At 38.0% G+C, this 72089-nt stretch overlaps 1 protein-coding gene and 1 pseudogene across 3 annotated transcripts; both read left to right on the forward strand.

Annotated features, from left to right (window-relative positions):
• The first annotated feature begins 872 nt into the window (after positions 1 to 872).
• On the forward strand, positions 873 to 11367 carry LOC118803434 (GTPase IMAP family member 8-like). 3 transcript variants are annotated; one of them, XM_036563921.1, is made up of 5 exons: positions 873 to 1001; positions 1183 to 1309; positions 6851 to 6889; positions 7123 to 8241; positions 10476 to 11367. In XM_036563921.1, exons 3-5 carry the CDS (start codon positions 6871 to 6873, stop codon positions 11282 to 11284), a joined length of 1947 nt encoding a protein of 648 aa, XP_036419814.1. In that variant the 5' UTR covers positions 873 to 1001; positions 1183 to 1309; positions 6851 to 6870; the 3' UTR covers positions 11285 to 11367. The 3 variants fall into 3 exon arrangements, with proteins under 3 accessions (XP_036419814.1, XP_036419813.1, XP_036419812.1); XM_036563920.1 differs by having other exon boundaries at positions 1217 to 1309; XM_036563919.1 differs by lacking the exon at positions 1183 to 1309.
• Positions 11368 to 39346: 27979 nt separating this feature from the next.
• On the forward strand, positions 39347 to 51058 carry LOC118803438 (annotated as a pseudogene).
• The last annotated feature ends 21031 nt before the right edge of the window (positions 51059 to 72089 follow it).

A 72089-nucleotide genomic window follows, 5' to 3' on the forward strand; every position in this document is an offset into this window, starting at 1 on the left:
CCAGTAGGAGCCACACAACACAGGACAGTTGTAATAATAAAGGTGATACAATTTAAAATGAAGAATATATACAAATAACCACAACAAGAATATACAAAAATATGCAATAAGATCTATACTGAGATAAAAAGGTAATGCAATAATGACTGTACAAGGAGGCACAGGTAACAACATATAATGACAATACTGAATAAATATGTGCATATATTGGTACTGAAATAAGGTTTCTAGGTGTGGAGTGTCCAGATGTGCAAGATGTGCGATAAGGTGTGCAGAAAGTGCAATATGTATGATATGAAGGTGGTATGATGTGATTGGGGGAGTTGGTGGAATTAGACATGTTTAAATTATGGAGAGAAATTAGGTTGTTTTTTGGCCAAGCTTTAGCAACTTGATTGGTTATTATTGTTATTCACATTATTCACAACAAGCACATATTTTTTGTTTTTTCTGTTTTCATGGTGGTAAATGTGACCATAACAGCTCCTGCATGCAATAAACAAACACCCACATGTGAAAACTGGTCCACTTTAGCTGCTGCAGTGTGAACCCAATTGAACCAAATAAAAAGATACAATATCACAAAAACTCTGGTGAAAACTGTAGAAAATGAAGCGCAGGGTCAAACAAACACTGTACATTTAGGTTTATAGAGATGTGTTATTAGCATGATATGACAGTTAGTTTGTCAGTCAGTAAGTGGCCTAGTGTCTTTTTGTCACTGAGCCAACTGCATATTTATTTATTTATTTAGACAGATTTACCTCTGTTCCAGTATTCACTTTTTTAGATTTAGGAATGAAGTAATGTCGTTTTAATACCTCCAGGCCTCTAGGGGAGGCTAGTGCATCTAAAAGCACTCCTATAATTCTATAAAATGGAGGGGAAGTAGAAGTTAAGCAGCATGGTGACAACTACAAACAAATATCTGGTGTTGAAGTCCCAAAGTGCTCAACCTATGCAGTCCTTTGTTTAAGAAACTTACCTTCCCTTTTCTTCCAGTAAGTGTTCTGTATGGTTTTGCTAAAACCTGACTTTGTGCTGTGTAAAAGCATTATGTTGGAGGTTTGTTGAGGCTAATGCTAATGCTAAGGTTAATGTTAGCAGGCCATATTTTTCAGTGTAAATTCATTCAAAAGTAATTGTGTTTTTTTTTTTTTTTTTTTGGCGATACAACAAAAGAACAGTAAAGACCAAAATATTTTATGTGTTGTAGCCTGACAACATCGAGGGAGTGTCTAGCACAAATACTTCCTCATTTTTAGACAAAGAGAAAGTAAAACATTTGTTGCAGCATTTCAGTATTCAGGTAAGCTCTCATTTTGTATTATTAACAGATTATTTTCTGACATTACTTGATCTGTGACATGTTGACAGAATCATGAGGTTGAACTATGAAGGGCTTGTTATTTAAATGTAGTGACAGTCCAGAAATAGTCATAAAGACTTTACTGACTTTCTACTTTCGTAAAATTTGGTAATATTTAGGGAAATTTAGGGATAACTTTATTGAATAGCAAAACATAAAATCCTATTTCCTCTTCTCAGGAGCTATGTGCAGCATTTTTTAGCATTTATTTCTTGTTAGTGTTTACTGAGACATATCTTCCCAGATTTTGCAAAGAAAGTAATCTGTATTCAAATTTCAAGTGTTTGTAAAGTAGACATATGGTTTATGGGTTTTCTCTTCTACTTTGAAAGCATGTATAAACTTGTAGAATGTTCTCGGGTTACAAAACTGTGCCTCTATTGTGAAAGCAAGAGTTTATGACACACTTTTATGTCAGGGCTGTAAAGATTAATGTTCAGCATGAGCTCTTGTCTCTAACAATAAGTGAGTGTAGCAGGTTTCTTCATTGAGAAACAGTAATACTAACTATAGCTATATTTTGTAATTTAATTTCACCTTCTTGGAGAATCATGAAAAAAGTAAAAAACTTAGAGAAATAGATACTATTTTTCTAATGATTTGCATGTCAGTTTATGATTTACAATACTGCAGGCCTTCAACTACACATGGCTTATTCAGCTCTGAATAACTCTGCTCCTGCATGCCGTGTTAATGGTCTTACTTAATAGCATGAATACAGAAATGAAAACAAGGTCGTCCACATCACACATGCCTCACAGAGGTGAGACGGGCCTTGGGAATTGCATTGACAAGGTAGAGGCTAGTGAGCATGGATAACATAAGAAGCTGAGGTGATTCATGGGCCCCCCAAAGCACAGGCCCATATGCAAATGCATACTCTGCATACCCAGACACTATGCCACTGTTGGAAAACAACACTGCAGGAGAGAGACAAAAAGCAGCAGACACAGACATGGGTGGAGTTTTCACAGAGACACAGTGACCGCCAGCTACTTAAACACTCTTAGGGCATACCTCTGAATGTGCACAGTGAAACACAGGTACTGAAAAAGAGCAGCACAAGTTTATTTTGTAGTTCTTGATAATTATGAACTATTTATAAAACCACCTTGACCATTTGTGCCATGCCAAAGAGCTGGTGAAAATGAAAGGTGTTATTTGTCATTTTTGACTAATTCATACTGAGCCTTACACAAGTGTTACAATGGCTGCAGGCTATTGAAACACAAACTATTCATATGATACACCTGGAGAATTATGACTGTAGCCTGCAAGCAGAGTTGTCCACCAATTGGTAATCCACCAACATGTAAAGTAACAGAGACTGCCATTCCCTCATTGTTTACACTGAAACATCCACCCACCAGCATCTCAAACACTGCTGGATGACTAATTGTTTAACCTGCTAAAACCATAAACTGCTAGGAGATGTTAAAATAAATATTGCCCAGGTAAACTCACTGTTGCAAATAGATCCCACCTTCCCAAACACTGTGTGTCACCTTCATTTTCATTATTGTCTGTCTTGATTTCACTCAAGTGTTGGATTTTGCCAATATCTATAGGAAGAATTCACATGTATTAGGAAGCCTTCAGAACTCAAGTCATCAATATTACTGGTTAGAAATCAGAGATTGTGATATTTATAATTGGATGATAAACAAAATATTTAAAGTTAAGAGTGATTAGTTAACAAGATTTATAATTATGAGGCCTGGTACTTATGTTGTGTAAAACCCCTTTCAGTTAGAACACGTCTCGAAGAGAAAGTAAAACTATTACTGGAAATAAGTGCCCCATGTGGCTCACACAAACCAACTTAATCTTCACGTTATCAGTCCCTTCAGCTACTCTCTAGAACTTCTGTTCCCCAAAAAAGCTTAAAATACACCATAAAAAGCAGTGAGCAATAGCTGTTCACTGTGCACTCTGACCAAAAATAGTATTACATTCCCAGCTTGACTTATAGAATGTTTTAATATGAAAAAAGGTTTTACTATGAGAGAACACTGTACGTATCATACCTACCTTGCAGCCTAAAACATGGTTAATTTCCAAATGTGTGAATAAAAATGTTGCGCCATTAAAGGTTTTGTTTCAGCAAGACATTTACAGCTAGATTTACTAAAGAGCATGTGAAATGTACTGTGCATACTAAAATTCGCAGGCTGTAGTTTGGGGCTGATTTACTCTGAATTGCTGTTTTAAATGACTTGAAGTGTAAACTGGCTAATGCAAATACCAGAGGTGCTACAATACAGATACACTCGTGTGTTTCAACTAGGTGAAAACAGAGCAAAATGGAGAAAGGAGCCATTTTGCTGGTATAGAACAAGCTTACTTTAGCCTAATAAATCACCTGTGACCAGAATTTAGAGCTACATAGACTGCCAATCTAGCTGACGACATAGATCAGAAAAAATTTAAATAAGAACACAACATATGGAATGTTTGCTTTGGGCATCAGAGTCTCACTGAGCTTGCCTGCCCATCTGTCTCAACCAATATCAGGCCAACTCATCCTTGTTTCAGGCTATCAGAGCCAAACATGGTGATGATCATACAAAGAAGCTGTCACCCCTTTCCCTGCACAGCTACTTAAACAATTGGCTGATCAATCTGTGATTGACAGCTCCCCTAGTCAGTGAAGATTTGACTCATGGGTGATTAAAGGTGCCATAGAATGCAAAATGGTATTTGCATTGTCATAGAACAGAGTAAATGTGACCAACAACAATACGCTGTGCTACCAAAGACTGTTTGCATAGATTCCCGATCTCAAGTTTCTTTTCAATAGAAAATCTACACTTGACACTGGCTTGGCTATGTGAGAGAAACAACAGATCAAGGCATATGGATTATATCCCAGAGTATCTGACGTTATCAGCCATATGCAGATGAAATGGAATATCCACTCTGTCACTTAACTGAAAGTCTCTAAACTTGAATGAGTTGCTAGCTGTAGTGGTGTCAATGAGAACTGTCATAAAATGCCACCACATTTCACTGGATTCACTTTCTGGGCATTTTAGCCATTCAGAGGTGGACTTGCTTTTGTGCTTCGGATCATCGTCCTGCTGCATAACCCATCTCGGCTTGAGCTTTAGGTCACAAACTAACAGGCGGACGTTTTTCTTTAGGATTTTCTGATAAAGAGCAGAATTCCAGGTCCTATAGAAGCAAAGCAGCCCCAGACCAGCACACTCTTAGCATCATATTTGACTGTTGGTATGATGTTTTTATGGTGGAATGCTGTGTTAGATTTACGCCAGATGTAATGTCTTACAAAATGTTCCACCTTCGACTCATCAGAGCACAGAATATTATCCCAAAGATCATGGGGGTCAAGACAAATGTTTGTGTTCTTTTTGGTGAGAACTGGTTTATGCCTTGTAACTATTCCATGGATGCCATTTTTGCCCAGTGTCTTTCCTGTTGTGGAATTGTGTACATTGACCTTAACTGAGGCAAGTGAGGCCTGCAGTTCCTTAGATGTTCAGCTAGGTTCTTTTGTGACCCACTGAATGAGTCGTCGATGCACACTTGGTGAAATTTTGGTAGGTCAGACACTATTGGGAAGGCTCACCACTGTTCCAAGTTTTCTCCATTTGTGGATAATGGATCTCACTGTAGTTTGCTGGAGTCCCAGAGCCTTAAGAATGGCTTTGTAACCCTTTCCAGACTAGCAGATTTTAAATGACTTTGATTCACATCTGTATTTGAATCTCTTTACGTGGCATTATGTGCTGCTTTTTGAGACCTTCTAGCCTGCTTTACATTGCCAGACAGGTTCTATTTAAGTGATGTTTAGATTTAGCAGTTTTGTCAGTAATCATGCCTCCCTGTGGCTAGTGAAATTGAACCCAATAGTCAAGTGAATATAGTTAACTGGTCCATTTAGTATCTAAGGGGGCAGCTACTTTTTCTCTGAGGGCCAAGTAGGGCTAAACAGCATTTTTCCGTCAATAAGTGTAATTATCATTTAAAATCAGCATTTTGTGTTTACTTGTGTTATCTTTGTCTAATCTTGAAAAGTAGTCTGATGATCTGAAACATTCAAATGGAACAAATATGCAAAAATAAAATAAATTGGGAAGGTGCAAATACTTCACAGCACTGTATTTCCTGAGTCAACTTTCATTATAAAGTAACGGCATCCTACCATGTCCTATCTGCTTGTCTTGTTGAAGCCAGCCCTTTTCTTAGTCTGTTGACACAAGTTAAACACACACTTTCCAGGCACTTTGAAGAAATTAAGTGTGACTGATATTTAGTCTATACAACTAGCCGAAAGAATAGGAATGAATAGGAAAACTTGAGCTCTTGTGAAATAAATGCATGGGGTTACTGGTCATTTGAAAACTTAGGCTATAATTAAAGTTTGTAATTTATGTCAAGAAATAAAATAATTACAGAATTTCATGATATTATTTTTATGACATTTAAGTACATTTTTGGATTTATTTTTTTAAGAACAATTCAGTACTGTATTTTAGCATGTTTATTTGCCATGAATATCCAGGTTTTCCAGGATCTGTATAATCTCTGGGAATAGCTCATCATATGAGGACAACTAGCTTAAAGCTAAACTTAATGAGATGGCTATCTGACCATATCTTGCCTCAATTTGTCTTCTTTTCATTGCCTAAATGGATAAAAGAAAATTCTCTTGCTTTCATATTGTACTGAATGAAAACAAAAACACTGTTTTCTTTACAGTATGCTTTTCTGAATAGGTTAATGGTATATATTCATACAGAGATAACCCAATATGCTAGCTAACAGCTCCAGCTTAAGTCTTCACTTCTTAATATTTCCCAAATCATGTATACTGCACTCTACAATATTTCTGTAATTGAATTATATCTGTGATAAAGGAGCTCTCTTGTTTGACAACTAAAGTCAAAATAATGCTAGACTAGTTGTCTTTATAAATCAGTGGCTAGGAGTCAGGATCTTTTGACACCACAGGGATTCCCAATGGTTTTATGATATATTTGAGTAAAGCATGCTGGGTTTGTAGTGAGAGAACACTGGTGAATGGAAAAAAAATGACAACAATATAAAATTGTGAATTCTTTCACGCTGATGAGGCTGAGTGATACAGTGCTGTGCTAAAGAACACTACATAACATATTAAACCATTTTAATCCAGTATGCCTATTTAAATTAATATTTTGTTTTGATGGTCCACTGTAGATGCTTTGTAGATGCTCAATCTGTCTTTACCAAACTAAAATCTATTAAATGCAATCAAACTTGAACCTACACTTACTCCTAACCCTAACCGTAATTTCAACACAAAACCTACTGCCACTCCTAAACCTAACCTTAATATAATGTTGTTGATATTCAACTATCACCAGCAAATGTGTTAATAATTTAAGTATATGTGGAACATCTATATGGGACCATCCAAATAAAGTGTGACTGTTGTTGTTGTTATCTTCTTCTAATTTTAATATGCCCATACCATAGACAGAGGACAAAGGAACTCCATGGCTGATTCTTCTAACAGTAAGCCTGAACATTTTAAATATAAAATGTAAATACAAAATACAAAAAAATTACATACAAAAAAACATACAATAAAACAAATACTATTTATTCAAATTGTGTTAAGCTACATTCGCATTTTATTGATTTTCCATATGTACTTGCATGGTGCAAAGACAATTTTAAATGTGTCACCTTAGAAGAGTTAATTTGAATTTTTATTTTATATATATATGCTGTTATTTTCCACACAGTGTCTGAGGATCTAAGGATGGTGCTGTTGGGTAATGCTGGTGTTGGAAAAAGTTCAACAGGCAATGCAATATTAAAAAGAGAAGCTTTCAGAGAGACTGAAACTACAGAGTGTGAGATACAGAGAGGAAGAGTGGAGAACAGAAACATCTCAATCATCGATACTCCAGCAATCAACACCACAACTCTCAGTACAGACCAGCTGAAGACTGAAATAGAAATGTGTATCTCATTGTCTTCTCCTGGTCCTCATGTGTTCCTGCTGGTGGTCAGAGTGGGGAGATTCACAGAAAAGGAGAGAAATACTGTAAAGTGGATTCAGGAGAACTTTGGAGAAGAAGCTCTGAAGTTCACCATGGTGCTCTTCACTGGAAGAGAAGAAATGTCAAACAGACAATGGATTCAATTTTCTCAGGATGCTAAGATGCTTGAATTGACTAGTAACTGTGAATTTGGTTATTATGTGATGAACAGTAAAAGAGAGGTGAAGCCTGCTCAGATCACAAAGCTCCTGGAGAAGATCGAGACCACGGTCCAACAGAACAGGGGTCAGTGTTACACTCATGACATGTACAAGGCATTCCAGAAAAAGAGAATATTACAAGAAGAGCCAAAAGAGGACGAGAAAAAAAGAGAGGAGGAAGAAAGGAAGAGAGAACAAGAGAGCTACAAGCAACAAAAGGGGGAGAAAGGAAGATGGGAGGAAAAATGGGAGAGAGGAGAGGAGGAGACGAGACCAAACATGGAGGAGACAGAGACAGAAGTGGAACTTCAACAGAGTACAGAAGATAAAATCCATCAAATGTTGGTATTAACAACTAGCACAAGAGATGATAGAACTCAGGGCAGTATGGAGCATCCAGAAACCCTAAGTAACTCCAAGACACTAAATAGAGACACAACATCACAGGATGAAGTGATCAAGACTGAAGATCAGAAGGGAGGGAAACAACTAGAGAAAGAGGTGGTACAAAAGGCATCGGAGAGCTCAGTTAAGTATTTAAAGGAGAGAGAAAAGGAGATTGAAGCAAAGTCCATAAAAGAGGAAATACAGAGAGAAGGGGAAAGGAAGAAACAAGAGGAGCTGAGACGAGTAACAGGGAGAAATTTACATGACGCGGGTAGGTGCATTACTCTCATATTGATACAAATGCACTAGTAAATACACAAAGGCTCTAATGTTATGGTCATAGTGCAAATGGAAAAATAAGTTGGATGGTTCGATTTTTGTGCCAGCACTAGTGCAAGCCCAGTTGTTATTTTGGCTGTGTAACAATGGCATCACCAGTAATTCTCCTCATTGTTACTTCCTCACAGTTCCTTGTGGTGTGTGCTTTCAGTCACTGGGGGTTTCTTTGGAGTCATTTTAATATCATGAAGTAGTAGTTTTCCTTGGGCCTTGCTTCCTCCACTTTTTTCATCTGACACTTTTGTAATGATGGCACCACTTGTGTCTTCACTTTTGTTCTCTTTGGGTGGCTTAAACTTAAACAGACAGACAAGTTACAAAGACAGACAAAGGTTTCAGATCTGAAATTTAGTGTTATATTTCTGACCTATCTTTGTGCCCAAGGCCGGCACACACTTAAAAACTTGCTAGCTTCTTCTTTGAACGCAGAACTCACTGAAAAATGCTGTGGTTTTGTTTGGCTGTAGGCCCTACCCTTTGGAGGCGGAGCCAGAGCGCTGATAGGTCCTTTTCCCCTTACAGTTAATGAGCTATTCATTATTTCCAACTCTGATTGGTGGTGCATGATCATATGTGCGCCTACCCAAGAATCACTCCCTCTTTTGTTTTAGTTAGATCTTGAAATAAAAGAAAAGCAAAATTATTCTAAAATAAAATAGGTTAAGGTAATTCCTTTAAACTTTCAAAACCAACAAACAGAACAAATAGGACATGTATGTATTACAATACAACTCATGTTACCTGAAAAATAACCATGTTAAAGACAGAAACAGCCTTGTAGGTAATCTCTGGGTATCATTTTGTTAGGAGTATATTTCAACATATTACGATCATCACTTAAGACAATAAAACCAAATAAAAGGAAATAAACTAAACAAAAAGAAAGGAAAAACACCTGCAGGATACATATTTATCTAAACCCACGGCCTTAAGAGGTTACATCAGTAAATTAGTGCTATACTATGTATTTCTACCATCTAACACGAAAAAAGACTGTTGTATACATAACATACAAGTAATATTGCTTACAGAATATACAATTTTTGATTAACATGCATACAATGTAAATGCATAATGTTTTCTTGGGTCCTTTCTTTATACGCAAATGTCTTTGCAGTGGTGGTGTGGTGTGTCTCATTCTCACCACTTGGTGGTGCTGTGACTCCATATCTAATTTATAAATAAAATCCAAAAAGGGAAAACTCTGTTATAAATTCTCATGATAACCTCATTTTTGGGATCTCCAGTCATCTTGAAATGATCCCTGATGAATGGTGCAGCTTGGAGTTGATACACACTTAAGAAATTTGATGTTCTTGAACTAAAAAAAAGTTTTAGATAAGAGTTTGGCTGAGGCCTGTAGCTGGATTCCAGGTAGGATAACCTTCCACAGTGTCCATGCTTGTTCCCAGGGTAACTTCCTGTAAAACTTGTTTTTAATCTTGTTCATGACTTTTAGCTCAGACTTTGTGGAGCCAAAGCTTTTAGTTTTGGGTGATGTGAAGAGTTCTGGTAAAAACAGAATTGACTTTGGCTCAACCAGATGATGGTGTTCACTACACTACTATTACTACTACTACTACTACTACTACTACTACTACTACTACTACTATTACTGCTACTACTATTATTACTGTGACTGCTACTACTCCTGCTATCACTGCTGCTACTATTACTACTACTACTGATGATGATGCTAAAAACAAAATAATAATAATGCTTGTTGTTGTTTTGATCTGGTATGTTTTCTAGTGTAAACAAGCTTAAAAGGTCTCTCTATACTGTGCCCTGTGGCAGCCATTGTGAAGCTCACTTCACAATGTGCAAAGTAGAGCCCACCCATCTACAGCCAATAAGAGTAGCCATCATTAGTACATAAAATAAACACCCAGAAAATTAGCTGTTTTTCACAGCTTTTTCAAACTAAATTGGTAGATTGAATATATCTTATTTAAGCTGTGGCCACCCCATGTCACATCTCTGATGTCAAGGCTGTACACACAGTGGTTCTTGCATCTTCCATTGACTGCACAGAAAAGAAAATTCCTTGATTTGTCCTGTATGTAGATACATATCACAATCTTTGTTTTTATTATTATTATTATTATTATTATTATTACCTACAGAATTATTCATTTGTAAAGAAGCTGTGTTCTGTTCTTTCAGTGTCTGATTTGAGGATCGTGCTGCTGGGCACAGCTGGAGCAGGAAAAAGTGCATCAGGAAACACCATTCTGGGCAGAGAAGCGTTTGGTACAGACTTCCTTAACAGTTCCACAAAATGCAAAAGACGGGATGGAATGGTGGGAAATAAAACCATGACTGTGATCGACACCAAGGGAGTCCCACAAGGAGCTAATTTTTCATGGTGCCGTGAACAGTTTGAGGAGTGCATGCCTCTCTGTAGCCCTGGTCCTCATGTGTTTCTCCTTGCAATACGGTCTCCCACATCCATATGGATGCTTGAAAATATTAACCAACTAAGGGAAAACTTTGGGAAGGAATTTATAAAACGTTGCATAGTCCTGCTTACCCATGGAGACTTAGATGGGAGAGACTACAGAGAGACTACAGAGAATTTGTGTTTTGAGTTTCTGGAATTCATCAACAGCTGTGCAGGGGTTTATCACATCTTTAATAATCTGGAGAGAGGAGACCGCACTCAGGTCACAGAGCTGCTGGAGAAGATAGAAGCTCTTGTGGAGAAGAATAGAGGAAGGCACTACACTATTGAGATGTACCAGAAGGCTCAAAGAAAGAAAACTGAGAGGAGAAAGAAAGTTGAAGAGATTCTGGAGGACATAGAGACCTTGTTAGACATGAACAGTCAGCTTATGATTAAGGCAATGCACCTTGAGGCTCATAGAAAGAACAGCATAGCACAGATAAAGAAAATTCAGGGGGAGCTGGAGAAAAGAAGAACACTAGAAGAAGACAGAGGAAGATCTGGAGCAGATAGAAAAGGAATCAGTTGAGGATAGTTAATTCCGTCTATACAGAATTCATGCTGTAAATATAAAAAAAAAAAAAAATCATAAATTAACACCCAAGCTTCATTTAATATCATCGTGTCTTACATCCTCATTAAACAAGTGATTTCCCATTCCCTTTAGAGCTACTACAGCAGCAAGGAGTATGTTGGTGTCACAGGTCTCTACCAGCCTATCAACATGTAATGTCAAATGCTCTCTAGCTAGCAGTGCCTGTCTCCTATAAACAATAGTACATATATAACCCAAAATAATGGAGTTCACTGTCAAACTCTCACTCATTTAATTTTTTAATCATTCTTTGTGTATTATCTTTGTATTACCTGTTTTATTATTCAAGACAGCTGACTGTAAGGAATGTTCTGCTTATAAGCAAATGTTATATTTACAAATATAGTCACATTTTACACTCACTGCTCAGTAAACGTTTAGACACAAACATGACTTTATTCATACATCATACAAAATATGACATTAACTGTTCTGTCAACTGGTGTTTTCCCAGATGACTTTAAGACTATGTTGGTGAAGCTCTTACAGAAAAGCAGTATCATCACCAAGCACCTGTTATTGTTGTGAGCATGTGATCTTAGATCTGCAGATAATGACCTGCAAATACCTTCCATAAAATACATAAATCATGGACTCTTTCTATTATTCTGCTCCTAAACTGTGCAACTCAATATTATCTTCAATCTCAATTAAGGGGTCAAGTTTGGAAAGTTCCTTGAAATGAAAATTTATAATCTCATCAAACACTGTTGCAATTATTAAATATATCTTTTATTTTGTATATATTGTATTATAATTGTTTTTGTATTGTTTCCACTTTTACTTTTAACTTCATTATCTGACTGTAACACATTTATAACTGCCTATTGTTCTTCTTCTTATTATTATGATTATTATTATTATTACTGTTGCTGATGATTGCTCTTTAATATAACTAGAGCTGTACCCGATTTTGATGTTTCTTAAATGTAACATTAACATTAATTGCTTTCTAAAGTAAGTTCATTCCTTCCAGCTGAGTGTTTATTTTTCCAAACCATTTTCACAGCCAGGTCAAATTTCATTTAAATAATATAATGTGAGTGATGATGCTGTAAGAGGTTAAAATGCTCCTCTACCATGCTACTCCAATGTACGTGTGGGGTCATATGCCTGCTGCAAGATAATGTTTGTCATAAAACTTTAAATTGAAACTATTTCTGGATTCAGAATTATCTTGAACAAATACAAGCTTAAACACTATTCAGTAACATACTTGGATTATTGTTTGAATTATGAATTAGTATTATACTGTAATTGCCATAAATATCAGTATAGAATTGTTATTTACCAAATAACCCTGTATTCTGACCATCCTAGCTTCAGTAATGTGTTTGCCTACATCTGAGAGGGACAAGTCTGAAGCTGACATGGTCAATTACAGAGGACAACAAAGACATATGGAAATGAAATTCATAGAATTTATAGGTATGAAGCTCAGGGCACTACAATAAATAATCTGTTAAAAGTTTACCTTTCTTCTGTACTTTTACGATCTCAACATAAACTGAAAGAAAGACGAAAGAAAGAAAGAAAGAGAAAGAACTTTATTCATCCTGAAAGTAAATTGCAGTGTTTCAGTGGCAAGACATATAATTGCACATTTTACATAAACTTACATAAACTATGCAGATTTGTTGTATTTACAGGACAGCATAATAGTGCAACTGTTTGATCTGTGTTGAATCTTTAGCAGTTTTTGGGAGTTTCTAAAAATAAATTTTCTGTCTTATTCATTCAGCCAATGAGCAGTAAGTCTTACAAGCCACATACATACACAAATCTAATGTTTACATGTTGGCAGAAATCATATTTCCTCAGGAAGAAATGTGTTCTTTGTGGCCCTATTCCTACAATTGGTCATGAAGATATGGTATATACAGTGCTGTGAAAATATTCTTCAATTTTTGCTAATTTGTCACAATTAAATGTATCAGATCATTCAACTGATTTTAATATACGATAAAAAACAACACACATAAAAACAACACACAGCTTTTAAATGATAATTGCATTTATTAAAGTTAAAGATTTATATAAAACCTATATGAAAACATGAAAAAGTAATTGCCCCTAAACATAATAACTGGTTGTGCCACCCTTTGCAGGAACAACTGCAACTCAAACATTTGCAGTAACTGGCAAAGAGTCTCTTACATCACTGTGGAGGATTTTTGGCCCACTCTCCTTTGTAGAATTATTTTTATTCATCAGTCTGTGGAATATAATCCCAAAATTCATGAGGGTCATCTAGGTGTATTTAGGCAAATGCGAGACGAGTCTTTGTGTTCTTTTTGGTCAGCAGTGGTTTGTGCCTTGCAACTCTCCAAAGGATGTTGTTTTTTTTTCCAATGTTATTCTTATTGTGGAGTCATGTACACTGACCTTAACTGAGACAAATGAGGCCTGCAGTTCTTTAGATGTTCACCTGGGTTCATCGCCCCCTGGGTGAGTCGTTGATGCACTCTTGGTTCAATTTTGGTAGGCTGGCCACTCCTGGCAAAGTTCACCACTTTTGTAAGTTTTCTCCATTTGTGGATAATGGCTTGCACTGTGGTTCACTGGAGTCCCAGAGCCTCAGCAATGGCTTTGTAACCCTTTCCAGACTGGTAGATTTCAATTAGTGCAGATAAAATAGGAGCACTGATTGGGTGGAATTCAGTTACAAATAATGCACAGCAATTAATCTTAAGTTTGCTAGAGGAACAGTAGCAACAGGCTAACATAAATATACCTAACACAGTAAAAAAAAAATCACCACAGTACAAAATACTCCTGCTTATTCTTTATGTTATGCAAAGCTCAATAATTCTTATTATTGAGCTTATTATTTCTTTCCAACAAATAAGTAGCCTTTGTGTTCTGTGACTGTTACTAGTTGGGGCCAGTATGTTGTCTTATTGACTGTGGGTGTGTTGGATTGTTACTGAAAAATATAGTTGTAAATTTCATTTAATTGTGGACTCACATTCCAAAGTGATTAAAGTTCTTAACCTCCTGGGGATGAAATTCCCTCAGGTGGCATAGTCGAGCTTTAAAATTTTCTGTTTATGCCACACAAGCTTTCCTCTGAAGAACTTAAGCAGAAAGAAATATCTGATATAATAACTGATATTTAGTAGATTTCACACAGTGTGGTAACATAAACTGTGACAAATTGCATGAATGTTAGCTTATCATAGTGAAAACATTAATGGATTACTGGGGAGATGCTGTTATTTCACTAAACATGAAGTGATTTCACTTGAAACAGTTTTATAGATGTAATGGGGTTTTAATTTCTTCATCCACTCAGTATTCTGTGCAGTGAGGGAGACTTTTATGTATGTATGTATGTACAGTCATGTGAAAAAATCAGGACATGCTATGAATGCCTGTGTTTTTTTATATTTGGACATGTGGAAATAAATTATCAATTTTAACAATACTGAGAGATTCAAGTAATATCACTGAACAGTTAAAACTGAAGAGAAGACTTTTTAAAACTGTCTGTAAAGCGTAATTTCTGGTGAGGAATAAATTAGGACACCCCCACATTTATTCCCACTTAAAATGGCTAAACTCATATACGGTTGTATCACATCAGGTGCACATGATTAGAACATCGTTACTCAGCATTTTGAAGGAGACTTGCCTTATTTAAACCTCAGACATGTATGTAAGTATGTATGTATGTACTTATTTATTTATTTATTTGTTTGTTTGTTTGTTTGTTTGTTCCCAAATTAAGCCAAGCTTATGCTTACACTGCTTTGAAGTGCAATTTAGGTAATACTTTTCAGCTGGTTTTATAATAGACACCCCATTAGCAATTACAGCATTGAAACATTGCTCATCTTGTTGTGAAAACAATGATAATCCTGGTCATTAAGGTAATACTGATTATAAGACTGTTACTTCTTGTCTGTGGTGCCCTTTTGGAGATAGTCATGTGGTGCCAAAATCAGATATGATTCCTAATGTCAGCTGTTCATGTGCATGTGTCTGTTAGAGGAACACAATGTCTAATCTAGAGGTGCACTCTTTTAATAATGTTTACCAGGTCTAATAAATACATCAACAGCATCAGAGAGCCTTCTGGAACTCAACTGGTCAGTTCTGTCGACTACAATAAACTAGTGATATTACCTATGCTATAACATGCATTATCCAGCTCATCAGAGAGAGTCAACAGAGTAATTGAAGAAGATGTTTGTACTATTCAGTATCATCCATCACCACAGTACAAAATACTACTGCTTATTCTTTTTATTATGTAAAGCTCAATAATCTCTGTGCCATTGTCAGTATCAGTGGTCTATGCAGCATTTCCATTTCAAATTGATGCAGTGTTAGATATTATGTGAGTTCAACACAAAATGTATTTGAAGAGAATTTGTGTTTGTATGTCATGTGGAAAAGAGATTTCTGAGATTTTTCAAGGAGAAACTCAGTTTCACTCGTGAAAATAAACTATGTTGGATATTTACATTTTTAAAAGAAACATTCTGTACAGCATCATTGACATGTCAAACATATAACTATAATGCACAGAAATAAATGTTGAATAAACATCATGCTGAAATAAAACATTTATGCTTACCTTTCTGTTTCTGAAAGCATTTAATGATTGAAATTCTTCTGAAGAATAAAATTCTTCTCCTGAGTAAACACCAGGTGGAGTGATAAATCAGTTTTAATGTGTTTTGATGTTTCTGCTTTCTCATTTAAAGTGGAAGCTTATGCTTTTATTGTTTCTACATTGTAAAATACTTAATTCCACTACAAGATTTTTTAAATGTATAACTATGTAATTTCTCACTCATTACATGCATAGTTAAGTGTATTAGAATAACTAATACGATTATAACTGAGGCATCAATTTATACATCACCACCCAGACCATTTGTTGGTAATTACAAGACTACTTTGCAGACCCTTTTATGCATTGAGTATCTTCATTAAATCAATTTAAACAAATCACTGACTGATTGACATTGTATTATTATTATTATTATATTATTAGTATTAGTAGTAGTAGTAGTAGTAGAAGTAGTAGTAGTAGTAGTAAATATTAGTATTATGTAAGTATTTACTGTGGAGACCTTCACTTTGTGCTGTAGCAACAAAACTGTCAGAAACTGCAGAAAGATAGAGGAAACCCAGAAAGCCAGCTTATGTAGCTTGTACACAATGTGTAATTGGTCAGCTCCACTTCTATTTATATTCTGTATTTACTGCTGTGTTTTAAAATAGAACAAAATTAAGTTCTGCACAGCTAACATGTGAACTTGATCAAATTTAATTGCTTAAAATGCAGTGTATCATTATGTAAATATATCCACGTACTCTCTAATAACTGTAGGTACATGCAAACAACATATGCAACAACAATGTAACTACTAATGATTTAGTCAGTGTTACAGATGGATTACATGTAATTACACAGGTGTATCTTAACAGTTGTAACAGCCTATTCTCTCTCATGTAATTACACAAGGGTAATAAAATAAATGTAATTACATTTGTAATCAGACTGGAGTACCATTTTTTTTTTTTCCAGAGGTAAAAGGAAGTATGTAATGACGTAGATTAAGACATTACTTATACTGTATCTGCCAGCTTTCCTAACATTTAGCTAGCATTTATGTTGCTAGTGATGTGACACTGTAACCAGTTTCAACTTTAAACCATTCTGTAATGTGACAGAACAGCAGACGTCCCCTTATCTTAACATGTAACTTTCATGGCATTAATTAAATGTGTTGTATTTCCCCCAAAGCAATGTCTCTATTACCACTCCATTATTACACACTCATTACCTACATAACAACTACACAGGAACTGTCCACTTATTTTAAAGTCTAACACTACACTGCAGGAAAGGTCCTGTGTAGAAGTTACAATTGTGTAATTACATGAGGCAAAACTGAAGTTGAAACACATGTGTAATTACCTAGGCTGTACTCCTGTAATCCATCTGTAACATTGACTAAATCATCAGTAGTTAAAGTGTTGTTGCATGTGTTGTTCATGTGTAACTACACAGTTATTAGAGACACATTATAAAGTGGGACCAGGATGTGTTAACTTATTTTCTCTTAGAAAAATCAACAAAATGTCATCTGACCAGAGGCGCCTAAACTTCTGCATTCGACTGTATGTCAGAGACGAATGTAGCCAATGTGTAGAGTACCCAGAATTTATTGCGGCATGTAAGTTCTAACTATAAATGACAATATTCCTAATAAGCATGCATTACATACAGACACATATTATGGCAAACTGCAACATATCAAAAAGTGATTAACATTATAAACAGATACATAGCTATCCACTTGTCATAAGAAATGTATACTTGTGTTTTTTTACAGAGCAGACTCTGGAGGCTGCTCAGGATGGACCACATTGGCTCTTAACTGGACTATATTACATTTCCTGCACTTCTTTAGTGTTCTGCAAAATCTGTAAATGTGAAAGTTTATTACATGGACCTGGATTACTGCTTACATTCAGTAATGATGAAGCTATTTTAAAGGCAGTCAGAAATAAATGAACAGAAAAGACTACTCACTTGAATTTCCTTCAGAATCAGCTGTGCATATTCCTGTGGCATCTCACTTCCAAACATTTTCTCTATCACCTGGAACAGATTCTGCCTCTGATTCCTTCTTGCCTCAGTATAGATTCTGGCCAACAATTTTGCACTTCTGTCTAAAGATAGCTGTGGTGCCGCCAATGCTTTAATACATGCTGTTAGATATTCTTCTAAAGACTCGTTCTTTGTGGCCTCCTTAATGAATGTGTGCATCTCATTCAGAGAATCTCTGGAATACAACTGGTTCATGATGTTCCAAATGATAGAACAGAGAGGGAATGCCAAACTCAATTATATGTTTCCCTTTTCTTCAGTAGTGAAAAATCCACCAGTATGCATCGCAATGAGTTTGCAATCTTCATCAAAGACAGGAGATCCAGATGAGCCTTCAAGGAAGCAAGTGTTGTATGTTGCAATGAAGGATCTTTCCCCTGATGACTTCAAACTCTGAGTAGTTAGCTTCAAATTTCACACTGACTTGAATAGAGTTTCCTGCTGCTGACCCAGTTGCCATGTGAGGGACTATGCAGGATACATCCATTCTCTTCACACCAGCTCCAGGGTGACCAATGATACATATTCCTTGAGCGTTTTGTCTTGAAGTGAACTCATGAAGCAGTCGGGGTAATTTTGAAATGTCCTCAGAATGGTCCTGCAGCTTTAGGAGAGCAAAGTCAACATATCTTCTATCCTTATCTCGGCCCTTCCAACATGCAAAAACATTTGAAGACAATGGGAGATCTTTATCTAATGATCTTGCAGTTTCCCAGGTCAAAATTAACTGTAGCTGGATTTGTGAGCTCATTTGAGTTGCAGTTGTAACTTTTTTCGATTACGTGTGCATTTGTGACGATGAAATCATCAAAGAGAAGAAAGCCTGTGCCCTGATCACCTCCAACTTTGATCCTACCAACCGATGAGCCCAAATGCACTAGTTTCTCCAGCTGACACATATATGAGAATGGTTGTGTATTTTTGACAAAGTCCTTTTTTATCAGTTGTAGTTGCTCTGAAGACTCAGAAGGACTTCTCTCATGCATGTGCTTCACCAGATCACCAAACTGTGCACGCAAGATGTTCATAATTTCTCCATAGTCTGGCATATGGCTTGTTTTTCTTGCGTGACCTTGTTTTTCCTGATTTCTTCATTCTGGTCATATTTGTGCTTTCTGATTTAACTTCACTGGTCTGAGGAACTTCACTGGCTGTGGAATTCTCAGTTTTGGGCTCTGATCCACATGCTTCTTTTTCTGTGGGCTCTTAGTAGATTTACCGGTTTTCTCACGGGGCAGACTAATTTCATAATTATGTCCATGAAGACTTTTGACGTTTTGATTGATCTCCAATTCACTTTTATCATTAGTCTCGCACAGCACACGTTTGTCTTTCAAATACAATGTTAGCAAAACGTCCATCTCTCTTTAAGGCTGATTTAATTGTCTCATGACTGTATGCATACACACCCAGAGTTTGGAATTTTTTCAAATTGTCATTCCTGAGAATTTGTTTGGTCTTTGTGTTTCTGCCCCCTTTAGAATTTACAGTAAAGACGACCAACTCGCCACTAGCTCCTTTTGTCTCTTGAAGATCTCCGGCATCTTGGGGTTTTTCATCCTTTACTTTTGCATCTTTATCTATAAAGGTGTGTATGGTAAGCAATTCTTCATCTCTGATTAATTCACAGGGAAAGTGTTCTGCAATGACACCATCAGTAGAGTGGTTTTGTCTTACAATGACAAAAGTACAGTTATTCACAATATCTTTGAACCTTTCAGTTGATTGTAGTGACTGTAATATTGTCCCAGAAGAAGTACAGTTGACTTGACAATTTCTAGGCTGTTTATTTGAACAGAACTTAAAAGAATGTTGATATGCCATCTAGGAAAAAAAAGAAAACAATGGATGTACATTAGAAAAAGTAGAAACAATTGGAAGAAACTTTTCCAGGTGATGCTTAAATACACATCGGAATATGACCTATGGTTTTACATGTACTTTTATTATTATTATATCATCATTATTATTATTATTATTATTATTATCATCATCTTAATTTTGTAATTTGAATTGTGATTGCGTACTTTCATTGTGGTTGGCTTTATATTCCTGTACTGGTGGTGGTGCTTATTTTACTGCACTAATCTGAACTATCTAAATCTGTACTGAACTATAAATAGAAATACATAGGTAAATAGGAATGGAATCTGCCTGATAGGAGCGAAGTGTCGGGGCTAGGCACCAATGAGCCTGTTTCTATGAATGAAATTGGAGATGCTGCCCAGACATGTGTGAATATTATTTGCTTGACTACAGTGGTGGTGTGGGAGCCATGTACAGCCGTTTGGGAGTGAGTGATCAGAAGGCTTTGTCTAATGGCGGGCTTGTGCTTGCTCAGGTATCCACTATGATGTGACAGATGAATGTAGCTTTTCTCAGCTTCAACTGTCATAAAGAACGCAATATTTTGACAAGACTAATTCTTGTGCCTTTAGTTTAAATGCTTATTTTTTGTGTTGTATAGTGTTAGTTTGTTCGGTATATTGTCTTTGTTGTTGTTTTTGCACTTGCAATACAGTTCCTTAGTGACCTCATAATAATTTAGTTTAAAAAGGTTGTTGGAAAGAGATCAAGAAAAGAGGTTGTACTTTTAGAAGTAATTATTATTTATGCAATGGAGGAAGGATCAACAGGGTGCGGAGTTCACTGGTATACCATGGGCGGAAGTCACAAAGTTAACAGTTTTAGTTTTCCAAGGTGCTAGTGAATTGATTGAATCAGAGAGCACCGCACTAGGCATAGTAGCATGACTGTCAGGAGAAGAGGGGACAGAATCAGTAGGAAAAACAGTGGAAATTAGCTGGCAAAGAATGAGAGGTTCTGAATCTCAAATCTACATGCTCTGTTAGTTGAAAACTGTCGAGGAGCAAGTAAAGTCATTAGCAAACTTGCAGTCTCAAGATTTTACATATTTATTGAAGTCACCGTCTAGCAACAAGCAGGAAGAAATTGAATAAACAACCATAAGTAGCTCTGATAGTTTAGAAAAAATGCAGTATTAGGCTTTGGTGGGTGATAGAATAGCACTGTAGTTATGGAGTTGGGTAATTTAAAAGTAAGATATTCAAAAGAGGTTACAGCTGTAAGGCTAAGTTCAGTAATGTTAATTTTGCTATTGAACATTACAGCCAGACCTCCTCCTCGCCCCGAATAGCACGGTTTACAAATGTGTTTGGAATTAGTAGACGTTGACTGGTTTAAGGCAAAGAAGTCACCAGCTTGTTGCCAGTTTTGGTTAATAAGAGCATGCCAATCATATTATCTGGTATACACTCATACACTACAGTCGATTTATTAGAAAGAGAGCAGACATTCAAGAGTGCAAGAGGTGCCAGAAGAGGTAGGAGACAGAGAGCACAGGTTACACAGGAGTCTAGAATGAATATATATTAGTCCCTTCTGAGTAATAGAGAGAACTTTTGCGTGCCCCGATGGATATAATGACGTCGGGACAATATACCTGTTCTACAGGCAGTTGTTGAGCATATGGAGCACAACAGTAGTATAGCACAAAAAATCTTGGACTAACCAGGGACCAGTACAAAGGACATGAAAGACCAGGGAGAATTATTTTTTGAATAATAATGTGTAAAGTTTAGACCTTTTAGAGCAAGAACCCTCCTTTTGCCTCCTATTGCCAGAACAGAATGTTGTTCACTTAAGTTTTACTTAATAACATTAAATGCTTCAGTGAGCTAATAACTGGGCATGTTTATGGGTTTTGCAGGTCAGTTTTGTTGTTGTTGTTGTTGTTGTTGTTTTTTTTTATCATAAATGACTGCTTTGTACACTTACCAATGTTTGAATTGGTTTAATTATATAATAATAATAATAATAATAATAATAATAATAACAATAATAATCCCAGCAAATTGATTTACATAGCATCATAATAAAACTGGTATAATTACAGTAATCAGGTACTTACCCTGGTTGTACATAATGCCTGATTCTACACCAGCAGACTGGAGGTAAACTATTTTATTCTCATTTGTTGCTGTTGTCTGTTGAATCTAAATTTAGCCAACATGCTGAAGTGAGCTAACACCAACTAATTACTCATGCAAATATGCTGTGTACTCAGTGATTTTACTTCGATCAATGATTCTTGTGTCATAAACCATACATAAATATACCAAGAAACTATTTCTAGGTCTGTTGAAGGAAACATCAATTAAAGTAAAACACGAAGATACACTGTACTGTTTTACATACACTGTAAAACATGTTGATTTAACAATTATAGTGTTTGGGTTGCCTTAATATTTTGATTTAATTAATTTTTGAACAGTAAGTTAACAGAACGAAAATCTGCCTCACCAACTTATTATTTGAAGTTAAAATGGCTCAAAATTTTAAAGCAGCCTTGACGCAAGACGTAACTTTTTTATACTGTATATCAACGGTCTAGAGATGACAGAACTGATATCAATAGATTAAAGTCTGGGTTACATTACCTTAAATAATTCCTCTGGCTTTGTCTGATGTTGGCAGGAGCTCATCCAACAGCATTTTTATAGGGTTGCACTGACAGAGAGGGCGGAGCTGAAATAAGGTGATTCTTAAAAATGATAGCGATTGGGCCACGTTCACATCCGTGTGATTGGTCATTGGCCGACTCAGGGAAACAGGAGATCATAATGAGAGTTAGTAAGGATTCCCAGAAGAGCAATTTGTTTCACAGAGACTCCAGGAAGACAGTGAAAACACTACAATAAAAGGATACACTGTTGCAAAAGCATTGTTACAGATCATCTTCGCAGAATGTTATTGGAGGAGGACTATTTTATTTGTCTTTATTTCAAAAGTAATTGGGTAATGCAATTTAAACCAAGAAGAAGCATTAGACTTGTCATTCCTCTGACTCCCCTTGGTGGCATGCATGCTTTGTTCTAGTGCTTTTGTAACATACAAGATGCTCACAAATCAGTGTATCACCCTTCATTTAGAAGGTTGGATTATCATGCAGTTAATCTCACTTCAACATGTAAACAACAAAAAAAGATAAAAGATGAGGAACAGTTTTAGCAATAAAGTACAGTTCTGACACACTTAAATAACAGTAAAAAGTAACATCAAAATTCTCTGAAGATATTGCTCCAACAAAAATCAACCATTTTCTTTTTTGCAAACCATATTTTTTATGGTTTAAAAGTAGCTGTCATGATTTATTGAAAGGAGTCAATAGCTTTAGCAACCATAGTAAGATAAAAGGGGTGGTCACTGATTTTTTGTGTTTTTCCCTAATTGCAGATGCATTCATAGGAGTTTTCCTGTCAAAGCACAAAGTGGAGATTATTATAATGAAGCTCCTATATTTACTTCACTACCTAGAGCATTTTTCATTTGTGTCAGAGGGTCCCTTTTGTATAACCAATTTATCAACACATTCTTTAAGATATTCTTCTAAATTGGGATTATTTAGTGGCCTCCTCAAAGAATATGAACATCAAATTCAGAGAATGTCTGAAAGCCAATATGATGTTCCAAATGATAGAATATAGGGGAATGCCAGTCTTCATCAAAGACAAGTGATTCAGCTGAGACTTTAAGGTGTGTGGGGTAAGCATGTGTTGTATGTTGCAATGAAGGAATCTTCCCCGATGAGTTACTATGTCTATCTATCTATCTATCTATCTATCTATCTATATATATATATATTATGGCAAGCCAAACAGGAAATATTTAATGAACATTGATATATATGGAATGAACATTGATATATATATAATGAACATTGATATATATACAATGAACGTTGATATATATACAATGAACTTTGATATATATACAATGAACTTTGATATATATGGAATTAACATTGATATATATGGAATGAACATTGATATATATGAAAATAACATTGATATATATATATATATATATATGATATATATATATATATATATATATATTGAATGAACATTGATATATATGGAATGAACATTGATATATATATATATATATATATATATATATATATATATATATATATATATTAATGAACATTGATATATATGGAATAAACTTTGACATATATACAATGAACATTGGTATATATGGAATATGTTCATTCCATATATATCAATGTTCATTCCATATATATCAATGTTCATTAAATATTTCCCATAACATTCTTCATTTTGGACTCTGATTGACACGCTTGATTTTGTGGACTGTGGTTTTCTTCACCGGCACACAGGGCAGACAAATTTCATAATTATTCCCATAAAGACCTTTGACATTTTGATTTATTTCTAAATTAGTGCTGTTATATGTGTGAACTCGACTAGGTGACTCTGTGTTTGTTCTCTCTCCTCTCTCTCTCTCTCTCTCTCCATCCTCTGTCTGCCTCATATGCTCTCTCATCCCCAGTCTTGTTCCTATCTCTGTTTCATAGGTTGGTCGAGATGTCAATCATCATTAGAGGCCCGATGTTTACGTCTAACAATGACCAATCACTGCTCGCGCAGAGTTCTGGCACAGGAGGAGAGGCCTGAAATTTAAAAGCAGCCTGGCAAAGTCTGTTGAGGAGGCCAGTGTTACCTTGTTTTGATAGTTTTGTAGCATGCTACCATGCCTTGTTATGTGTAACCGTGCAAGCTTTTGTATGCTTCTGACTAGAATCCAGAAGTTCTAGTATCCAAATTAACTTTGAAGCCATGCCTGCTTTATGATTTGTTTGCCACTCTCTCTCTCTCTCTCTCTCTCTCTCTCTCTCTCTCTGTCTCTCTCTCTGTCTGTCTCTCTCTCTCTCTCTCTCTATCCTCTATGATGTTTTGCTTTTAGGTGAGAACCTAAATTATAGAGCTAGGGTATATATATATATATATATATTATTTTTTTTTTAATTAGTTGTTTGTTTTGATAATTTATTTTATTTAGCACCATCCAGATCATATTACAGCCTTTGTAACTACTGTTAATAGTGTAAATAACCATCATTTTGGTCGTCTCTTTGTATAAAAAGAGAGAATAAAAAAATGAAGCAATTTGTTTTAGTAAAACAAAGTGTTAATGGTATTTCCTAAGACTAGGGAAATACTTTACATGAAAGTGTCTTTTATGTAAAAGACATTTTATGTAAAAGAGCAGCTTTTCTTTAAATCATAATGTGATATTTTGTAAATAATTACTTATTGTCTCATATTTTATTAATTGTGTGGACATATCTTACTTTCTCAGAGGGAGGACGAACAATGAATTGTTTATATATTTAAATTCTGTACCAGCCATTTGAGCAGAAATTAGAGATTAAACATTTGGGACACCAGCCAGAGGATTTCAACCTCATTCAATCCGGAAAGGACAAAAACTGAATCCAGAGAGGTTCAAGAGAAAAACATGGCTAACTGCCAGTGTAGCTAAAAACAAACAATCTTCTGCTGTCCTTGCCTGCCCTTGCTCTGCTACCACTTGAATTCATTCATGGGTTGGACTTTGAGAGAACAGTTTTTGACAAGTTTGCCCAGATGAAAGATCATCGTGTACCTTGTCTTTTCGAGCAGGGAGCATCACTGGTGAGTCATTCTGCATTATTACAGGGCGTGTCATTCCTAATGCCCAGAAAGTGTGTTTCCCTGCTTGCTGGGCTTTAGATATGTATTTGCAGACCAGAATATTTGTATACAGCTTGATAACTTTGGATTTGTAATGTGATGCTATATAACAAGGTTTTGTGAGACCTAATGTCGTTATCATACCACTCATATTTCTGTCTCCACTTCCACCAACTCCTGCACCATGTTATGTTAATTTTTGAATTTGTGGTTTCATTGATGGAGAGCATTTGTGTTTGGATCAGGTTCGTGTGTAGGTTCATTGAAGAGTCAGCTGCTGCCCCTACAGTTTATTAAGCCCTACCAGGCTTTCTGTGGCAGAGACACCACTGGTCTCACGTCCCATTTATATTACAGAAGTAGTAAATGTTCCTTCAAAAGTGCAACAATGGTCAAATAAAGCAAAACAAACTTGCTTAGCAAGAAGCAAGTCAATTCCCTTGGAGACATGTCTGGTGGCCTGTTCTTTAAGGATCAACCCAGTTACATTCATAATCACCATGGAAACAGGGTCAATGAACTTCTACTGGCAGGCTAAGAACGTGTGGAGGTACAAAGGTTCTTTTTGACAGAGAGTGGAGGATTATGTCACTGAATATTTACAATAACTAAATTTTATTAATTTAATTTTAATATTCTATTAACCTGCCCAACAGAAGAAATGAGATGGGCTTTCCTTTATGAGTGGTTTTTCACTAAAGCAGTAAGATCAGCCCTTTCTGTGGTGAAGGTCTGGTCTTAATTTAATATTGTTTTTTTTCTAGAATATTTTAAAAGAATTATATCTGTTATTTTATTACATAATATGAAAAAAAGCATATTTTTAATGTCAGGGCAAGCCTTGTATCTCTATTTTTGTTGTTTCTTTTATTTTGTATTTATTATTTCTTTTTACATAATATGACATAACTGTTGCCCTTTACACTATTTAATGAGTAATTGGCCAACTAAATGAAAAGTTTAAAGCATTTTTTCGCTTGTTTTGGAAGTACTGGCCTGATATTCATAATATGTTGATGACTTATATCTGCAATAAACAGAGAATAAATGCAAGTGGTGTCACCTCCTATTCTTGTGGAAGAATTAAACCTGGGTTGAGTGAAAATAGCAATAAAATATTAGCATTGCAATAGGAGACCAAGCAGAGCACATACAACAGTATTTACAAACAAATAGAAAAAAAAAAAATATTTACATACAGATCTTCTGTGAAGACTTTCTGTAGGAATGAACATAACTAGCTTGTGTTTTATTAGCAGGAACATCTCATACTTTCACTGCTACTTGAATATTTTGCTGACATACTTTAAAGTTTTTCCTTCCATTGGCCAGAATCTAACATTTGTGCTACAGCTCCCTCATTAGGCTAATTGTGTAACTTCACCAGTGTAAGTAGAATATTTTTGTCTAAAATGTCTGCTGCATAGAGGGCAGTGATATTACTTACTATGCTATATCAACCACCATCTAGTACATGTTAAAGTAGTTATGGTAAATAAAAGTGTGAGTGAACAGCTAAGTAAGCCAAAGTGGTGTGTTCACCCTCCACAAATATGATTAGCAGTGTTCTTAGGTTAATAATTTGTTTTTCAGTTTTACTGTATATAACACATATAATGCATCTTCATAGTGTCAGTTTTAAGGATTGTTCTCCTGGGTAAGGGTGAAGCAGCAGAATGTGCTGGTGGGCACAAAATCTTGGGCAGAGACACATTTGTGGATCATTTCTCCATTAAATCTGAGGGAATTCAATTCAATTTACACATGTCAAAATTAAATTTGAGCCAGTAAAGTTTCAATTATTCATATCAAAAATTTTGTTTACACATGGGAAAATAAAATATTAAATAAAAAATATTAAAATTAAATGAAATTTTAATCAACCAGTGAAAAATTTAGTTTTTACTTGAAAGAGGTGAGTTTTCACTAGTAACATTTTTAAACGTGTAAATTTAATTCTTTGTAAAATCCACTGTAAACAGATATATATATATATATATATATATTTAAAGGTAAAGCTGCTTGCAGTGAAATCAATTTGAACATGTAATTAGAATCTCAACATGTCAATTTACTCTTCACTTATTGGGATTACAAGCTAAGCCTACTTTCCATAGGCAGGATGGGAATTAATCAGACATGGAATGTAATACAAGAAGAAGAGGCTGTTTTAAGTTCTGTTTCAGATAAATCTTTCAATCTGAAATTCTCCTCATGCAAGACTTTTTTCCTTTGTTCTCCTAGAGCAGTAGTCAGAAGTTTTGCTATGCTATGCAGTCCAAACAGATCAAAACATTCCTTTTAAATTAGGAATGTTATTCAGCTGAATGGGTCACCATGTGATTTGTTGCATGTGTTGCCAGACATGTTGGATACTTAAAATATAGAATCCACATTGGCTTCATACCAGAACAAATACTGTTGGAGCTGTTCAGGCATTGTTTTTTGCAAGATCATGTTCTGAATCGCTACTGACATATTTAATGAAATATTTAATTTAAATATGACATATTTAAATTAAATAATATTGACACCTCACATGACACAAGTAGTACAACACACCAGTAATCCTTGTTTATAAATGAGCAAACATGTTACCACTGCAGTGTTTACTCTTAATGTCATGTTAAATCTGTTCTTGCATTGGATGAATCTGGCCCACTGTGTCTATATGTTTAAGAGGTTAAAGATATCAGTTCATCTTATAGTGTTTTAATTATAAACAATGAGTAACAGGTTACTCATCTGCTGTAATAACAGATATCATTTGTTCGAGAAGTGTAATAACATAGTAATACAGGTAATACTACTCTTTGTGGAGAAGGTCAGATGATACCAACATCAGATATGATTTTGATTCATATACATGTGTTTAGTGTCAGAGAACCTTCTCCAAACAAATTTATGGACACAATCTCACTTTTGTAAAAATGTGGAGTATTTTAGTACTCCTCTTCAACTTTTGAAGTGCTCTTTATCTCTAGCCCCAGATGATCAATGCACTCCACTGATAATATTACATTATCTATGCTATCAATTCTGTTTGTGTTTAATACTGACATTTTTTAGGGTTTCTGAATCAGGTTCAGGTCAGGACTCTGTGCAGGCCAGTCAAGTTCTTCCACTCCAAACTCGCTCATCCATGTCTTTATGGACCTTGCTTTGTGCACTGGTGCACAGTCACGTTGGAACAGGAAGGGCCCGTCTCCAAACTGTTCCCACAAAGTTGGGACCATGAAATTGTCCAAAATCACTTGGTGCTGAAGCATTAAGAGTTCCTTTCACTGGAACTAAGGGGCCGAGCCCAACTCCTGAAAAACAACCCCACACCATAATCCCCCCTCCACCAAACTTTACACTTGGCACAATGCAGTCAGACAAGTACTGTTCTCCTGGCAACCACCAAAACCAGACTCGTCCATCGGATTGCCAGACAGAGAAATGTGATTCGTCACTCCAGAGAACACGTCTCCACTGCTCTAGAGTCCAGTGGTGGCGCTTTACACCACTGCATTCAACGCTTTGCCCTGCACTTGGTGATGTAAGGGTTGGATGCAACTGCTCGGCCATGGAAACCCATTCCATGAAGCTCTCTATGCACTGTTGAAGTTGGAGGTCTGTAGCAATTGACTCTGCAGAAAGTTGGCAAACGTCTGCACACTATGCGCCTCAGCATCTGCTGACCCCTGCTCTGTCATTTTACGTGGCCTACCCTTTCGTGGCTGAGTTGCTGTCGTTCCCAATCGCTTTATCTTTGTTATAATACCACTGACGGTGGTAGGAACACTACTGAAAACCACTCTCTGTGAAAACAGTTCGTCCCTGCATCCACAAATGCAAGTTAAAACTCTAAAATGTAAAGAGGAAACCATATATAAACAGGATTCAGAAATGTTGCCACCTTCTCTGGGTCCTAGCTCATTTAAAATGGACTGAGATGAAGTAGAAAAGTATCCTGTGGTCAGACGAATCAACATTTGAATTTATTTTTGGAAATCATGGATGCCGTGTCCTCTGGGCTAAGGACCACTCAGCTTGTTATCAGTGCGTAGTTCAAAGGCCAGTATTCATGGTGGTTTAGGGGTGCTTTAGTACACATAGCAAGGGTGACTGGCACATCTGTAAAGGCGCCATTAATGCTGAATGATATATACACATTTTGGCAACATATGCTGCTATCCAGACAATGTCTTTTTGGTAACACTTTCTATGAATGTCGTGTTTGTAAGCATCTATAAACACATTTATAACATGTTATAATGCATTCATAAGGCATTATAACATGGCTATAAATACTTATAAAGCATTACACATTATAGCCATGCTTATTAAGCATTATGAATTGTTAACATAATACATTATAAGTACTGTTTATAACAAATAAGAGCTCATAAGTTGTATTTCTCCACTCTAAGTAAAGTGAAGCATACTGTACTAAAGCCTCCTCCAGTGCTAAGAGTGAGGCTTCAAGTTGAAGTATTTACTGAATAATTTACTGAATCACTAAAACATACACAATAAAGCACATTACAGGCTTCAAATGTCAGATTTGAAACTATTGCTGCTCTCAATAGTGTTTTAACCAATGTGAGAAAGTAAATGTGCACCACCGTTAGCTTGGCACTCACTTAACACTGCATATCTAATAGAATGCTAGCAGAAATTAGCACTGTTTGGAGCATCTGAATATTCAGGACTGAAGCCCTGAAGATGCAGCCCTAACAGCACCAGCGCTGAGAAAAAAAATACTGGAAATCCCATAAATAAGCTTTGTATTTGTCTTTACACTGACCTCTTTGGCACTGACAGTATAACATGTTATTAGCACTATTTATAATGCATTATATTAACAATTCATAATGTGTAATAAACATGGCTATAAAGTGTAATTCAGTGTAATTCATTTGTATAAAAATTTATAACTATGTTTATAATGCCTTATTAATGCATTATAACATGTTATAAATGTGTTTACAGATGCTTACAAACGTGACATTCATAGAAAGTGTTAAAGCATGATAAAGTCACCCCAAATCAAAACAAAAACAAATATGGTTAAAAACAACAATTGCAATAAGCTCATCGCAACATCAAACCTGCACTCAAGTAACCCAAGACATATCAAACATGAAATCTACAGTTATTCTTCTCTCCTGGGTTAGTGAACCTAACTGTCTGACAGAAATGGCCTCAGGTCCAGAAAAAAATCTGTGTGTAAATGTTCTTAGTGAGACAGCATGGACCAAGAGAATCACAAGGTTGTTGTGGTGCACTGTCATCACCATATATAGTGGGACACGAGCAGGAAAGAAGCCAGGTAAGTTCAAGAGCGCCAAGTCATTTACTAAGTGTTAATCATTCATTAAAGAAGATATTTACGTATTTACAGCAGTGTTTATGGTTTAAAAGCAAAATTGGTTCTTAAGCTGGCTCTGTTAGCTTCTTATCTAAGACCCAGCAGTCAATCATGCTCATAGCCTAAACATCAGTCTGATGCACATAAATGTCTAGAGGCCATGTCGCCAAAGAGACTACACATTATGTCTCCCTTGAGCCTACTCCTTGACTATCTTAAGTAACCCCTATAGTCTGGTTTTTACTGTAAGCCCCACCTTAACTGAGGCTGGAACATACCAATACAGATTACAGGGGTGACAATAAACCACTGGCTTACCATGAACCTGCAGTATGTGTATATACAATGTCAACATTATTTACATGGCCATTTCTCATTTCTATACCGGTAGTTATATTCACATTCACATTCACCTATAGCTTTAATTAACTCTCTTTTCTCTCTACAGGTTTTACTCCGGCTTTGCTCACCTTCTCCAGGGTAGCTGCGCTGTCATCCAACTCCTGTAAGAGGACGGAGGCCCACGTGCCACCATTTCCATGGAATTAAGGTAAGTGTACATATTTATTAATCTCTTGAAATGTCTCTCTTTTATGAGGTGTAAAGTCTTAAACACTCTTAGTGATGTTCCCTTGCCACTAACATCATCACAAAGGTGCTGGACAAAATTTGGCAGTGAGGGTTATCTCTAAATTTAAAGTAAGTTATGGTAAAGAGATTTTATTCAAGGTGATTTTGGAACATTTCTATTTGCTCATTTGGTCCATTTGCTATGAATGTTTCAAATAAAGTGAAGAGTAGCTAATGTGCTAAAATAATATAGAATAATATAGGCTTCAATTTATATCCAGTTTTATCATTTTCAAGATATAATATCAAAAACATTGTGCATTGTTGGTATTTTGTAATATTAGTTTCCATGTCAATATCTATGGAAAAGTATTTTTTGTGTTTTATGTTCTATGTTCAGTGGGTGAATTGCTTGTGATGTAAAGTGTCTGTCCTGTGAACAGTCATGCAACTTGGGCAATAACATTAATGGCCAAAGAAAAGCCACAGTAAAGCTCTGTGCAGGACATGGAATTAACCACAATGCTGCTTGCATTTTATAGGAATTTACTGGTCACTGCATGGGGCAAGGTAATCTCAGTTTACAAGTGGGTTATAAAGTAGATTTATGATTTGTGAGTTTTACATTTTGGAAATATGCAGAAGCAAGCCTGTATGTCCCATTTCATACATATGGCTTCGGGGATGGTGATTTAAAGCTACTTTTAATTTAAAGGACAAATATCAGGTGAATGACTTGCATTTTAGTTTATAAATGACATGCTGCATGTTTATTTATCCAGCCATATGTTGTTTGCATCTAATCCATAAAGCTCTTTTAAATCTATTTTAAAATATGATCTGTTTGTGCTTTGCCAAGCTCCTGTACATTGAATTTGTTCTTGTCTTGTTAAAGATCTAAAAAAAATCAGTTGCTTGGAACAGAAGCCTGCACACAATGCTGTATGTGTAGTCTAAATATAGCGTCCTCAAACTAAACAAGGATGCTATTGCGCAGGTTTCGATGTGACACAAAAAGCCTGCTTGAAAGTCTGTAGCTGATAGACAGCACTTCCAAGTCAAAGCCAGTATAGATTTGGTGTACTTAATGATTTGTTAGTGTTCCCTTAATCACTGTACCCCAAGCATTCTCAAATAACTTTGACATATATGAGATATTCTTATATGTAAGGAAAATTCAACCTATCAGGACAAGGGGAAATATACCAATCTAGAGAAAAGGTTGGAGAGAGTCAAGGGAGTTGAAGGGCATGGAGAGTGACAATGTCCTTACTCAAATGTTACTGAAAGACACACTCAGACCAAGGGCAGGTGAACAGCAGAGTTGATCATAACATTGTTCTGAATAGAAAGCGAAACCAACAGTCAATCAGTACAACATATGCAATGATTACTAAAAGTCAACTGATAAAAGTACATCTTAAGCTTGGATTTGAAAACAAACACTCACACAGCCTGTCTGATGTCCTCTGGTAGACTGTTTCAAAGTTTTGGAGCAGCAACAAAGCATGATCATCGTTTTATTAAAGTCAATATAATAAAAAAAATCAGAAGTATGAGTGCATATAGGCAGGGGTGAAAAGAGTTCTGAAAATCCCTTTGTAAGTAAAAGTACTGTTACTGTAGTGATAATATTCTTAAGTACAAGTGGAAATATTAGAATATTACTAAAACTATTACTCAAGTAAGAGTAAAACAGTAGTTTATTGGAAAAGTACTTGAGTAGTTAAGTACTTTTTGTATATAAGCAACTTCAGAAAATATTTTTGAATTTAATTATTCAGACAAAACTAAAGCACAACATATTACATGAGTAAAAAAAGTTCAAAGTCCTGATAGTGATCACAGTACAATTTGCTAGTGCACATTTTTCTGTGAACTGTGTAAGGAGCAAGGTTTACATTAAACTGCATGCGTCATGGTTAGATGATTATACAGGGCTTCCTAGATTATCTGTTTCTAATACTTTAGTATCCCTGTAAGGCTTTACATAATTTGTCACTTTTTAATTAAGTTTCTATTAAATAAGTTACAAATTACTTGATTAAGAGTTAAAATGTCAAATATATTATTCAATTAATAATATAATTTTTAGTGACAGTCCTACTGCACATAAACTCTTTTAACATTAACTTACATTAACTTCTAAGTACGAAGTTCAACAGACAGTAAACAGCAAACTGTATAAATCCATTGTTAACTTTATAGAACCTTATCATTAAAATTACAAGCGGCAACATCAATTTGTCCAGCTTTGATTTTCTTTACTGTGATATATTTCGTCTGGTAATCATACTAATTACTGCATACACAATCAGAAATTTATTTTTACTTTGGTTGGTATTTAAAGTTAACATCTAAACAGCTTCTCACACAGTTAAATGTACAGAGAGAGAGAGAGAGAGAGAGAGAGAGAGAGAGAGAGAGAGAGCGCAGAGCTGGGCTGTGTTCTGTGGTGATCACAGAACTGATGGAGTTCATAAATTTTTGAAAATACATTTTAGGTAGGTGACAATAATTGATCTACAGAGCCCACAAAGGGCATGGGTAAAAAAAAAAAAAAAGTTTTGTATAATGGGTATATTTTTGAGAAAATGTAAAGGTATTACACCCACTCTGGACTCTAGATGGCAGAAATACGCTGTTCAGAAATACGCTGTTCAGAAATATGCTGTTCAGAAATATGCCGTTGTTCACTTCATCCCTGCCTCTAGCATTTTGAAGTGCATTCTGGTTAAGAAGTATGGCCTCTCGTAATTCTAGAACAACCACTCAAACATTTTTCCTGGCTCTACATAGTAATGCCCAATGATTTTAGGATTGTTATTAGTTGTGTATGCATTCAGCCAAACTTTCTTGAGTAGCTGTCAATGTGGCCAATAGAGATATGCCAAAGGGTTTTAACTTGCCATATGAATCAATGTGCAAGATGTAGTCGGGGCCTTTTGTGAGGTAGATGCATCAATGAAGACACCTTGCTGTTCTAAACTGTATGCCTCATGGGTGTAGTGCCTTCAGAATTAGCTGCTCTTGAATGAATGAATGAATAAATAAATAAATAAATAAATAAATAAATAAATAGAAATGCCATATTTATGTAACCCTTTCTCTGAAACAGTCTGTTGATTTTTAAAACACATTTCAAATGGGGCTCTGATATAACATAACAACATCTGTTAGGGAGCACTGAAACAATGTCTTTGTATTTAAGATTAAGTAAAAAAAAAGTGCTAAATAGTGGTCAGTTTCTATTAGAATAGTTCTAATCACAGATACACAACATCCAACAGCTTGAAAATGGACAATGGGCTTGAGCTGGTACTAATGAATGGAATGTGACCTGAATGGCTTATTGGTGGTATCTATAGGGCAGCTTGGGAAATACTCTTAGGTTTTTCTCTATAAGCCTTTAGATAATAATCTCAAGATAATTATCCTGAGATATAGAATCTTGAGATAATTATGCTAAGAAAATTATCCTAAGATACTTATCTTGAGATAATAATCACAATGTGAAAAAATTCGAAGCAAATAAACCAAAAAATTACCTTAAAGAACTTAAAGAGCATACTGCACTCAAAGTATGATCAGATTATTGTTTAGACTAATATATCTAAAAACACCAAATCTCCAAACTAGCTGTAGAGGAACTAAATGTTTGATAGAGTGTTGATTTGTGTAGCAAACTGAATTAACTAAAAATTATAGGCCAGCGGTCACTATACAGAGAAACATCAAGTCAAGTCAAGTCAGGCTTTATTGTCATTTCTGCTATACACAAGTATACAGTGAAACGAAACAGCATTGCTCCAGGACCAACAGAGGAACTCAAGTGTGAGACAATACAATATATACAGTGCAGACAATACAGTACAATAAATAAATATGAAAGACTTACAATAAATACAAAACAGAACACAGGCAGTACACGGTACTGAGAGTATGTGGAGCTGTGCAAAGGAAGATGTAACATACTATGACATTAGTAGCTTAGCAGATAGCCTAGCATATGTGAGCATAGCCGTCACTGAGGTAGCAACCAGAGCAGCAATATACAGTATACAGCATTTGGTTGATATAGTAATTCTAGCAGTTAAGATTGTTAAGTGAAGTATAAATTGTGCAAAAATGCAAAGTCGCATAATTGTTGTGGAAATAGACTGTGCAAAAATGCAAACATGACATCTGAATGTTTGTGGCTGTTCTGTGCTCTAGTTCTTGGCATAGGGCCTGACCATCTGGGCCAACTATTCTTTTTTCTGTTCTTTAATTTTATTATTACTGTGGCAGTTTCAAGGTTAAGCATCAGCAAGTAATTGTATAAGTCAGGAATGGAACTTGCAGACATGGCACACGTATCACACATAGTACACATATTTTCTGGTTGAGACCAGACTGCTGAAGCATTTGCTTCGACCATGAAGGGAAGCTCAGGATCTGGAAGCTGGATAACTGGGAATCAAGGTCAAGCATCATTTGAGTACTCAGGGCTTCTGTGTTCCACTGAAACTGCCCTGCAAACTTCTTGGTGAGGGCGGTCAGGAGAGCAGCCACAGTTCTAAAGTTTCTTATAAATCATCAAAAGGGAAGCGCTCGACCAAATGGAGTGATGTTGTGTGGAGCCAATCAACTGTGGCCTGGATCTTAGCAGAAACCACAAAACCCAGGAAAGTGACTGACCAAGCATGGAACAGGGACTTCTCCAGCTTAACAAATAGATGGTTTTCCAAGAGCAATTTGTAAAACCTGCAGATATGAGCTACGTGCTTGTCCTTAGTCTTGCTGTAAATTAAAATGTCATCCATGTAGAGGAACATGTGGCGTTCAAGTGCCCCGCCTCAGAACCTCATTGATGTACCGCTGGAAGATGGCCAGAGCCTTCATAAGTCCGGAGGGCAAGACAAGTTGTTTGTAATGACCTAATAGAGTGATGAAGGCCGTCTTCTACTCATCACCTTCTCCAACCCGGATAAGGTTGTAGGCGCTGCACAGGTCCAGTTTGGTAAAAATGGAAGCCTGCTTCAGTGCCTCAAAAGTGGAGGTCATGAGGAGTAGGGGGTAGTGGTCCTCGACCGTGATCTTATTTAGGCCCCAGTAGTCGATACAGGGCTGGAGACCCCCATGTTTCTTGTCTACAAAGAAAAACCCTACACCTGCTGGAGAAGCAGAGGGTCAGATGAACCCAAGGCTAGGGCATTTTGAATGTATTCATCCATGACCTTATGCTTAGGACCAGAGAGGGAGAACAGTCGGCCAATGGGGGCTAGTGCCAGGGAGTTCCCAGTGCTCTGGAGGCACTCGAGAAATGTCAGGGCTATCCTAACCGGAAGATGGGGGATTTGCCGCACAGAGGTTGGGAATCCCCAAGCCTGCAAGGTCTGGCAGAGGGAGCTTCATGAAAAGACTGAACAAGCTAGTCCAGATAGGGATTATGACATTGGCTAACACAAACTACAAGTCAGGAGCACTGATCAGAAAAAAGGAGATTTGTTCTGTGTGCTGCCCAATCTGCAGCAATTGGCCTAGTCTGAAGATGACCTCCCCAGACCCGAGGGAACATCCATCAATGGCCGATATGGGCAAGCAGCAGTCCAATGAAACACAAAGCAACCCCAGATCCTTAGCTAGAGTGGCATCAATGAAATTCTCTGCTGCTCCTGAATTAATGAAGACCCTGAAGCCTTCCTCCTTACCTTGACCCCACAAAATAAAGGCATTCAAGAACACCCCAGAACCCAGAGGAGAAGTAAATGACTGTCACATGAAAGACCAAGTTGTTTGCTTGAGAGCTCGGGACAGGAAGGGCAATGGTGTCCTGTTGAGGCACCAAACCCTTGCTCTTCTGGGTCTCTCATTCCTGGTGTGAGAGGCAGGTGTACCCCAACTGCATAGATTGAACCCCCTTGGTGGATGTTTCCCGATGAGGTAGGGGCATAATGGGTGTGGGAGAGGAGCTCAGGGAGGACTGGGAGTGTCCAGCCTCCTGAGTCCTGCATCATTCCCACAGCCTACTGTCCAGTTTAAAGGTGAACTTGATCAACTCATCTAAGGTCAAGAATTAGTCCTGAGGAGCCAGTGTGTCCTTGAGTTCCTTGTTTAGACCCTGACAGAAAGCAGCCATTAGTAATCCCAGTTGCTTTTAGTAGCTAGCATGCAGAACTTTACTGCATAATGACTTTCCCCTTGACGTATGTGGAGGAGCTGGGAACTGATCTCCTCTCCACAGATCGAGTGGTCAAAGACATGGCACACGGGCAGCCATGAAAAGGTCTACAGAGAGACAATTGTCAGGTTGCTTCTCCCACAAATGGGGGTTTCCCCATCAAAAGGGCCAGCTTTGCTCTTTCTATGGCACGCATAGTAGAAGGAAACCTTGGCACCCTCCCAGTTCCCCACAGTAATGTTCAGGGGCAGGCTAAACTGTCTCCATTTTTTGGTGGATTCTCCCCTGGGAGTAGGCAGGGGTAGCCACTATGGCATTAAAATTTGGGTCAGACTCAGGTAGTACAGACAGAATAGGGAGGACTTGGAGGACTTCAGTGATATTCTGGAGTTGTGTGAGTGCCTGCTGTATGACATGTTAATGTTTCCCAATAACTACTTCTTGATTTGCAAGAGGAGATTTAATTCACTCCAGAAATATGTGTTCTGCTGGTTCCATAAATGGCTGGTTTTCTGTAACGCAGCAACCCACCCAGAGGTTGATTCAAATGCAGGTCCTTGGGTGAGAGGGCCAGTGTTTATTTGATTGAGCTACTGCTAACAGCTGGAAGGTGCTAGATCCAAGTGCAGAGCAACTCAAGAAATAGGAACCTAAATGAAAGAAACAAGGATGCCAAGAGCAAGGATTGAACCTGTGACCTTGAGTTACAGGGGCATGTGTTTAATGTACAATGTTGCAAGGGTTAGAAACAAAGAGAAATAAAAATGGTGGGAAACAAAACAAAAAGGAAGGAAAGCCCAAACTAAAGAAATACCACAACAGCATCTTCAAACAAAGGAAAGATTTTCAGAAGGTTTAAAGAAAAAAAAACTCAACATAAAAAATGCTCAGCAGTTTTCTTTCGCTTTTCTTAGGTGCAGTTTTGAGGAAGAAAGACACAACTCAAGAAGGAGGACAGGCTTGTTGGCTGTTTGCCAGAACTCTGAAACAAAGACTCAGCAATGTGAGTATCTGTCTCAGGCCTTAAGTAGGCTTGCATCCAGGTGTAGGAGGTGGCCTGGCTCTGGGTCTTGCCCTTACACCAGGGGTGTCCAATCTTATCTGCAAAGGGCTGGTGTGGCTGCAGGTTTTCACTCCAAAAAAGCAGCTCACCTGATGAAATGAAATAAGACCAATTAATTGAACAAGTGGAGTTAGGTGTGCTCCAGCTTATTTGGAGTGAAAACCTGCAGCCACACCAGCACTTTGCAGATAAGATTAGACACCCCTGCCTTACACTGAACAAAAAGATATATCAGGAAAAAAATTTAAAGGCCATATGAAAATTAGGTTTATTTAGATTTAGATTGGCTTATTGAGGACTTTTTTTAATTTGACTTTTTTTCTATCCAAACCATAGAGTAAGAACAAAGGAAGCCCATGGAGGATCCTCCCGAGAGTAAGCTTGAAAATACTGACATTCATGCAAACACACATACATACATACAAGCAACGAAATAATTTACATTTACATATTTACATTTTAATATTTTCATATTCACTTACAGTGCCCAATTATAGTGGACATTAATCACAATGTAATTTCACCACTTTCAGTAAAAAATCAGTTGTAAAAAGCATAGTGTTTAAATAGTTGAATTTCGATTGTATATTTCTTCTTCAAATATATCTTTCTTAAAAGTTCTATTACATTCCAGTGTCTGAGGATCTGAGGATGGTGCTGTTGGGTAATGCTGGTGTTGGAAAAAGTGCAACAGGAAATGCAATATTAGGAAGAGAAGCTTTCAGAGAGACTGAAACTACAGAGTGTGAGATACAGAGAGGAAGAGTGGAGAACAGAAACATCTCAGTCATCAATACTCCAGCAATCAACATCACAACTCTCAGTACAGACCAGCTGAAGACTGAAATAGAGAGGTGTATCTCACTGTCTTCTCCTGGTCCTCATGTGTTCCTGCTGGTGATCAGAGTGGGGAGATTCACAGAAGACAAGAGAAACACTGTGAAGTGGATTCAGGAGAACTTTGGAGAAGAAGCTCTGAAGTTCACCATGGTGCTCTTCACTGGGAGAGAAGAAATGTCAAACAGACAATGGATCAAATTTTCTCAGGATGCTGAGATGCTTGAATTCATTAATAACTGTGGAGCTGGATATTGTGTAATAAATAGTAAGAAAGAGGCTATTCCTGCTCAGATCACAAAGCTCCTGGAGAAGATTGAGACCGTGGTCCAACAGAACATGGGTCAGAATTACACTCATGAAATGTACGAGGCAGTCCAGATGAACAGAGTAATAGAAAAACAGGAGGAGGAAAAAAACATAGAGCAGAAAAGAAAGAGAGAAGAGCAAGAGAGACAAAAACAGGGAGATGGAAGAAAAAGAGAAGGAGGAAGGAAAAGATGAGAGTAAACCAGAAGAAACAGAAAAAAGAAAAGAAAAAGAAGAGGCATGTGAACCGAGAGCAGAAGGAGAAATCCATGCAATGCTGGTACAAACAACTAGCACTAGAGATGACAGAGCTCCAAGCAAAGAGGATTTGGAAACTCTAAGGAGGAGACAGAATATGAATACAACATCACATGATGAAGCAACAAAGTCTGAAGAAGAGATGCAAACAGTAGAGAGAGAGTCTGAGGTGGCCAGAGAGAGCCAGGAGGAATCGACTAAGCATTCGATTGAGAGGAAGATAGACTCTATAAAAGAAGATTTCAGCACACAAGCGGAAAGCCGAAGAGAAAGAGAAAGGAAGATGTTCGATGAGCAGAGAACAACATTGGAGTCCTTAAAATATTTAAGGAGACAAGAGGAGAGACAGAAAGAGAGAGAGAAAGGAAGAAGAAGGATGAGCAGCGAGCAATGGAGTCCTTAAAAGATTTAAAGAGGCAAGAGGAGAGCCGGAGAGAAATGGAAAAGAAGAAGTGGGAGGAGCAGAGAAAAGCAAAAGAGTCCTTCAAAGATTTTAGGAGACAAGAAAAGAGTCATAGAGAAAGGGACAAAATGAAGTGGGAGGAGCAGAAAGGGGCAGTGGGAGGAATTAAACCAGATAGAGGTATGCATAATACTTTCATGTTGATATTACTACACTGATTTCAGTGTTCATGACTACCAAGTAAAATGGTGATTCAGTGTGAGGGTCAGTTAGGCCCAGTTCCAGACAAAATCCTTGAATATGCATCAGAAAAAAGGGGTACCTATTAGGAATGGGCAAATTTTCTTGCGAAAATCATTTCTCAATTCGTCAGTTAGTATTATTGTTGATGAAACTGTTTCAATAAATAGACAAATTCTTTTCTGAACACCTGTATATTCATGGGAATTTCCTGTAGCTTTTGAGACGCCTTTTCCAAAGCTTGTTTTGTAGCACATTGTAGCACATTGTGGCACATTTTGTGGATTACTTGGTCTTGTGGGTCCAGTTTCAGCAGTTGCCAGATGTCTTTATCTTCTCCAGGTTGTCCCTTTTGATAGAGCATGACAGCAAGCATCTCAGAATGGACTGGAATTTCTGTGCTAAAAGGCACAGTTGGAGCATATGTCTGGAATGTCTCCAAAAAAGACTTCAGCTGTATAGCAGCAAATGCAAATAACTAAAGTTTAGCCTAAAAAAGAGGGTCATCAGTGGCCTCTTTTACTGTACAATAGGATGCAGATAATGGCACTTTTCTTTCTGAAAGTTTCTTGTGGCTGCTGTTGTACTCCTGCACTGCTGGCCACAGTTCTATTGCCTACTTGGCAACTGCTCAGGCTTCCACCCATCGATGGGTACAGAACTTCAGAGGAAACGTTGTTTCGTTGCCTCAATGAAATCGTCTCACCTTGCTGGTGAGTAATGAAACAACTGCCAAAGAGCTCTCAGTACATCTCCCACCTACCAACCCTTTTCTTTCTCTTCATTTTGAAAGCTTCTATGCACAACATGCAAACCACAACTTCCCAGATTAATAAGCTTTGGTGCATCTGGGTCCTCTTGGCTCTTGTCCACTCAGGATATACTCAGAAACGTCCAGTTGACCATAGGGCTATCCACTGAGACCTACATAAGCTTATTACAATTAAGTGGTGACAGGGTTCTCTTCATTTTCTCCAAAAGCTCCTCTGCGTGAATGTGTTCATAAACTCTGAACCAAAATAATGCACTTATCCTTCAGGTTCACTCCAGTACCGCACAACAACATCCATCTGTTCTTTCTGTCACTTTATTTAGGCATTGATCAAAAGACACTACATAGCACTGAGCATTTCTAATATCTTAGATCAACTGCTCTTTGAAATATGGACACAAGGAAAAACATACAAGGTGAGCCAATTTTGTAACACCACATGAAGAATGTTTGGCAATCTCTCTTTTGGGAACATCTGACCAACAATGATTGACATACCAGCTGGAGTTGAATGAGTAGTGTGGCCATCTTGACCCAGTAAATCTCTACTTCAAACATGGCTTGATTTAAAAAAAATATATATATGCTGAGCTGCCTTGTGCTCCTGAGCCTTTTCCCTGTTCACCTGTAATGGACAATGCTTCCATGACTGTCACTTTCCTTATGTACAATGGCTGTTTGTGGCTCTTGGTTTGTTCAACAGCTACTACTCTTACCTGGGTCTTTTAATGATGGCACCTTTATAAAATGTCTTGTTTCATTGTCCAGCAACTTTACCTTGCCCTAGTGTATGGCTCTTGAGAGCTGAGTTGCCCATATTACCAACATCAAAAGACGTCTTACAAAACTTACAGTATGCCCTAAGCACATCTCCTGATACTTCCCCAAGCCAGTCTCTGAACTTTTTTCCACTCATTCTTGAACTTACATTGTCTTCCTGACATTTTGTCACTCACTTCTGTAATTAGAAGACAAAGGTCATTGAAACATTTTGGTATACAGTCAGAACCTTTAGGTGTTTTTAATGTCAATGGTTTTATTATGATCTCCTCTTAATGCTGTTTTATTTCTTGCCTTGTTTTAATGGTATGTTTTAATATTGTTATTATTATTATTGGGGGGCAGTTGTGGGCTAGAGATTACTGAAAGGTTGCTGGTTCGATCCCCAGAGCCAACTGTACGTGAAGTGCCCTTGAGCAAGGCACCTAACCCCCAACTGCTCCCTGGGCGCCGCGGATAGGGCTGCCCACCACGCCGGGCAAGTGTGCTCACTGCCCCCTTGTGTGTGTGTTCACTAGTGTGTATGTGGTGTTTCACTGCACGGATGGGTTAAATGCAGAGGTAAAATTTCCCCGTTGTGGGACTAATAAGGGTCACTTAATCTTGTATTTTTTATAGTATTCCATCATTGTATTTTATTTTGTTTCTTTTGGAAAGCCCTTTGTGCACCAAGCTTGGTAAGTGTTATGTCATTATCATTATAAAACTAAACATGCCAACCAATTTAACATTGTTCCACCATTTAAAACATGTTGAGATAAAGCAACATTAATCTATAATCCTAATACAAACTACCACAGTTACCAGCCAATAGCTAATACTTTTACATTTGAAGAATAATGTAGCTTACAATATTCAGAGTTTTGGCTCTGAATGTCATCCAACCTGCATGTGCTATCATGTGCCATGGGTGTAACCAGGGTGTGTTCAGTGTTGCCACAACCAAGAGCAGCCTATTCAAAATACACTCGTCCATAAACTCATTTGAACCTTCATATGATCTTGAACATAACTTAGCCCTTTCAGATGGTATGTTATTCATTTAGGGGAGCTCTATTAGCCTAGTCATTTCAGTTTCAGTTAAAGAAAAATAGGAGAATATTGAAATAATCCAGGACATTTAACTTTTTCTTTCATTTTCCATTCATTTTGACTGACTGATGACTGATAAATTGATAAACCAGTTTTCCAGGTTTCCTAGGATGCATGGAAACCCTGTTATGAGTGTCTTTTAATGTTGGCTTGTCGTAACATTCGTGACTCCTAAAAGGCAAACTGATATCAGGGATCTAATGTCTGGTTCAAGATACACATGAATATTTAATTAATACAAAGACCGCTGTACTACACAAAAGGCGTTAAGGCCAAGGAGTTAAGGCTTTAACATGCTGTGTTTTCAAAAATTTCACAGAGAACAGGCATCCAGAAGCACATCTTACAACAGCTCCTGCACATTCCAGTGATTTATGTATTATTATATCATCACTGTCGGAACAAAACTCTCCAAAAATCTCCATTTTTGTTGTTTTTTTTTTTCTACAAAATTTTAAAATTTTAAAATGCCAACTGTTCCATTAATAATCCATTAGCTTCCATTCAAAGTTAAAAATGTATTTTTTTTCCTTCTCCTGTACAGTTAGCATTTGTAGAGGTTTTATTGTGACAACATCAACCCATTGTTTAATGATTTGATATGTAGAGAATGTTAATAATGCATTCTGTTCTTTCAGTGTCTGATTTGAGGATTGTGCTGCTGGGTCCTGCTGGAGCAGGAAAAAGCACAACAGGAAACACCATCTTGGGCAGAGAAGCATTTGGGACAGATGACAACACTGCTACAAAGTGTGAGAGACAGGACGGAATGGTGGGAAATAAAACCATAACTGTGATTGACACCAAGGGAATCTTATTTAGGGCTGATGTTTCTGTGATTTTAAAATATTGCGAGCAGTTTGAACAGTGTCTCTCCTTGTCTACCCCTGGCCCTCATGTGTTCCTGCTTGTAATACAATATAAGCCTTTATGCAGTACAGTTTATGCAAGAATTTTAATGAACACTTTCGGGCAGGAATTCTTGAAACGTATTTTAGTGCTGATCACCCATGGAGACTCAAGGGCATTAAATCAGAGTTCGGAACTACAGCGACTTGTGAACAGCTGTGGAGGAATATATCAGATCTTCAACAACATGAAGAAAGGGGACCATGCTCAGGTCACAGAGCTGCTGGAGAAGATAGAGACTGTGGTAGAGATGAATGGAGGAAAACCCTATACTAATGAGATGTACAAGGAAGCTCAGAGAAACAGAACAGAAAAAGAAATGAAAGACGAGATAGAAAAACTAAAAAAGAAGATAGATGAGATAGAAAAGAGGAACACACAGCAGCCTCAGGGGGATTCAAATGAGTCGTATTGTTCTTTGCTATAAATATATGTAAAGAAACTGACAAAACTTGCCATTGTAAGGACTTTGTTTTTCTGTTGTATGAAAGATACACTATATGGCCAAAAGTATGTAGATACCTGACCATCACACTAATATGAATATATTGCCCATAGTGACCTTAGGCTTGTGTGCAGCCATGGAAACCCATTTCATGGCGCTCCTGACAGACATTTCTCATTGCTTCCAGAGGTATGCAGTGAGTGATGCAACAGAGGATAGGTGATTTTTACATGGCCCGCTTTATGAGTTTGCATGGTTGACCGCATTGTAGTTGAGTGGTTGTTGCTCCTAAATGCTTCCATTTCAAAATAATAGTTTTACTGGGGCAGATTTAGTGGGTCAGAAATTTCCCAAATAACTTGTGGCAAAGGTGGCATTCTATGACAGTGCCACAATTAAGGTCATTGAGCTCTTCACTATGATCCATTCTACTGCCAGTGTTTGTCTATAGAGATTGCACGGCTATGCACTTAAATTCATCTGTTAGCAGTGTTTGTGGCTTAAACCCCTAAAATCAAAAATAAGGGGTGGGTGGGCCATCCACTTTTGCCCATATAGTGTATGTAGCCAAGAGGTTAAATACAATTTACTATGAAAATATCTTAAAAAGCTCGGAGAAAGATAAGAGAAAAGATATTCCTAATTGTTTGAAAACAGTCTGAGACAATACTCTCAAAAACATGAGGCTGTATTTAAAGAGACTCTTTAAACATGTCTTTTCTTTGACTTTTAACATGATTGTTGAGACCGTTTCATGTAAATTATGATGGAAAACCGATTCACATGTAATGCTGTTAATGTAGTGCTGATTAAACATGAACTCGACTTAACTGTGCTCTGACAGTCCTCTGTACACTGACGTCATGTTTAGCGATATACATATAGTTTCACCTTGAGTTTCATCTTGAGTCACTGGCATTAGTGCTTTACTGTGTTCATGCACTATTCCTTTTTCTTGATAACTGAGTACTACATAGAATTGTTTCTATTGTGCAAAACATCCTGGATTTTGTTGTTGGAATACACACAAAATTTGAGTGAGATAACTCTTGTTTTCTTTTCATCCAGTGCTTTAGGTAACTTGAGCTATTTGATCCTAATAAACTTTGCCACATCTTGCTCCTACAAATAGTAACTTTGTACAGCTTGAAATTGTTGTGATAAATCATAAAACTAGTGTAAACATATAACAGCCATATATTTACAGAAATGTGTCCTTTTCTACCCTTTGCTCATAGAATGTTGCTTTTAACCTTACAAGAATTTCTTTATGCCCAGAGAAAAGTTAAACTTAGGACAACTACTGAATTGAATCATTCCCAGCACCCTAAATTCTTTACAGAATTTTACTCCAAAGTGAAATAAAAACCCTGGCATTAATCAATACTTTGGATAATAGTGCTAGCAAATTATTCTCCAAGTGGGCTGATTAAACTTAAGCAATGTTTTTCCTCTACAAGGTATGCATTCTTGCATTAACCCTCTAAACAGGGATGCGGGAAGCGGGAGTGCTGAGGATGCAGTAGCACACCCAGATTTTGGATTGTTTTATTGCAACTGCTATATTCGCAACTGTATTTTTATGTTTTATTCACATACTTTCAAAACCTGTAGTAGCCCATCACTGGTTTACATTAATTACTGTATTTTTATTATAGGGAGTCCCACAACAACTGTCCCCCGTTTTGGGAGCGTCACTACATATGACTAACATATATTTATTTTCAGGCTTACTCAGTTTTAAAAACCCTTAGTTCTGAAGCTGTTTTACCTGGAGTAGATCCTTTTGCCCTTTGTGACTGCAACAGCCTATAATTAAATCTATACTGGATGACTTCCTAACTAATGCTCTGTGTTTTGGTTTTGTGTGGGTCTGGGGGGTTGAGAGTCCACTCTTGTTTGTGTTTTGGCCCACCCTAGATGGGTTTTTTACAACTGAAGTTATGATTATTCACAGAACAGAACAATCCACCCAGGCAGGCAAGTCTACTTTAGAAACATCTGTGATCATGAACTGAAACAGGAAGGCACAAAATATAAAATACTAGAGCTATCAAACCATGAGAAACAAAGGTCAGGGCAAGGTTTTCAGTCTGTCTTCAGGTGAGTATTTTTGGGTCAGATTCATAAAACTCAGCAGTAAAAGTTCACTGTCATGGAAAATGTGAGCCACAGTAAATAAGAGCTGTTCATAAAGTCACTGTGGTGGGAAATAGTGCACCAGTGTCCCTTTAACACAGTATCATTTTGTCCTGGGAAAGAGCCAATCAGAACTGACATTTAAATTAGCTCATACATATTAATGACCCACTTCAAGAGAAGCTCTGGTTAGCTGCCAAGAAAAATGAACTTTGCAGAAACAGAGCTACAGTTTTGAGGGAAGAAGTTCTCATAAATAACAGTAAGATGTTTGACAAAAAATACTTTTAATCAAGACACAAAACGAGGTTTCTTCATCAGAAAATGTTTTTTTGGTATAAAATGTATACAAAATCTAATTATAACGTCTTAAAATTCAACATTTAGTTGTAGAAATTATATTTGAATGACATTTTCTTATTTTACCATTTCTGATTTAATACATGAAACAAATTATTAAAATCTACACAAACTTTCACACATTGAATCATCTTTTACATGAAGGCATCTAAAGAGCATCTGATTCCCAAATAATGCTGTTGCATAAAAACATACATGTGATGTAAACTTGAACAATGTGCTGTTGTAGTTTCTGCATTCATTTGGCAACAACTCTCCAGCTGATGTTGTGAGTTTATCCAAAAGATGATGTATGAAAGTTTGTGTACATTTTAGATTCATTTTGATACATTTGGAATTTTCACATAAGTGCCACTCTTGTTTGGAACATTACAATGCTTTCCAAAACAAAGGAAACTATTTAAAACAATCAAATAGTTTTAAATAGAATCAAATAGTACAAAAAGACCTATAACTAAAGAATACGTAATTTACACACATCTGTTAAAAGGAGTTCACACATGAGTTATCTAATTACACAGCCAAAAGATATTTTGTTATCATAGATACATACTGGGCAAAATATAAAGCTTATATCGCTATTAGAAAGTTACACATCTCCACAATTCACTGTAGTGATACATGAGCTGATGTTGTACAGCTCATTGCATATTAATGAAAACGTGTTTTCTTAATGCACAGGAAAACACTGCACATATTACTTAATTAAATACACATACCAACAATTACATGAACTGTAATTTATAATCATTTGTACATTTTCAAAATCTGATGAACCAATGATCAGTTAATGGCAGTAGTTAACCATGATTCTTAAACCTTGCCCCGCCCACACACACACTTTCCATCTAAAAAAAGGCCTAGTTAACTGTGTCCTCTCCTAAAGTGCTGCAAAAGTAGAAATGCAACAATTGAATAGCAAAGTGTGGGCTAATAGCTAAATAAAATAGCTAATTTCTTAAGCAAATTGTAAATCCTCCTTACAAATAATTACATCATACAAGCTCTGTGTGCACTTCAGAGAAATATGGAGATGATGGGCAGGGTTCAGAATGCATGACAGTCACAGCCTCCTACCACACAAAACTAACAACAGTTCACACCTTCTTGGTTTTCACATCATGACAGCGCACTCACAACCAAGCAGCCACGAGCGTCAGACACATTAGCACCAGAAAAATGACCAGTAGTTCAGCATGATAGCTGTTTTCCCAAATAAACATTACACAAACAGTGTCAGCGGCAGCCAGAATAAAATTAGCGGGCACGGCAGTGACGTCCTCCTCGCTAGTGCTAACGCTACTCTTGGCTTCCATCATGAACCAACAAGCTAGCTAGCTTTTTTTGCTAGCTTCATCCCCAGAGCCTGCGTGTCTCCACAGCAGATGTAACTTGTCATAAACTTAGAGATAACAAAGCATACCCCAAGTCAATCGAGTATATCCCCTGTAGAGGGAAGATTCTATTGGTCAATTTTACTGTCGTTTGAAATTGGTCTCTCACTGAATTACTATTGCTTGGCCCTCTGTAAAGTTATAGCTGGACCACCAATCACCAACATTCTTTCCAGCAACAGCAGATACGGCAACATTCTGATAGGAAGACAAAGGGGCTTCTTTAATTTAAACTTTCACCTTCCAGCACAAATTACATAGGCAAGTGTGAAGTATTTGCTTACATTGCTCATTTCTAAGGACAGTCGGAACTGTTCAATTTTAAATATTATTTTTAGAATATCTTAGGCCCTTTCTGAGGGCGTAGAGGGCCATGACAGTTTTCCTCTGGTTAATGGTTTATTAAAAAGTTATTAGGCGTTATCAATCATTCAAATGTTTAAAATAGTGCTCTTCTGTATGTTTTCATAGACTGCAAAATAATATCACAATCTTTCTTGATAGCAATACAAGGTTGCTTCTGTGCACATCAGATGGTCTAAAAATGTACTAGCTACAAGTGATTTTAAATTAATTTGATTGGTTGTTTTATACTACAGTTATATTAACGCTCAATGCTGTATGTCTACTAAATATAATCTCTGTAATCACCAGAGCCTTTGTTTGATATTTTAGAAACACAGAAGTTCTGTCCTTTTGAGAATGGTATACTTTGAACTTTTGAGAATGGAAGTACTGTAAAGCTTAATGACATATCATTCTTTGCTATTGAAGCAAATACAGTGGTTTCCACACAAACTGTTGGGCTTTATGTAAGTCAGTTTGGCTCCAGAAAATGTGCAATTAACAATTACAGTTTTACAAATCATATATCTTGTATTCACAGAACTGGAGCAGTCTGCAGTCCGGATTGTTCTTCTGGTTAAAACTGGATCAGGAAAGAGTGCAGCAGGAAACACCATCCTGGGCAGAGAGGCTTTCACAGTGGACTGCTCTCCTGAGTCACACACTAAAACATGTGAGGAGCAAAATTAACGGAAGAGCCATCTCAGTCATTGACACTCCAGGACTTTGTGACACATCAATGCCTGCTGAGTCGGTAAAAGCTGAAGTGGAAAAGTGTGTCTACATGTCAGTTTCTGGTCCACATGTGTTCCTACTGGTGATCAGACTTGGAGTAAAATTTACAGAAGAAGAGAGGAACACAGTGAAGTGGACTCAGGAGAACTTTGGAGAAGAAGCTTCAATGTACACAATCATATTGTTTACTTTTAAAGATCATGTGAAAGGAAAACCTGTAGAACAATACATATATAATGGATATCTCAGAAAAATTATTAACAGTTGTGGAAACAGGTACCACTGCCTTAACAATGAGGACAAAAGAGAACCACACTCAGGTTGATGAACTGCTGAAAAAAATAGAGGACATGATAGAAAAGAACCAGGGAAAGTACTACACTAATGATATGTATGAGGATGCTCAGAATAAGATCAGAGAAGAAAAAGAGAGGCAGAGACAGGAAGAAGAGATAGAAAGGGTCAAAAAGAAATACTTAACAATGGAAACTCTTAAGAAATTATTCATGTTTTTATTTTTACAAAAGTCAGTACCAACAATTATCCTTAGACTGCTTTGGAAGGTGCTCTGTTGGCTGATTTCCACAAACTTCTAAATTGACAAATACATTGAAACAGGGGTGTTTGAGTAGGAAAATCAGCAGATTGTGAAAATGGTTGTTTGATTATGGAGCTGGAGGGCTGAAGTCCAGCACAGTTTAGTGACTTATTTGTTTCAAAAACACCTGATTCAACACATGCGGGGAGGGTTTCCCAAAAACAATCAATCTTAGCAAATAAGAAACAAAGAAATGAAGGTCAAAAAATAATAAGCTATTTCTGTGAGTGTTTCCCATAGGGCTTAGTAATGATGTAAAGGACTTCATTGTGTGGAAAAAAAAAATAATAAAAAATTGTTTTCGTAGTATAAAACGTGTAAAAACACCTGGGGAAAGAACCTCCCTGGAGAATCTTGCACCATTTTGCCATGTTTCTTTCAGAATGTGTAATGTACAGTGAAAGGAAATTTGGCTTGCAGGATTGGAGAAGGTAAAGTAATCATCTTATGTCTGTATGTCAGAGCATTTTTTTTCCCAACCATGTCTTTCTCAACCATAATTTCCTGTTTTCCCACATGACAGCTTGTTTGTCTTTGTACTGGCCAACCACCAGCTATGTATAAAGATGTATAAAGATGCCCTTCTATCCCAAAAGTAAATGAGTGTGTCTCTGAACATTGATGCACCTGTGTCTCTTGTTCTAGAGCACTCCCAAAGCTTCGACGGAGAACAATCAGATAGAACGAGAAGGTGGGATCAGACAGGGACAAAGGAAACCATTCCTTACATACGTCAAATCATTTTAGTCATTGAATTTAGTTTCTAAACCGTGTTATTAATTAAAAGTTTAACATTAAGCACAGGCTTCTAGCAATTTATGTCACATTATGTCTTAATTGTTCCTATTTATTTTAATAAGCTATGACAAAACACAAATGGCAGCAAAATAAAAACACTTGAATTGTCAATTGTGTTTATTAGTATTAAATGGTAACTGTAATTATATTAATTACATGATATTATACTTCTAGCTTCATCCCCATCATATATATTATACTTCATTAATTATTATTATTATTATTATTATTATTATTATTATTATTATTATAACAACAAGAAAATTTTACAATCCCATTTCCAAAAAAAAGTTGGGTCGCTGTGCAGAATGTAAATAAAAATAGATTGCAATGATTTGCAAATCATGTAAACCATATTTTTAAAGGAAAGTAGTACAAAGACAACATATCAAATGTTGAAACTGAGAAATCTTATTGTTTTTTGAAAAATATATGCCCATTTTGAATTTGATGCCAACAACACGTTCCAAAAATTTGGGACGGGGGCCTGTTTACCACTGTGTTCCATCACCTCTTCTTTTAACAACACTCTGTAAGTGTTTGGGAACTGAGGAGACACTGCTGTAGTTCTGAAAGTGAAATGTTTTCCTGTTCTTGTTTAATATAGAATTTCAGCTGCTCAACAGTTTGGAGTCTCCTTTGTCATATTTTTCATTTCATAATGCACCAAATGTTTTCAGTGGTGACAGGTCTGGACTGCAGGCAGGTCAATTTAGCACCTGGACTCTTTTAATATGGAGCCATGCTGTTGTAATGCATGCAGAATGTGGTTTTACATTGTCTTGCTGAGATAATCAAGGCCTTTCCTGAAAAGATGTCGTCTGGATGGCAGCATATGTTGCCAAAACATGTATATATCATTCAGCATTAATGGTGCCTTAACAGATGTGCATGTCACCTATGCCATGTGCACTATGCCCCCTAAACCATCATGAATACTGGCTTTTGAACTGTGCACTGATAACAAGCTGAGGGGTCTTTAGCCTGGAGGAAACAATGTCCATGATTTCCAAAAAGAATTTCAAATTTTGATTAGTCAGATCACAGGACACTTTTCCACTTCCTCTCAGTCCATTTTAAATGAGCTCAGGCCCAGAAAAGGCGGTGGTGTTTCTGGGTCCTGTTTATGTTTGGTTTCTTTTTTGCATTTTAGAGTTTTAACTTGTATTTGTGGATGAAGTGATGAACTGTTTTCATAGACAGTGGTTTACAGAAGTGTTTCTGAGCCCATGCTGTGGTTTCCTCTACAGAATCTTGTCTGTTTTTAATGCAGTGCTGCCTGAGGACCCAAAGATCATGGCCAGCAAATACTGGTTTTTGGCCTTGTCCCTTACATACAGAGATTTCTCCAGATTCTCTGAATCTTTTAATGTTACAATGTACCGTAGATGATGAAAAGCATAAGTTCCTTGTTATTTTATGTTGAGAAACGTTATTCTTGACTTGTTGCATTTGATCATGCAGTCTTTCACAGAGTGGTGAACCCCTCTTCATCTTTACCTCTGAAAGACTCAGCCTCTCTGAGATGCTCTTTTTATACCAATATCATGTTACTGACCTGTTGTCAATCAACCACCAGGTGTTTTTTTGCATTACACAACTTTACCAGCCTTTTGTTACCCCTGTCCCAACTTTTGTGGAACATGTTGTTGGCATCAAATTCAAAATAGGCATTTATTTTTCAAAAGAAAATATCTCAGTTTCAACATTTGATATATTGTCTTTGAAATAATGCATCATTGCATTTTTTTTATTTACATTTTTCACAGCGTCCCAACTTTTTTGGAAATGTTTTCAAGGGTCCAATGCCACCCCTTTGGAAATCTACATGGGTGAAAGGCCTTGTTTAATTGAGAAATTGACTGACCTCTACCAGTTTCTGTGGAAAAACAAGCCAAATACAAAAAGGGACAGACATGACAAAGATATCAACAGGCAAACAGGATCCAAAAAGGGTAGGGCACATGACAAACAGGACAGCTGAAACAGATCAGTATTCAAGGGCAAAAACTTTGGCCTAACAATCACCACAAAAAAAGTCTTTTATTAACGTGTACCTTGGAAACCCTGAGCCCACCAACTTTGTGAAAAATTAAAAGCTTTCAGCCGTTGACAAGCTTACCTTCGACATATTCTGTCCCATGCTGTGTGCATAGATGATAAGTTAACATCAGGATTGCCAAGAACAGTGTAGCCTATGGACGCCTCTGTGACTCAGCTGCTCGGCTACATCTTCTGCTGCTGAAAACATGCTCAGAGTATAATCTTCTAATCACCAATAGAACATTGCAAATACCAATGTGTAAAAGAATGTGATGGATGCATCCATGTTCACATCACTGGCACTTCACCGACTGTCATTGTGACTTATTATATTAGTTAGTTACCATATTAGTTAATCTTAGTTACTGTTACAGATGATTTCTATGTTAGTTCATGATTTGGTCATGCATAGTTACTAGTTTGCTAAACAGTTTTAATTTAAAGTGTTACCATGTTTTCTTCACAGGTAACTCAGCATTAAAGGTTCTGAAGAAGACACCACATTCTGCCTTCATCAAACAATGTTGCGTGAGTTGCTTCACTTCCAGTGTTGTTCTTGATGATCTTATCTGTTTGAGGTATCATCAAAAGCTGTACAGGCATGTTGCCAGACAGGACATTTTTACCTGTTTATGCCTGCATCCTTAATCTGTCCTTTCACTTCAAAAACTCTTCAGTAATACTTTATTTGAAGGCTACCTACATTGGTATTACACAGCATGCAAAAGTACTAAGTAACATATTTATGAAGCAGTAGTTGAGTATTTATGACCAGCTTATGCAAGTAACCACAAAATGACATAATATGTTCTGTGAAGTAAATGATATTGTATTGACATAAAGGATCTTAAACTAAAGTGAGCAGTTGTTCCATTTTAAACAATATCATGAAACATCATTGCAAGTGATAGAACTCAGAAGGAAGGTCTAGTTAAGATGTTTATATCTGTTCTACTTAGTTCTACTTAGTTCTACATGAGTTATCTTTCAGTTTAGCGTCTCTGCCCCCCAATGATCTCAAAGCTGGGAATCGAAATGCTAGAGTCTGGAATATTAGCGTGAAGCCATATCTCACAGAAACACAACACACTACACTCCTAGTACTCCTGCTGGGTGTCGATCAGCACATTCAGTTCATCCACCTTACTACTGAGAGACCTCACATTCCTCATTATAATGGAGGGGAAGAATGCCTTGTAATGTCTCCTCTTGTCTTTAACTTTAACTCCAGCTCTGCATCCCCTGAACAGTCTCTGTAGTTCTCTAGTAATGGGAACATTAACAGCGCGTGGAGCAGATATATGGAGTTTCAGAAGCTGCTTGCACGAGTAGGTAAGGGATTGTTCACCATTCTGAGTCAGAAAAGTACTTCTAACTAAAGAAAGGCAGGTCTGATCAAGACAAATTTATGTAGAAGTGAGAGGATAAAAACTAAGAAAGTGAGAACACTTTGCTCTTTCATGATGTGGGCCCTTCAAAATGTTCTTTAAAGAGCCATACAACATGTTTTGCATTGCAAAAAAGAACTATTTTACCATCAAATGATGAAAAGAGAGTTTGTCACGGTTCTATACATAAACATTGCCCTACACTAAAGAACCTTTGAAGACCACTTTTTTAAGTGTTCAGTCATAAGACAGTCTGTATCTCAGGGACAGATTGTCTTTAAGTGTTTGTCTTTAAGTCTTTAAGGCTTTTAGTGTTCATTGCTACAACTGTTCTTTACTAAAAGCTGCTTTATGCTCACAGTAATACCATACAGATATGGTGTTATGAGTCCTACCAGACAGCAGGGAGCAGGGAGAGTGCTTCAGTCATTTTAAAAAGTCTGGCTTGTTCAAGCTTGTTTAACAGGAACTACATTTGTGTTTATGAACTTTCCATTACACTTACAGGACATCAGCCCATATTAACAGTGCCTGTATGAACCATGTATTGTAAATCTCCATGATTAAGGCTCATTCCAAAACATGGAAAACATGGATTTTCACTTTTTTCACAAGTTTTTGAACCCTGGCTATTGAGCACCTTCACTATTATTACAGCAGCAGTTCTCTCCATGCTGATACTATCCTGATTATTCTTCATCTGGTTGTATAAGCAGCCTTATTTCTCTGTTTTTAACTGTTCTATTTAATAATCACATTGTAAAGTTACATTTGTTTGCTAATGTAATGTCAGCTGCCAAGTAGAGTTACTATAGACATTTAGGTGAATTCTCTTTGTAAAGAGTTTTATAAGTGAACACCAGCTAGTTCTAAAGCTATAGTGCTAGCGCTTTTAGCACATATTAGCAGCTAGAAAGTGGATTGTTTTTGCTCTTATTTTTACACTATCAAGAAGCAATGAAAATATTTTTTCACTCCACACGTGATTCAAATACCTGTAGACATTTGTGTGAGCATGTGTGTAGAAACATCTAAGATATGTTATGATGCTGACAATAGTATGTTATTATAATTAAGACCTAGCAGGAGAGCTAGCTAAATCTGTCAGTAACACTTACCATGAAGGCTGTATTCATGAAAAGTTATAAATATGCTTAATAATATAGTGGCCGACAAGACCCAATACACTGTACAATTAAAAACACTTTACAAACTCATAAATGCACTGAAAATACAGAAAACTCTTTAGTCAGAATGACCACATCAGCACTGCATTTCACAAACACACTACAAATACAGAAAACACACGCACCTTCAGAAACACTGTAAAGCCAGTCACAACACAACAGAAATGTTTCTGAATAAAACAATGATGGAAAATCACTGACAGAAGCTGGTAAGACTGCAGAAGCTCAAGTTCCAGTAAGTTCATGGTTGACTTGGCTGGCTAGTTAGCTGTCTGACATGCCATCGTTACACAATGGTAGTTATCAGTCATATTTGGCATTGCTGTTTGAAATGTTACAGTTACACTCTACAGCCAATTCCCATTATATGTTATATTTATATAGATGTTATATTTATGCCTGTTATCGCACAGTTGCACTGTCAGTTTTGCACTGTTGCTACTATTTGCACTTCTGATAGATGATAACTGCATTTCGTTGCCTTGTACTTGTACTGAGCAATGGCAACAAAGTTGAAACATTGCTATATTCAGCTTTGTTTACACTTACATTGAAAAGTTCAATTTCAGGAAAAAGAACTAATAAGAAAATAAACCCAACTGAATGTCGAGAGAACATTCTAGAGTTTTTAACAGAAGAAAGAACATTCTAGAGTCTTTCATAAAAGAAAGTATGGCACATCATTCAAACATTTGAAAGTGTTTGTGTAGCTGGGTTCTTTGGCTTTCACACAGAAAAGAAAAAAAAATAATAAAAAATACAGCAATAACAAATTTCAAAATGTATTTGCAGTTGGCAACAGCTCTCCATCTATTTACACTTGACAGATCTTTTGTTGTAAATAACTGGTCTTTAATCCACAGCACCTTTCAACAAATGTAGAAAGTGTCTCAACTCTCCTTTCCACGGAGCTTTGCTGTCAAAGAGCACCACAGACAAAAACGTAATGGAATGCTATGGAAGAGTGGTGTTTTGCATCAGTGAGACTGTGTAGGCTAACATTAGCATTATCCAAAATGACCACTTACACTGTAAAAATCCAACTTGCTAAATGTTAAGCAAATTTAAAAAGTACAGTTCAACCAACTTTCACAGGATGATTTAACTGACTCAGCAACCTGTGCTGAGTGCATGGCTGTCTCATAGCAGTCATGCTGCAGCAACTGACAATATTAAGTTAATGTTCAAATGTTTTAATGCCTGGATGGGTCTGCCTTTCAGGAAACTGACCCAGTAGTGTCCAACTGATTCTCTACAAACAGGGGGTTAACTTACCTACCAGAGTACATCAAACCCAGTGTACAAAACTACACAGAAATATTTTGTTTGCTGCAAAAGTTAACAAAAACAGCCATTAGCAGACCCTATTTGGATTATATTGTACATTTTCTGTAGTATATTTTCCTATAGTAGGTTGGCCATTAGCTAGATAACGCTAGCTAGCTAACATGCTAATGGCTAATAACCCAGCTAACATGAGTCAGCTGGAGCTCGGCTGCTGTGTGACGGTCTCCGCTAAGAGTTTTGGCACACCAGAGTCAGGAAAGATATGAGTGAGGCTCGGCAACTGAGGTTTCAGCAAAGAAAAAAAAGACCAGCCTCATGGGGATATCGGTATTGAAGGTGGAGCTGAAGTCAATGAACAGCAACCGATAAGTGATAAGTGACCAATAAGTTACCATTGCTTAATGAATAGTTCATTAGTGTATAAATAATGAGTGTCAAGACAGACAAAAAAGTAAAATATCATGATTGTGCAGGGCATTGAGATCAGCGACTTGAATTTGTATAAAATATCAATTGTTTACAACTGTAAATTCCTGTTTACAATAGAAATTTAGAAGAATACACAATTATAACACAAAATATGTCTATGCCATTCAGACTTTTCTGGATGTTCCAAACCAGATTTTAAATATTGTAAAATCACACTGAGTCAAGTAAACTCTAAACTGAATTACAGTGATATTTATCCTTAAATTATACAGTCAGACTAGACTGTGTTCTTCTAGGGCAGCATGGTGGCGCAGTCGGTAGCACTGTCGCCTCACAGCAAGAATGGCCTGGGTTTGATTTCTGTGTGGAGTTTGCATGTTCTCCCCGTGTCTGCGTGGGTTTCCTCCGGGTACTCCGGTTTCCTCCCACAGTCCATACAGGCCAATTGGACGTGCTAAATTGCCCCTAGGTCTGATTGTGTGTGTGTGAATGTGTATGTCTGTCTGTCTGTCTGTCTGCCCTGCGATAGACTGGCGACCTGTCCAGGGTGTATCCTGCCTTCCGCCCGGTGGCGGCTGGGATGGGCTCCAGCACCCCACCGCGACCCAGAAGGATAAGTGGTTTGGATGATGTGTGTGTTCTTCTAACTAACTAATTAGCTACAGGCTAATTGGCATTGCCATATTAAAGGAACAATAACTGATTCCAACTGATTGTTAGTTTGAAATCCAACCACACTGTGTCAACATTTTACTGGTCACTCTAGGTTCTTTTTCAGAAGAACAGTAAATGGATGTGTATGCTAATCATAATAATACATTCTCTTCCTAACCTAACAGCAACATTATTATTAAAGCAGCATTTTAAGGTATTAAGGTAACTTTAACAAACACTTGGATTAGCTGATGCTTGTTTAAATGCTATGTAAATCAACACTTGCATTAACAAATTCTATTCATGAGTAAAAGTACACAGAAGTTTGTGGTTTGGTAAAGATCCGTAATGCAGTAAATAATGTAAGCATTGCCCTTTATGGTATAATTAGCCTTTTTATATGATTTAAAAAGTAATAATAGTAATAACACTGGCTTTTTATTATATAATACAGAATGATGACACTAAGGGAGTGTCTACCACAAAAACCTCCTCATCATCAGAAGAACAGAAAGTAAACTGTCAGTAGGAGCATCGCCAGTAGCTGCATTCAGGTAGGCTCTCACTTCACATTATGAATATGTGACTTTCTGACACATGTAGGCAGTATCAGTCCAGGATCAGTAAAACTGACTGCTATATTCTCAGACCTTTAAGTTTTCCTGCAAGATGTTAATATTGAGGAAATTTTAGGTTAATTTCAAAACATAGTTTCTACTTTCATCCCAACTCTCTCTCTCTCTCTCTCTCTCTCTCTCTCTCTCTCTCTCTCTCTCTATATATATATATATATATATATATATATATATATATATATATATATATATATATATATGTGTGTGTGTGTGTTTTTTGCTTATAATAGTGAATGGTTATAACAGACAGTACTACAGAACATTGGCTTATCTAACATCACTGATCATAACTATCCTGAAATAGAAAAAGGTTTGCATAAAACGCTTTGTTGCCATAGTAAGTGACTGGGGCTTAAGATTAGCCTGCTATATAACATTACTACTACTACTACTACTACTACTACTACTACTACTACTACTACTAATAATAATAATAATAATAATAAATAATCATATTGGCTACATGCTTTGTTTCTAAACTACGGACTTGCAACACTGAGGGAGTGTTGAGTGCATATACTGTTTTATCAAAAGAGAAAGGAGAAGAAAACTTCAGTAGCAGCATTTCAACATTCAGGTAGGCTCACTTCATATTATCTGACATTACATTATCTGTGTCATGTAGGCAACATCATAAGTTTAAGCTTTTAAACGCTTAAAGGCACATTTAAAGACAGTGACAGTACAAGAACAAAGATATATATACGAGCAAAAACATTTAATATTTCATAATTTTCAAAGTAAACAAAGGTTTTGTGCAGTAATAGTATTTTGATTAGTTCAGCTTAGTTTCTTGCATCTTCATTTCAGTATTTACTGAAAATTAATTGGAGATTAACCAGATGTCCTTCTAGATCTACATCTCAGTATACATTTCAAGTGGATTACACAGTAGACATTTCCAGAGTCTCCCTCCATATATAAATATGTAGAATGCTCTCTGTTTACATTATCAGGTCTGTTTGTAGAACAAGATGACAACACCAGTTTTATCACAGGAGGATGAAGACTAATGTTTAGACTGACCTTTCATCTCTGACCTGTTTAACAGGCTTCTTTATTGAACTCCATTCAAAAAGCAGTGACACTCCAAACTGTAGTTAGATATTTATTTCGTTTCATATTTTTAGAGGATCATGGAAGAAGATACAACAGTAAGAAGATGAAGTAGCAGCAAAGGAACTCCTCCCTACAGTAAGCTTTAACTTAAGAAATACCACACACAAGCAAATAATGTTCCTTTAAACTGTATTTACAGTAGTTCTACTTTAATTTTTCATATTTACATGGACATTTTATCAAAGTAATATCTCATAGTGCTGAAAGTGAGTAGTAGATTTTGAAGACTTTGAATTTTAGCTCTACATGCTGACAGTTCTTTTATCTTCCATGCAGTGTCTGAGGCTGAGGATCTGGATGAAACCAGTGTTGGAGGGAGCAAAACAGGCAAGTGTAAACAGCTCACAGTAAACAGTTTAAATCATCTTCTAAGTTATTACACTTTTAAAATAGATGTGTTAAAAACAACAAACCCTGTCCTGATCTAGACACATCGGTGTGTTCACTTAAGGACAACACCTTCTGTGTGACTTTTAAATTGTGAACATGGCAAATCTTGTACTAAAGTGGATGTATTAATTTATTTATTTTACATGCACACTGATGTGAACAGCTTTATACTGAATAAATACCACTGAAATAAGGCAAAACACAGCTTACCTAGTACGGTAGAAGCCACCTTATAAAGTGCAATTATAAAACTCAAGCAGACAGTGTCTTACAAAAGTAATCACAATACACAGTCACATCACTATACCATCTTAAATAGAGCACAGGTATTTTGTTAAATTCACGTCATCCATTTTTTATAATTGTAATTGTAACACTCTGAAGCTATTTATGATGTGGCCAGTAGGGGGAGGAATGCACTCCCCCTGCACTCCCTGCTCAACCCAAAACTCCACCTATGAGAGCAAGCATTGGCTCAATTACCTGCTGAATGTTTTTATTTTATCAGCTTACTAGCAAAACAAATGCATGAAATAGTGTTTTCTATGTGAATTATTTCAACACAAAGACAAATTGGGGAGTAAACTGAAAAAGGAGCACAAAAGTAACACAAAGACGCCTGTTTCCACACATACTGAAGCTGGTTCATCACTTGCACTCCTTTCAACATAAGACAGTTTGTTTGAAGTATTCAGGATCAAAGTCCAGTCGTGACATTTCCTCGCTACTAAATATTCCATAGTCAACTGTCAGTGGTATTATAACAAAGTGGAAGTGATTGGGAATGACAGCAGCTCAGCCACGAAGTTATAGGCCACGTAAAATGACAGAGCGGGGTCAGCGGATGCTGAGGAGCATAGTGTGCAGAGGTCACCAACTTTCTGCAGACTCAATCGCTACAGACCTCCAAACTTGATGTGGCCTTCAGATTAGCTCAAGAACAGCGTAGAGAGCTTCATGGAATGGGTTTCCATGGCCGAGCAGCTGCATCCAAGCCTTACATCACCAAGCGCAATGCAAAGCGTTGAATTGCAGTGGTGTAAAGCACTGCCACTGGACTCAGTGAGCAGTGAGAGTAGTGGAGATGTGTTCTCTGGAGTGACAAATCACGCTTCTCCATCTGGAAATCCGATGGATGAGCCTGGGTTTGGCGGTTGCCAGGAGAACGGTACTTGTCTGACTGCATTGTGCCAAGTGTAAAGTTTGGTGGAGGGGTGATTATGGTGTGGGGCTGTTTTTCAGTAGTTGGGCTCGGCCCCTTAGTTCCAGTGAAAGGAACTCTTAATGCTTCAGCAGACCAAGAGATTCTGGACAATTTCATGCTCCCAACTTTGTGGGAACAGTTTGGGGACGGCCCCTTACTGTTCCAACATGACTGTGCACTAGTGCACAAAGCAAGGTCCATAAAGACATGGAGGAGCAGGTTTGGTGTGGAAGAACTTGACTGGCCTGCACAGAGCCCTGACCTCAACCTGATAGAACACCTTTGGGATGAATTAGAGTGGACACTGACATCATATTAAACCCTATGGATTAAGAATGGGATGTCACTCAAGTTCATATGCACATGAAGGCAGATGAGCAAATACTTTTGGCAATATAGTGTAAAATAAGAGTACTACTTTTTGTGAACTTTCTCAGATGACATGAACCACGTCACTGTTTTGTTTTTCCAAAATTCATCCATTTCCAAAAAAGTTAGGACACAGAATGCAATGGTATGCAAACCGTGTAAACCTTATATTTAACTGAAAATTGTACAAAGACACATCAAATGTTGAAACTGAAAATTTTGTTTTTTGAAAAATATATGCCCATTATGAATTTGATGCCAAAAACACATTTTAAAAAAGTTGAGACAGGAGCAACAAAAGGCTGGTAAAGTTGCGTAATGCTAAAATAAACATATATACATCTGGTTTAACAACTCCCAACTAATTAGGTTAATTGGCAACCGGTCAGTAACATGATTGGGTATCAAAAGAGCATCTCAGACAGGCTGAGTCTTCCAGAAGTACAGATGAGGAGAGGTTCACCACTCTGTGAAAGACTGTGTGGGCAAACGGTGCAACAATTCATGAGTAACATCTCTCAACATAAAATAGCAAATAACTTTTGCTTTTCATCATCTATGGTACATAATAACATTAAAATAGTCAGAGAAATCTGGAGAAATCTCTGTATGCAAGGGGCAAGGCCAAAAACCAGTATTTGCTGGCCATGATCTTTGGGCCTTCAGGCGGCACTGCATTAACAACAGACAACAGATTCTGTAGAGAAAACCACTGTATCTGAACATAGTTTGTCACTACATCCATGAATGCAAGTTAAAAAGTCTACCATAAAGTGTATGAGGATCCGTGAAGAAACACAAAAACACAGTAACACTTTGAAATAAGAAAACAAACAGACTATGAAATCCAAAAAACACTAACAGTAGACATGTGCAAAAAATTATGAGTAGGGAAACAACAATATAAAAAATATAAACTAACTACAAACATGATGAAGAACAGAGAATACAAGCTGGGACACAAACTTAACAAAAACATCAACAAATTAACAATGTTAGCTAGGGAACACAGGAAACAAAGGACTATATATACAAAAACTGAAGACAAGGAACACCTGAAAGCACTAAACAAGGAACAGGTGAGACCTAACAACGGCAGGACAGGGGAGAAGCTAAAACAAAAGCAAAACAAAAGCACATGGCATAAAAACCAAACTGGACATGGGCAGAAACCAATAAAGGGGCAGACAAGCCAGGGAATCCCTGACAGATCCCCCATCTAATGCACAACTTCTGAGGCATGAAAATGGAGTGGTGGGAGCTGAGCCAGAGGAGGGACCTGGAAAAACACCAACTTAAGGAACAAGGAAAGGGACAGAGGACTGAGAAAGGGATGGAACAGGGGACTGGACAAGGGGCCTTACAAAGGGCTGAACAGAACATTGGATATTAGGCTGAACAAGGAAAAAACACAGGAAACTGGACAAATGGTGGAACTGGGGATTGGAGAAATGACTAGATAGGAGATAGGATAGGATAGTGGACTGAACATGGGATAAGACAGGACATAGAGCTGAACAAGTCACTGGACAAACACAGACAGCAGAAATGGGCCAGTTACATTTACTGGGACATGGATGGAGACGTTGACAGGAACAGGTACAGAAACATCGACAGGGCCAGGAACTGATTGGTACAGGTACAGATATTTACATTTTGACAGGAACTAAGAGATATAACTTGGGACAGATGACTGAACAGACAAATGTAAAAACATAGAATAAAGACTTTCAGGCTGAGAAAAGAACTGAAATGGTAGTTGAGCGGAAAAGTGGAAGTGCTAAGTGGGTGGCTGAGCAAGGGACTGGAAAGGCAGCTGTGCGGGGAACTGGAAGTGCTGAGTGACCGGCTGATCAGGGGACTGGAAAGGTGGGTGAGGGGAGAAGCTTAAAGGCTGGGAGAATAGTACTGTAACAGGGAGCTAGGAGGCCAGTGTTGGAGACAGGGAGCCAGAACAGAAACCAGAGCCTGGTGGACTGAAACAAGGGCCCTGCATGGAGCAGAAACCAGAGGGAACCAAGGAACAGGAATTGGAGACTCCAGTAAGTCCAGACATTCAGAAGTTGACAGGTCTGGAAGCACAGAGGCCATCAGATCAGGAGACAGGCAGAGCACTGGCAGATCAGGTGACACGGAGACCGGCAGGTGAGGAAACCTGGAAGCTGGCTGGCTAGGGGATGCTGCACTGGGAAAAGACACAGACAGGGCCACACCAACATCCTCAGACACAGGTTGGGGTGCACCAACAACTTCAAATGCAAGCTGGGTTGTACTGACATCCTTGGGTGCAGGCGGGGCTATAAATAAAAAGTCCAGAATGTCCTTAGGAGGGAAACTCCTAGACCCCAGTGTTGTTGTTCCCCCAATAGATTGCTAGGGGCAAAGCCAACCAATAACTCAGTGTCCTGAATCCAACGGCCCACCCCAATCATCTTCTACCCTATGAACAAATCTCCTACTTCGATTTTGGGTGAAGCAGCATGATTGTGGTGTCTTTTGTTGGTTTTCGTTTTGTGTGAGGGGTTTCGACCCTAATGCTGGGGAATCCCGCTACAAGCAAAGCGGTGTCATCAGCTGCAATGATGTCCTCAAGTTTAGCTGAGGAGGGAAACACCTGCTTTGCACTGGGTACAATGGACTTGAACTGAGACAAATTCAATAACCATCCCGTAAACTATGGAAACCAGAAAACATTCAACAGACACAAATAAAACATGAGCAGGGAAATAATATAAAGAACATAAACTGCCTGGAAACAAAGAAAAATAAGATGTTAGGCAAACTTAATAAACATCAAAGATCAACAATGCTGGCTAGACAACACAGGAAACAAAAGGGTATAAATGCACACAATGAAAACAAGGAACACCCAAATGCACTAAACAAAGGTGGAGCTAAGAACGAGGTCTGAAGGCAGAACAGGGGCAAACTGAACCAAACTGAAACAGAAACACATGGCTGATGTAAACAAAAGGACATGGCACAAAACAAACTAGACGGGGCAGAAATCAACAAAGTGGCAGACAAACCAGGGAATCTCTGGCACATACAAAGAAGAAACCATATATAAACAGGATCCAGACATGCTGCCACCTTCTCTGGGCCTGAGCTCATTTGATGCACTGAGACGAAGAATAAAAGTGTCCTGTGGTCTGACAAAACAAAATATAAAATTATTTTTGGAAATCATGAATGCCGTGTCCTCTGGGCTAAAAAGGAGAGGGGGCATCTGGCTTGTTATCAGTGCACAGTTCAAAGCCAGCATCCATGATGGTATAGGGGTGCATTAGTGAAGATGACATGGGTGACTTGCACATCTATGAAGGCACCATTAATGCTGAACAATATATACAGGTTTTGGAGCAAAATATGATGGCAAGATGTTTGTTTCAGCAAAACAATGTAAAACCATGTTCTGCATGTCTTACAGCAGCATGGGTCCATAGTAAAAGAGTCTGGGTGCTAAGCTGGCCTGCCTGCGGTCCAGACCTGTCACCACTGAAAGCATTAGGCACATTATGAAACAAAAATATGACAATGGAGATCCTGAACTGTTGAGCAGCTGAAATGCTGTGTTGAGTAAAAATGTGAAAATGTCAAAACTACAGCAGTCAGTCTACTCAGTTCCCAAACACTTACAGAGTGTTGAAAAAGAAAAACAGACCAACACTTCTGATGCACTTTTTCTGCTGAGCTTAGCTGAATGTTACTAGTTACTGATGTATTCTTCTACATACAGAGTTGTAATCGGCTAGGTAGGCAGAAAAGTTGATTATTATAAAGAAACAGGACATCTAAAACAGAAAGAAAAATAAAACGATGTGTCATCAACCATTTGTTATAGACATCTACAATCAATGCTGTACAAGATACAACTCTGGTTAGATTGCTTTCACCCGCAGTGGTGTGCTGTCAGCTGTTAAATGAGCTCAGCGGTTGTGCTAATTGATTCTATCTTGTAGATGCTACAGTGAAGTCAGTGGTTTAGGAGGTAGTTTGTTAGGCTCACTATAGTGATGTCTCTGGGACATAATGCTATAGCTGATTGTCAGAAAAATTCAGTATTATACTCTATGTTAATGCTTGAATCACCATATAAGGTTATGCTTAAGCTTAGAACTCTGTAGGCAGAAGAGTTCAGACAGAGTGCACTGCGTACACTCTGGGGTCAGATGAAGGGCTCTCCTATCAGTAAGAGGTGAAAACAACGGTACACAGAAAGGAGAACTTGTCCTTTGGGTAAACTCTAAGAAAAGGGATGTATCAAGAAATAGATAAAACAAGAAGTTGAAGAATAGTTCAGCTGAGTAAGAGTAAAACGTACATTTCCAAAGGTATAAGACAGGGCATGACCCAAAGCACTTTGAGCATTACACTCTAGACTTGACTCTGTGTGTAACTGCTCCCTTGCTGCAAGAATAAAAGCTTCAAAGGCATCGGTGGTCTCAGGCTGATTATTTAAAAGAAGATTTTTCTAACAACTTGGTCCTTCGAGCCGGATCCCAACATCTCCTCCGCCGCCCAGATACAGGGACCTGAACCGCGCGGGGGAGTTTGAGGACTCCTGATGAGAAAAGACCTCGGGCGCGTCCTCCCTGAGGACGTTTGAGCTTTCAAAAAGAGGCCAGGATCCTCTGGGTGGTGAAGAAGTGACGGGATCGTTCTAGAATCGCCGAGACACCGTACTTTGAAGGTAAGAAAAGGGTTTTTTCTTACTGGTTCATAAAAGCCCAGAATAGGCCTTCTGGTCGTCGGTTGGGTGAAGATCCAACACGCGGGAAGTAAAGCCAGGCGAGGGAGTCTGGTCATTTATTAGGTGTTTTTACTAAGTCCTAGTAAGTGAAGACCAGAGGTAGCGCCCCGGCAGTAAAGTCCGAAAGGCATAAAGTATTCGGGTGAAAGATCCCGAGTGGTGTTCAGGTAAAAGAGCCTGAACGGTTGTGTCAGTGTTGTTGTTGGCGTAGAATTACAGGTCTGCATGTTGTCTGTGTTTGTATAAGTGTTTTGGTACCGATAAAATTTTAACATCATGGGTAATTGCTGCAGTTGTTGTTGTCATGACAGAGCGGAGCCCGGGCTGCCAGGTGATGTAAAGTTGATGTGTTCCAAGAATATGGATAACATAAAGTGGTTTAAAAGATGGAAAAATAAGTATGGGTTTAAAGGAAGGTTGAGTGTGCCAGAATGTGAGAACCTGATATCTGAGATAGAGAAGAGAGCTAAAGGAAGTTCAAAAAGGTTGGTAAAAGAAGGTCATAGTTCAGCCAAAGAGTGGTTGGAAGAGGCAAAAAAGCACACAGAAGGTATTAGAAAAGCTAAGGAGCTCAGAAAAATTGACGTGCTAACACTGACGGACAAAGAGGACGAAAATGCTGTTGGACGTAGACTTTACCCGCAACTTAATAGTCGCGGGGTGACTGACCCACCACCTGGTTATAGTGTTGGTGTGACTGTACGTACTGACGAGGACAGTAAAAGTGATATCGCGTCCGCCCCTCCAGCCCAAGTGACTCCCTCGCCCTCGACTGCTTTGGTCCCAAGGGACGGAATACAACTGCGCAGTCGGTTCATCCCATGTTTTTCTTCTCTCTCCAGTTTTACGCGCCATCTTCCTGTATTTTCCCCCAATGGTGCTGTTGTTAGAGATCTAAGTAAAGAAATAGCCGAAGCCTAGCCTATGATCGAAGTCCCAAACCCCAACCCCAATCTTGACGGCAGCAATCCCACTATGTTTGTGTTCAGACCTTGGACTGAGGAGGATGTAAGGAAAGCCATGGAAGGTATCCTCCAACCTAAAATGAAAATGGAAGATTTTAAGACTAAAATGGCCAATCTATATGTTAGTTATAGATTGAATGGCATGGAATATGAGCGTGCGCTACGACAAATTTTGGGAACAGACTGGTGTCTGATTAGTGGGGACTGGAGTCCTCTTGACGATCACGGAACTCCATTACCATATGGGAACGGCACCCTAAGTGCCAGGCAAGCTGCCCTGCTCCAACGCATTGAAACCAAGTTTGCCCATAAGGCTGACTGGACTGAAATAAACCATTGCACTCAGCGGGATGACGAATCAGTTGATGAATATTACGGCAGACTTAAAGAGATTTATGACATTAACAGCAGAGTACCTCCCCCGCCAGATTTTACTAGTGACAGCTCTTATGAACAGCAGTTGAAAAATGCATTCCTTAAAGGTGCACTCCAACCAATAAGTAGCTTCGTTACTAAACACATGATTGATCATTGCTCAGCTCGGTTAAACAACACCTTAGAATATGCTAGGCATGCTGAAAGACATTGCAAAGAGAAAAAGAAAGCCAAAAAAGCAACTGCATTTGTCTTGCAAACTAACAAGGGTGAGGAAGTCTGTTTTCAGGCTGAAGGAGGTGAACGCGGAAGGGGTCGCGGCTTCTTCGGAGGACGAGAAAGATCCGCCACTCCTACTCCAGGTGGGGGCGCCTGCTGGGAGTGTGGTAAGGCGGGACATCAGGCCCGCTACTGTAAAAACAAACGCAAGGGCGACCGTGGGTCAATTGATCCCCCAACAAATGGATGGACGGCATGACTAGAGACGGCAACAGGTCAGACTGACTCTTTCACTTCCAATGACAATAGCAAGGACAGGGAGGGAGTTGAGGATGAGCCTGTTTGTCTAATGCATGTTTCTTGCTCAGTTCAAAAACAAAGCCCGAAATAACTCTAGACGTGAAGGGTCAAGAAGTTACCTTCTTGTGTGATACTGGGGCATCGCATACAGTTATTCATCCTGACGATGTTCCACATGTTCAAATTTCTGATGAGTCGATTTTTGTCAAATCTGCCAATGGTAAAGTTAACCAAGCGCAGCTGTCTATGCCTGTTCGTTTATTTGATCCCTGAACTGGCATATGCAGTCGCGACACTCAAATTGTGCTTTCACCTGACGTTCCAGTTAATCTTTTGGGGAGAGATATGTTGGCTGATCTGCAGATCGCTGTGATTCCGGTCCGTGACGGGCTACGGGCTCAGCGATGTGCAGACCTGGTATTGGTATTGGAAGACGATTCCACTCCCCATTACTGGTATTCTTTAGATCTTGTCAACACGGGGCCAAGTTCGGTTTCCCAGGCCCTAGTTGACAAAGCCCGCGAAATGGGCTATGAGTTGGCAGAATATATGAACCCAAAAGATTTGCATTGCACAATGTTTTTCAAACACACCAGTGGCCGTGACCCTAAATACAAGGAACGATTCTTTAAAACTCAATGTACAACCATTACGTTGACCACGTTGTACTGGTCCAGCTGAGGAATGTGTGGCGCAGTATGCACATTGCAACCCGACATGCAAAAATTGCATCGCGGGCGCAATGTGCCCCACATTTCTGTCTCTAAGGATCAAAAACACAGCTGGAGTGACGTGGGTGTCTTCGTCACTGCCTGTGAAAATGCTCAGGGTTGGTGAGACTATATGCCTGGGGTCCAACATTCTTTTGAGGTGCACGCATTCCGTATGCAACTAAACTGGGTCACATGCGGGACCCCGCATGTACACTTGGCCAGCTCTGCAGGACAAGAACCATGACATGTTTTGTCTCTCACCGATTACGAAACAGCTAGATTGCATACTGTCCCTGAAAAGCTTTGGTCAAAGAACAAAGCGGATGTAGGCCTTATTAAGGGAATTTCCCCTGTTTCTATTACACCCAAATCCTCATTCCGATGACATCAGAGACAGTATCCACTTAAGCCAGAAGCTGAGGCTGGTATAGAACCTATCATTGCTGCTCTAGTAAAAGCTGGAGTACTAATTGAGTGCCCTGACTCTCCGTGTAATACCCCATTGTTTCCTGTTAAAAAAGACACCACCATCCTCCGGCTGGAGAATGGTCCAGGATTTACAAGCAGTAAATAAGGCTGTAATTCCTCGAGCAACGGTGCCTGACCCACACACTCTGCTCAATGATTTGCTTCCTCAAAACAGGTTTTTCACTGTTGTTGACATAAGTAATGCCTTTTTCTCTATTTCTGTGCATGAGGATAGTCAGTTTTGGTTTGCGTTTACTTTTAAACGTAAAAGATATACTTATACTCGTATTCCGCAAGGGTATTGTGAAAGTCCAACCATTTTCTCACAAGCCATGTCAGCTAATTTGGCTAAATTTACACCTCCGTGCTCAAGTCAAATACTGCTGTATGTTGATGATATTTTGCTTGCTAGTCCTGAAGAGGACTCATGCTGGACTGACACAGTGGCCCTCCTCCACTTCTTGGCGGAGAACAGTCATAAAGTCAGTAAAGACAAGCTGCAGCTTTGCAAAACGCAAGTTAAATATCTTGGTCATATTCTCTCCCATGAGGGCAGGCACATAGATGAGGCCCGTAAAAGTGCTATTCTCCAGGCGCCCAAACCTGAAACAAAACGCCAAATGATGTCTTTTCTCGGCATGGTTAATTATTGTCACAGTTGGATCGCAAATTATGCCGAGATTGTAGTCCCTTTGACTGACCTCATCTACTCTAGCCCCATGGCAGCCCATGACAGCCTCCTCTGGACTCCCGAAGCCAAGGACGCTTTCATTCGTATTAAACAACTTTTGGTCAGCTCATCCGTATTGGGGCTTCCAGACTATTCTAAAACCTTTTTTCAGACTGTAGATTGCAGAAATGGGTTCATGTCTTCTGTGCTGACACAAATGTATGGAGAGAGAGCTCGCCCTGTAGCATTTTACTCCTCCAAATTAAACCCTGTGGCTAGGGCTTTGCCTCCCTGTGTACAGGCTATTGTCGCTGCCTCACTCGCTGTTCAAGCCTCGGCCTCAGTGGTTTTATTCCATCATCTAGTTTTACGTGTCCCATACGCTGTCTCAATTATTTTGCTGCAGAACAAAATTTCTTATCTCTCTCCCTCCAGACATTTGTCATGCATGACGACATTGTTGTCACAACCCCATTTGGAAATAGAACGTTGCACAGGGCTTAACCCTTCAACCCTTATGCCAAATGCCTCAGACAGATCCCTGCATAGCTGTTTGGATGTTATGGCAGAAAATGTATTGCCTCGTGCTGATCTCAAAGATCAACCATTCGCCAGCCCTGACATTACTATGTTTGTAGATGGCTCTAGTAGCAAACGCCCCGATGGCACTAATGCCACTGGGTTTGCTGTAGTCACTAGTGATGCGTTGTTAAAAAGTCTGAAATTGCCAAGCCATCTGTCTGCACAAGCTGCAGAACTTATCGCTTTAACTGAAGCATGTAAGCTCGCAAAGGGAAAGTCCGCTGTTATCTGGACGGATAGTAATTATGCTTTCTCCGCTGTCCACGTTTTTGCCCAGCAATGGAAAAACAGAGGTATGATTACCTCGGGAGGTAAATCAATTAACCACAAACAACTTATTCTAAACCTTCTAGACTCAATTCAATTGCCTAAGTGTCTCGCTGTTTGTAAGTGCGCTGCTCACACACGCCGCGATGACCCTGTCTCTAAGGGCAACCAGAAAGCTGATGAGGAAGCAAAGCGAGCTGCTCTTCACGTGGCTCACATTCTCTCTCTTAGTTCCGAAACACACACACACTTAGATGAGGAAGTACTGGCAGATATGCAGCGTGTGTCTCCTGACACTGAAAAACAACATTGGCTAAAAAATGGGGCACAAATCAATGCTTCTAACATCTACTCCTGACCCCTAGGCAAGCCTATCCTTCCAAAAAACTTATTTAAGTATGCTGCTCTTTTGAGCCATGGCCCTTGCCATGTCTCAACAGGAGGGATGGTGCATACCATAAATCAAGTGTTCACAGCTTACGGGTTTACAAATTACTCGAGAAATTTTTGTCTAGCATGTGAGACATGTGCAAAACACAACCCACAGGGAAATTTCAGACCCAGAAGAGGCAAATTTCCAAAACCACAATGGCCTTTTCAGCACATATGCATGGATTTCATAGAATTAAATAAATGCGAAGGGAAAAAGTATTGCCTAGTAATTATAGATTCACTCACCAAATGGACTGAAATATTTCCCTGTGCTAATCCAGATGCATTAACTGTGGCAAAAGCATTAGTAAAAGAAATAATTCCTAGGTATGGGATACCTCAGAGAATCTATAGCGATAATGGCACACACTTTGTTAACAGCCTTATCACACATGTGGGTAAAGCATTAAACATAGAACTAAAAAATCACTGTGCCTATCACCCCCAATCCGCGGGATTGGTAGAAAGACACAATGGTATTATAAAAGCTAAACTGCGAAAGACAATGACAGAAACAGGAAAGAACTGGGT

This window comes from Colossoma macropomum, unplaced genomic scaffold (assembly GCF_904425465.1).
Source record: "Colossoma macropomum unplaced genomic scaffold, Colossoma_macropomum, whole genome shotgun sequence".
Classification (NCBI taxonomy): Eukaryota; Metazoa; Chordata; class Actinopteri; order Characiformes; family Serrasalmidae; genus Colossoma; species Colossoma macropomum.

What these genes read in the sequence shown, in the direction of transcription:
- LOC118803434 (XM_036563921.1), top strand. An exon ending in GAGAAATTTACATGACGCGG is followed by an intron (nt 8,242 to 10,475) that starts GTAGGTGCATTA and finishes CTGTTCTTTCAG; the next exon opens with TGTCTGATTTGAGGATCGTG.